The sequence below is a fragment of the Triticum aestivum genome, chromosome 7A (assembly GCF_018294505.1).
Source record: "Triticum aestivum cultivar Chinese Spring chromosome 7A, IWGSC CS RefSeq v2.1, whole genome shotgun sequence".
NCBI classification, from domain to species: domain Eukaryota; kingdom Viridiplantae; phylum Streptophyta; class Magnoliopsida; order Poales; family Poaceae; genus Triticum; species Triticum aestivum.
Window position 1 is genome coordinate 300,958,287 of NC_057812.1, and position 71,600 is coordinate 301,029,886.

General features: G+C 45.1%; 2 protein-coding genes and 4 long non-coding RNA genes across 15 annotated transcripts in view; 3 read left to right on the plus strand and 3 right to left on the minus strand.

The window, feature by feature from the left end:
- The window catches only part of LOC123148062 (uncharacterized), a 2,041-nt gene extending 645 nt beyond the window's left edge, over positions 1-1,396 (plus strand). Inside the window, exon 3 of the long non-coding RNA XR_006473635.1 lies at positions 930-1,396. This is a non-coding gene — a long non-coding RNA (uncharacterized lncRNA). The remainder of the gene's footprint in view (positions 1-929) is intronic.
- A 19,029-nt stretch (positions 1,397-20,425) lies between these two features.
- Positions 20,426-29,827, minus strand: LOC123153307 (uncharacterized). The gene is made up of 2 exons (XM_044572493.1): positions 29,627-29,827; positions 20,426-20,931 (listed from the first exon to the last, which is right to left on the minus strand). Exons 1-2 carry the CDS (start codon positions 29,766-29,768, stop codon positions 20,426-20,428), a joined length of 648 nt encoding a protein of 215 aa, XP_044428428.1. The 5' UTR covers positions 29,769-29,827.
- Positions 29,828-31,914: 2,087 nt separating this feature from the next.
- On the minus strand, positions 31,915-34,563 carry LOC123153190 (vesicle-associated membrane protein 727). 3 transcript variants are annotated; one of them, XM_044572426.1, is made up of 7 exons: positions 34,307-34,504; positions 34,182-34,209; positions 33,848-34,094; positions 33,535-33,736; positions 33,320-33,440; positions 32,433-32,495; positions 31,915-32,332 (listed from the first exon to the last, which is right to left on the minus strand). In XM_044572426.1, exons 3-7 carry the CDS (start codon positions 34,044-34,046, stop codon positions 32,189-32,191), a joined length of 729 nt encoding a protein of 242 aa, XP_044428361.1. In that variant the 5' UTR covers positions 34,047-34,094; positions 34,182-34,209; positions 34,307-34,504; the 3' UTR covers positions 31,915-32,188. The 3 variants fall into 3 exon arrangements, with proteins under 3 accessions (XP_044428361.1, XP_044428362.1, XP_044428360.1); XM_044572427.1 differs by lacking the exon at positions 34,182-34,209 and having other exon boundaries at positions 34,307-34,563; XM_044572425.1 differs by having other exon boundaries at positions 34,182-34,424.
- A 357-nt stretch (positions 34,564-34,920) lies between these two features.
- Positions 34,921-38,318, minus strand: LOC123154959 (uncharacterized). The gene is made up of 3 exons (XR_006477138.1): positions 37,543-38,318; positions 37,363-37,450; positions 34,921-37,261 (listed from the first exon to the last, which is right to left on the minus strand). It is a non-coding gene; the product is annotated as an uncharacterized lncRNA (long non-coding RNA).
- A 2,154-nt stretch (positions 38,319-40,472) lies between these two features.
- On the plus strand, positions 40,473-43,121 carry LOC123153195 (uncharacterized). 6 transcript variants are annotated; one of them, XR_006476395.1, is made up of 4 exons: positions 40,473-41,425; positions 41,508-41,700; positions 41,797-41,830; positions 41,897-43,121. It is a non-coding gene; the product is annotated as an uncharacterized lncRNA (long non-coding RNA). The 6 variants fall into 6 exon arrangements; XR_006476394.1 differs by having other exon boundaries at positions 41,508-41,940; positions 42,638-43,121; XR_006476392.1 differs by having other exon boundaries at positions 41,508-41,830.
- Positions 43,122-44,999: 1,878 nt separating this feature from the next.
- On the plus strand, positions 45,000-49,668 carry LOC123153194 (uncharacterized). 3 transcript variants are annotated; one of them, XR_006476390.1, is made up of 6 exons: positions 45,003-45,390; positions 45,627-45,685; positions 46,010-46,371; positions 46,725-46,839; positions 47,356-47,678; positions 48,015-49,668. It is a non-coding gene; the product is annotated as an uncharacterized lncRNA (long non-coding RNA). The 3 variants fall into 3 exon arrangements; XR_006476389.1 differs by having other exon boundaries at positions 45,000-45,390; positions 45,627-46,371; positions 47,356-47,702; XR_006476388.1 differs by having other exon boundaries at positions 45,002-45,390; positions 45,627-46,371.
- Positions 49,669-71,600: the final 21,932 nt, after the last annotated feature.

Here is a 71,600-nt window from a genome sequence, read left to right on the forward strand (position 1 = left end):
GTACATTAAACTTGTTAAACTAACTTGCATTTTTTTGCAAAAACTTAAATGTTTCAAGAAGATGAGAAGTTTACCAAAAGCTATGAATTGTTTTGGCACTATTATATTTACAATTTTATACAACTGGTATAACTTGCAAGTTTCATTGTTAGTGTACAGCTATATTCCATAAGTGATACCCCCTCCGTCCCAAAATAGTGTCATACTAATAAATCATTAACGCTTATTTTGGGACAAAGGAGTATTATATTCCTGGCTGTTACTCCCTTTGTAAAAAAAATATAAGATTATTAAGATCACTATATTACTGATCTAAATGATCTTATATTTCTTTATGTGCTAGGGTCTAAAACTAGACTTAGTTCATAATAAAATCCTCACTTGAGTCCATGGGTGAACCCATTGGCTAAATTTTCTGGCTTCGCCCCTGAGCTGGCCGCCTCGCCCTAGCCCCGCTTAGTCGATCCTCTACTGCCAAAAAAACAAGACCAAGACCAAGGCTATTTGGCTTGGTGAGTTTCGGTTTTGTGTACGATTTTATGAATATGAGCATTGATCTTGTAGTTTTTTATATGCATGATGTGATGCATCCGTGTATATAACTATAAGCATTGATTTCTTCTTATACATGATGTATATAGCATATAGTTGTTCTGATGTATACAATTTTTTTGTATATAGATTTTAGATGATATGTAGGAGATTCCAGTACGCAGTGTATGATGTAAATACATTTTTCTGTATATAGTTGATGTGATGTATGCAATTTTTCTACATATAAAGATCTTATATAAGTAGGAGATTCTAGTACGTAGTGTATGATGTATATATGAGCAATGTAATTTCAGTGCTCATTAAGAATCAGGTATTACATTCAGCAGACTATTATGAATTTGATGTCTATTTTGTTATTTCTGATCATTTTGCAGTGGCACAAGATCTAGCAGCCAAGTACAAGTTCCTTGTGAATATGCCAATGGCTGAAGATGGAGATCATGTTATTCTTTCCGATGATGAAGATGGACAGGAGGAGGAGGTGAAAGAGGTCAATGAAGTAGGCAAACAGAAGCTAACTTCTAAAGTTTGGTTGGAAATGAAAAAGATTAGGATCAACGGGCAATGGAAGGAAAGGTGTAACTATTGTCACAAGGAACTTACTTCAGGACCCAGAGCAGGCACGAAGCATCTTGCTGAACATCTAAAGATTTGCACTCTCAAGATGTTGAAGACGAAGGGAGGCAAAACATTGTGTCAGCCATCATTGATGATGAATGCTAAGGAGGACGGTAACATTTCTTTAGAGACCTATACTTTTGATCAAGAGGTTGCTAGAAGAGAGTTTGGTAACATGTTGGTGTTGTATGTAACACCCACAACGTGGATATATCTCCCACGTGTCGGGGCACGACTTAGAGGCATAGCCGCATGATAGGTTTGTCGCAAGAGGGGTAATCTTCACACAATCCCATGTACTGAATAAGAATGGGATAAAGAATTGGCTTATAATCGCCACTTCGCACAAATACAAGTTAAACATACATCATCCAGATTACAATCAAGGTCGGACTACGGAACCAAAATAAAAGAAGACAACCCCAAATGCTAGATCCCCGATCGTCCCAATTGGGCTCCACTACTGATCAACAGGAAACGACACAACACAACGAACAAGATCTTCATCGAGCTCCCACTTGAGCTCGGTTGCGTCATCTGCACTGGCATCATCGGCACCTGTAAACTGTTTGGAAGTATCTGTGAGTCACGAGGACTCAGCAATCTTACACCCGTGAGACCAAGACTATTTAAGCTTATGGGTAGGAAAGGGTAGTGAGGTGGAGCTGCAGCAAGCACTAAGCAAATATGGTGGCTAACATACGTAAATAAGAGCGAGAATAGAAGCAAAGCAGCGGTCGTGAACAAGAAGTGATCAAGAAGTGATCCTAAAACTACTTACGTTCAAGCATAACACAAGAACCGTGTTCACTTCCCGGACTCCGTCGAGAAGAGACCATCACGGCTACACACACGGCTGATGCATTTTAATTAAGTTAAGTGACAAGTTTTCTACAACCGGACATTAACAAATTCCCATCTGCCCATAACCGCGGGCATGACTTTCGAAAGTTCAAACCCTGCAGGGGTGTCCCAACTTAGCCCATCACAAGCTCTCACGGTCAACGAAGGATATTCCTTCTCTCGGGAAGACCCGATCAGTCTCGGAATCCCGGTTACAAGACATTTCGACAATGGTAAAACAAGACCAGCAAAGCCACCCGATGTGCCGACAATCCCGATAGGAGCTGCACACATCTCGTTCTCAGGGCAACACCGGATAGGTCAAGCTACGAGTAAAATCAGCCCTCGAGTTACCCCGAGGTGGCCCCGCGGGCTGCCCGGTTCGAGCCAACACTTAGACAAGCACTGGCCCTGGGGGTTAAAATAAAGATGACCCTTGGGTCGGCCGACCCAAGGGAAGGGTAATAGGTTGTTAGGCAAATGTAAAACCAAGGTTGGGGCTTGCTGGAGGAGTTTTATTCAAAGCGAACTGTCAAGGGGTTCCCATAACACCCAACCGCGTAAGGAACGCAAAATCAAGGAACATAACACCGGTATGACGGAAACTAGGGCGGCAAGAGTGGAACAAAACACTAGGCATAAGGCCGAGCCTTTCACCCTTTACCAAGTATATAGATGCATTAATTAAATAAGATATATTGTGATATTCCAACATATCCATGTTCCAACATGGAGCCAGCTTCAACTTCACCTGCAACTAGCAACACTATAAGAGGGGCTAAGCAAAAGTGGTAACATAGCCAAACAACGATTTGCTAGGAAAGGTGGGTTAGAGGCTTGACATGGCAATATGGGAGGCATGATATAACAAGTGGTAGGTAGCGTGACATAGCGATATAGAGCAAACAACTAGCAAGCAAAGATAGAAATGATTTCGAGAGTATGGTCATCTTGCCTAAGATTCCGCAAGGAAGAAGAGCGAGTCCATGAAGAAGACAAACAGACCTAGTCGAATGGATCCTCACAAACGCGACGTTATCAGAACTAACCCGAAGAAGCAACACCGAAAAGAAGCAAACAACATAGTAAACAACCATCACATCAACATGGCATGATGCACAACCAAGTATGATGCAGGTCCGGTTTAATGAGGCATGGCATGGCAAAGTGCACAAGCAATCCTACAAATTAAGTGGAGCTCAATATGCAACGAGTTGCATATTGACGAAACACCACAACAAGTTATTTAGTTCGATCTCGTTTATGTACTCAACAATATTAAATGTTGGTTAGCATGGCAAGGGGTGAAGCAAAGTAAAACTACCTATCTAGGCAAGTTTAAATGAGGCCGGAACAACAAGCAACAAGTCCGGAAAATCCTCATGTGCATATTTATGGATTTGGTACTGTTCTGCCCTATACACAATTTTAGAGTTTTTAAACATGCAAGATGAGTGCACCATGTTAAACTAGGCATTTTTCTACCCCCAAATGCATATAAATTTTATTTAAATCTTACAGGCAAAAAAAGTTTATTTAAATCCGAGCTACGGTTGATTACTTATGAATTAAATCATTTTAACATGACATATGAGCAAATTAATGCAAAAAGCAAGTTAAACATCTCAAACATGCATGGAAGTTGGATATTGTGAAACTAGATGAAATTCTAGTCATTTTACATATAAAGTTTTTTCAATATGATGCCCCGTTTGTGAGTTATTAAATGCATGAAACTTAGGGGGTTTTCTGCAAAACTGGTTTTCTCTGGATAATAGGAAATTCATTCTGTGGAAAAAATAGGCATCGGGCCGAATCCGAGATCTGGCCCAATAGAAGAAGAAAAAACACGGAGGGCGCTAGGGTGGCCTCACAATGGGCCAAGGCCCAGTTGGTGGAGAGGCCAATCGCAGGCCGGGGGCGGCGTTGGGCCCGATCTGGAGCATCGACGCGGTCAATGCGAGCGGTCTCCTCGCTCGTTTGATCTGGGCAAGGGCGCGAGCAGAGACTGACGAGTTGCAGGTCAACGCAGTAGCAGGGGTTGACAAAACTCCGGCGAGGCAACGGCTTGACGGAACGAACGCCGGCGACCTTGAGGACGAGCGAGCGCCGCGGCTCTAGGAGCAAGGCGAGGCGGCGACCGGGGCGACTCCGGCGGGCATGCGGGACTTGGCGGTGAAGGAACCGGGCGGAGGCGAGGGGAGCAGGTTGCGGGCGTGGACCTCCGCTCGACAAGAAGCAGAGCAACAGCGGCATGGTACTTGCGACCCCGACGAACACAGGGAGGCGCGGAACGAAGTCAACGAAGGTCGAAGAGGGGGATCTGGCGCGGATGGAGCTCCAGTGCGAAACCCATGGAGGCTGGCGCATCTTGTTCTCCCTGTGAGAGAAAACTGAGGGAGGTGGAGGGAGTTACGGCATGGAAGGAGGAAGGAGGGAACGGAAGGGGAAGGAGGAGATAGGAGGATGTCCTAGCGATGCAGTAGGTGGCCGACGGTGGCGCTCCCGCGCGAGGGAGGCCGGTGATGGCAGAGGAGAGGCGCACGGATGAAGACGGCTGCCTCGATCCAGATCGGATCGAGCGCTGCGGGAGGCTCGGGGCCGTGCATGTGGAAGCCTCCTGGTTGTTGGATTTGAATCCGATGGCCCTGCTCGCTTTGGACGGCTGGATCTGGGTGGATGTGTGGCGGCTACGCTAGTTGGTCGGGCGCTGAAGACGAGGTGGAGCTGGATGGATCCCGAGGAAGGAGAGGGAGTGGTTGGCCAGCGGCGGCGCGATGGGACAAAGAGGACTAGAATCTAAGGTTTGCCAAAATGGACTAGGGGTGGACGAATATATACATCACGGGTTAGGTTTGGGGCTATCTCGTCCCTCCGATCAAAATCGGACGGTCAGGAAAAATAGGTTTGGGAGTCCAAATAAGAAAACGGTGATGTTTTATAGATGTTTGGGGATGATCCGGACCCAACGGTGACGACTGTCCGGGTTGGGTTCGGGACAACTTTCGGACGCGCACTCGAGGGGTTCGATGCACTGTGCAAGGAGGGGTTTCGAGGCTTCACGGTTGGTAGCGGACTGTGTGGATGGTCTAGGGAGGAAAGAGAGGGAAAGCCCGGCACATGTTTCCGGATACCGAAAACGTCCGACGTATGACCGGCTATACTGCCGCTATAGTTATCTGTTGGGGCATCAAACGGACTCTGAATGCAATGAAACTTGGCAGGCGGCCTATCTACACTATAATAAGACCGCACGCCAACTTTCAACCCATTCCGAGAACATTTTCTGGCCACTTATAAAATACTATTTCGGACATGTCGCGGGCGCGTGCAAGTGTGTCTGTGCTCAGAACGGACAACGGAAGGAACTGGGGGAACCCGAACGGATGCAAGTTTTGAAAACATGATGATGCAATGCACATGATGACATGACAAGATGCAACACGCAAGCGAATGACATGGCAACGACGGCGAATAACTGGGGGACACCTGGCGCATCGGTCTCGGGGCGTTACATTGTATGAGTATCCACTGTCTATAGTGGACCATGCTGGTTTTAGGAAAATTTGTTCGTGCACTTCAGGTAGTATTCAAGCTACATACCAGAAATACTATTAGGTATACCTTGCTATGATTTTATTTGATTTATTTCTATTTACCTTATTCTATCCAAAGAAGAGGTAACATATGGTATCCTCTTGTTTTGTCTTTTAGGCAAGATATTGTGGAAAATTACAAGCAAGCAAGAAAGAAGGCAATTGATTACATGACTATGAACCAATCTAGGGTTGCTATCACTACAGATATGTGGACCATTAACCACCAAAAGAAGGGCTATATGGCCATTACAGATCATTTCATTGATGATTCTTGGAAGCTTCGAAGCGTTATCATGAGGTACTACTATGTGCTGCTGTATACCTTTTAATTTACTTTTTCTATTGCACCTATGAATACAATTGATACTAGTCTCTCGCTCCCACACTCTCTCTACATCCCCTTCTCTCCCACCACACCTCTCTCACACACATATGCACACACACACACAGACTCCCCCCCTCTTCCTCTCAAGACTCAAATTTAATTGGGTACAACATATTTTTTGCTCGGTGTTAACATTCGTTGGCTACAGTATATCCTAGAAGCTAAAAATATTAAAGAGAAACAATGTAATAAAATGAATAAAACAAAGAAATACATAACATAGATAAATTCAATGGAACCTTTGAGAGTAACAACAATGATCTCCGCACATCGTAAGATTAGTACAAAGTTTGATGGATTCCATCACCAAACTTTTTTGGAGATTAGGTGATGATGAAAGTATACCGAGACATGCCTGCATTCTCCATTGGTCGCCTACATAAGAAGATCCATCCACCTAATAGTACTTGACTCATACACAAACTTAATATCGTGGACTTACAACATCCAAATTTTAACATTTTCGTCAACAATTGGTGATTTTTTATAGAAAATTAATGTAGTTTCTCCTTTAAGATCACCCCATTCATCCCCATATCATTGTTGTTCCAACATCTAACATAGCCACGAGGGCCTCAGCCCACTTGATCTGCTCTTTAATGCACCCACTTTACAAGTGCTCCACCTCTCAAGAGCAATTGTACTGGTGTAAAGTAACGATCGTTAGCTCTTCTGTCCTGTTCCCGTGAATCCAAAAATAGTAGATTAGTCCAGCAGAAATAAAAAATATTATAATTAGTAAATTATTACAACAAAAAAGAATAAATAACAATAGGATCTTGAGAACGGAACCTCACCCTAAGTAAATTTTATAAATGCAGATCCTCTCCCACTCCTCACATTTGTTTACAAACGAATTCGGAATATGTAGTACCAACCCATAGTTTGATTCCAAAAGCACTGGATCGTCTTGCACTGTTGGCTAAGCTGTCTGCTTGCTCTCGAGAAACCGACTTTCATGAAATGACGGGATCCATAATTAAGAAGATATCATGCAGAAGAGATACTTTGGTAGAGCCAACATTAGTAGCATCAACTGGACATCGAACCTTTCTCCGTTGATCCTATGGTACAACCACTGATTATGAGTCGAGGGACTAGTCGAGACTAGTCTACGAGTCGCAACTTGAGTGTCGACTACAAATCTCGTGTAGACTACTTGGTCTAGTTGAGCAGTCGACAGACTAGTCTGGACTAGTCGAGCAATTTGAGTCGACCGACTCAAAATTTTGAGGGGTAAAGTCACCCAGCCTGGCCGGAGCTCATGCTTGGGCGGCAGCCATGGTCGTGACATGTAGGCACGCGCGGTCCTGAGACGAGAGAGAAGGAAGAGAGATAGAAGAGAGGAGGAGGCATGGAGGTGGTCGGCGGCTGGAGGCGCAGGTCGCGCATGCGTGCTCCCATGTGTGATGGTGCTGGCGGCGGCAATGGGATTGATCGGGAGCTAGGGCTCCAGTGACGGGAGCTAAGTAGGCTGGCCACTTGGGCCCAAATGGGCCGGCTGGGGGTGTTGTGTGGTGTTGGGCTGGGCCTGGCGAGCGTTGCCTAACACTTCTGTTTTTATTGCATACTGTACTGTTGATATATACTACATACTACTACTAGTTATTAACAATAGTTGAGTACTACAATACCATGCCGACTAGTCCAGCACTAGTCTAGACTAGTCACGATTAGTCTATGAGTCTCAACCTCGGAACGACTCGTCGACTCGTAAACCTTGGGTGCGACATATTGTTAACATTAAGCAAGGTTCATTAAGAACAATAGGTGTCAACAAAGAACTAACAATAAGTATATCTGGTATTCTTTAATGATGTTTGTCAAAGAATATCAAAATAGGTAAGATATTGATCTTACAATTTTCGTTCTCTACATTAAGGTTCCTGATGGTCTTCAAAGACTTTTAGACTGTTGGAAAAGGATTACCTACAAAACTGGTATACTCGTAATATTCAAGTTCTCACAAAGTTCCACAAGCACACCACCAAATTAAAGGGCCAAGTGTGCATCCAACAACATCCTCCACCACCACGATGTTGGGTGACAACGACTTCTCCCGACCAAATCCCTCGGAAGGAGATGTTGATGGCGTCGTTCTCGTGGTGCCGCTGCTAGCGTGATTCCTCTAAGACGTGTTCAGCATCGAGGCTTCCATGCAGCGCGGGAGTACCTGAGACGATGGTGCACCACGGATGGCTTCCAATATGGCAGGGATGGGAAGCGGACGACGCCAGATCCAAGTGTGCCCATGATCCGGCGACGACGTGGACGACGGGTTCCTTTTGGTGAGTACCTTGGTCTGTTGCGGTAGATTGGCCATGCCAGCAGGGTCCAAGCGGTGGCAGGTAGACACATCAACTTCATTCCCGAATATCCAGCAAGCTGCGTCATGGATCCTCGGGCCCTCTCCTCCAGTGTGACACACCTTGGGCAGGGGTGTGGTGCCTTGCGATGTTGGAGTGCACGCACATCCTACGAAGGCAATGTGGCAGCCTACTTTTGTGGTCGATAATGGTGATTGTTGCCAAATCATGTCGTGCGAGAGCTTTGGTAGAGGATTAGCTGCACATTGCCTATTGCCATATATTGTTATACGACTGCCACTTGCCATAAGATTTACCTGATGATTGTCAATTTCCTAAAATAGGTTCCCGTACTATCCCTAAAATCAGATCCATGACATGCGCGTTGTAGCCCTCATGTTATGTCATATCGAACTAATCCACGTATAATGCTTGGTTTCTAACTATGGCCAAACCCATGAAAAGAAAATTAAGACATTGCAGTTAATTTATATGCTACAATAAAGTAGGAGGCGTTGAAGGAGGAGGTGGCAAGTTCAGATTGGAAACGGCTCTGAATCCCACCCTACGCCTTACTTAATGAAAACATGGAGAGAAAATGCATTAATCAACAGAACGAGGGGGGATATGAAGCGACGATACCACCTACCAACTCCCCAACTAGGAGTAGAGAAACATATGAAAATAAAATTAAAAGAAGCATATCAAAATCTCAAATTCTAAATGGCACTTACCGAAAGTTCATCAGGCCAATCTCGAGTAAAGGGACACGGCGTCTATATATTGAATTCCACTGATCTTCTATCTTACCAATGTAGGCAAGAATAGCAACATCTGCAAAAATTTAATCAGAATGAGACACTGAGTTGTATGGAGTAATATGCAACAACAAAGTTAAAGATGATGCACCAGTGATGCTTTTATCCCATAGCGGGAATATGACCCCGAACTGTGGGCAACACGGTGGACAAACTGTCGATGCTATCCTGTGCACCGACATCCTAACCTCGGCCCTAGCATTTAGTGTGATGACAAACTCCATGGCTAGATACCCGAAATGTCCATCTGGTATATCCATGGGGTTAAACCTGATGCAAGTAAAGTCATATGTTATGCCGGTTTGTAGCATGGTGTTGAAGAAAAATGCTTGGTTGTTGTATGCGATCTCTTCCATTTTTGTTTCCTAATATCTTTTATGAATCATAACAATAATCAGAAAACAAAATTGTTTATCAAATGTGTATATTAAAAAAACATGATGTAACCGGTGATGAGTAATACCTTACATCCCGATCCAGTAGTATACATTGAAGGTAAATGTTCCTCATTGCATTCTCCTTCATTTGGGCCTTCCACGAGACCCTAGCATGAATGGTCCAACAATTCTGATATATATGCTCCATCTGGACGCTCTGAAAATCCAAGTTCCTGTGCATTGAATAGAATGAATGGATGAGGTAAATCATTGAGCGGTGATGGCAAACGGCCATACAACAGGCTGATTCATCTATCTTGCATGTTCATTAGAGGGATTATAGGTCTAGGGATGACAGGAATCAGCGGCGATGCCATCACCCTCTTAGAGGTCGTCAATCTGTACGAGATTACTATGGTCGTGGAGGAGATGACTGAGCCTATGTAGAAAGATGAAGACATATATGGTGGTGTGGGTCATTTTTATAAGCGTAGTGGATGGTGGGAAAACCAAATAACTTTCAAATTTTAGTTTTGGCAGTCTAGGTGCCCATGGGTGAAAAATCTCTCTCGTATGACCCCCACTCGTCGAGCGATCGCACTAGTCATTTGATCAATCTTTGGAAACCTAATGAATGTTGTTTATTTTTTTAGTAACCAAACAAATATTCGAATCTCCCTTTAATCAAAGCCAGTATCCCTCAACGAGCATGGTTCCTAAAAATAATAAACTATGTTTATTAGGTCGTCAAAGATTGATCAAATGACTATTGCGATCGCTTGACGAGTGGGGGTCGTACGAGAGAGATTTTTCACCCACAGGCGCCTAGACCGCCAAACCAATTTTCGAATGTTATTTGGTTATACCGCCACCTACTATGCTTATAAAAATGCCTCGCACTGCCATATATGTCTCCATCTTTCTACATATGCTCAGTCATCTCCTCCACAACCATGGTAATCTCATACAGATTAATGACCTCTAAGAGGGCGAGGGCATCGCCGCCGGTTCCTATCATCCCTCGACCTATAATCCCTCTAATGAACGAGCAAGATAGATGAATCAGCCTGTTGTACGATAGTTTGCCATCACCACTCAATGATTTACCTCATCCATTCATTCTATTCTATGCACAGGAACTTGGCTTTTCAGAGCGTCCAGATGGAGCATATCTATCAGAATTGTTGGACCATTCATGCTAGGGTCTTGTGGAAGGCCCAAATGAAGGAGAATGCAATGAGGAACATTTACCTTCAGTGTATACTACTAGATCAGGATGTAAAGTATTACTCATCACCACTTACATCATGTTTTTTTAATATACACATTTGATAAACATTTTTGTTTTCTAATTATTGTTATGATTCATAAAAAATATTAGGAAACAAAAATGGAAGCGATCGCATACAACAACCAAGCATTTCGCTTCAACACCATGCTACAAACCGGCATGACATATGACTTTACTCGCCTTGGGTTCAACCCCACAAAAATACTAGATGGACATTTCTGGTATCTAGCCATGGAGTTTGTCATCACACTAAATGCTAGGACCGAGGTTAGGATGTCGGCACACATGATAGCATCAATAATTTGTCCACCGTGCTTCCCATAGTTTGGGGCCATGTTGTCGCTACGGGTCAAAAGCATCACGGGTGTATCATCTTTAACTTTGTTCTTGCATATTACTCCATACAACTCAGTGTCTCATTCTAATTAATTTTTTGCAGATGTTGTTGCTATTCTTGCCTCGTTGGTAAGATACAACATCCGTGGGATTCAATATATAGACGACACGCCCCTTTCCTCGAGATTGGCCTCATTAACTTTCGGTAAGTTTGAGGATATGGCTAACTTCAAAAAAGTTAAAATAACAAGAAAGTTGATTCTTGATTGCAAAACTAGGTGGAACTCCACTTTCATGATGCTAGAAGCAGCTTGACCATACAGAGTTGTTTTCGAACGTGCAAATCAAGTTGAGAAACAATATGAGCATTTACCTAGTGCCAAAGAATGGGACTTTGCTACTGAGATGGTGGAGAGACTTGGATTATTCTACAAGGTAACCAACTTGTTCTCGGGAACTGATTATGTGACTTCTAATATTTACTTCCCTAAAATCTGTGAGATTAAAATGAAAATGAGACAGTGAGCCACTTCTAGCAATCCAGTTATAAAAAATAACTCTAAGGAAATGAGTACTTAATTTGATAAATATTGGAAGGATATTCAAGATCTAACGGGGAACGGCTACACTTCTTGATCCTCATTACAAGAGTTATATGTTGACAACTTGCTTTGCCATGCCGCATGGAATTGATCCATCTTCTTATGAGTGTGTGGAGTTGGTTGGTGTATTAGTTGCTAGACTGCATTCATCCTTAGAGGATTATGAAGTGGAACTAGATGAATATAAACCATGTGAAGAACTGATTTCTTCAGTGAAAGCTCCAGCCAGCATGAACATCTTCAATGACATTGTTGCCTTTTGCTATTCCCGTGACAATAGTTGCTTCAGAGTCGGCCTTTAGTACAAGTGGCAGAATACTTAGTGAGAATAGGAGCCACCTAACTCCTCATATGGTGGAAGTTTTGATATGCTCCCAAGATTGGCTTAGAAACAAACAAAAAGGTGAGAAAATAATGTACTTTGTTCAAATTTACAATTTATTTAACTATTGCTAATCACTATCTCGTCATGTGTACAAATTGTTTGTTCTGGATGCTCATAAAGGAGATGTTAGCTTTTGGACTTGCCTTCAAGACATTCAAGAGGGGATACAGGTTAGTACTCACCAACACATTTCCTTGCCAATTGAGTATTTGACTGTACTTTCTACAAGGAAAATCCTAAACATTGACTATATTCATGTTTCCAACTAGGACTTGGCCCTTTGAGATGTAGAGACATGGTCTCGTCGAGTTATATTCAAGACCGAAGACTTATTGCACTACTGGATTGATCAAGTTTTGAACTTGTTACAATGTCAAAACTTTATTGTGATGCTTAATTTGTGGCCTTATGTATGGTTAAATTACCTCCATACTTTATCGTGAGTTTGTGAACTTAAAATAAAGGACTATGCATTGTTGTTTATGTGTTGTTGTTGTTTTTATGTGTTGTTGTCTATGCGTAAGTGATGCTATTTGGGACATGTTGCTGTTTACGAATTACAATGTGTTGCTGTCTACAAGTGCTGCTATTTATAAGAATGTGTTGCTGCTTATGACGTGTTGTTGTTTATAAGCATATGATGTTGTTATGACGTGTTGCTGATTATAAATTGTGATGATGGTGTTGTTTGCTTCCCCGCCTTAGTTTGCCAAGCTAAAATTTGGCAGCCACAGTTTAGTTGGCATGTGTTTGGTTTTAGCCACACTTTATTGCCCCTATGGCCCACTTGTCATAGAGACAATTGTTTTGCCAACTTTTGCCAAAGTTTGGCATCCAATTTCTCAGCCACACTTGTGTGGCTTGCCATACTTGAGTGGCTAGCCACACTTTGGCTTGGCCACACTAGTCTCCAACCAAACAAACCCGATATGTTGTCGTTTATGACTATTTGTTGCTCAAGTTGATGTGTGCACATGTAGGTATTTTTACCCGTGGATACCCATTTACCCTATCGTGTGATGGGTATGGGGAAAATTTGTACCCGTTGACGGGTGTGGGTACGGGTGATGGGTAAGATCAAGGAGGATGGGTAAGGGTATGGGGTAGCTCCACCCATACCCAAACCCAGCAGGTGCCATCCCTAGTTTCAACGCAATTTGCCGGATAGTACGGCAATTTGGCCGGACAAATTTCTTCTCTGAATATTTGTTTGGCGTTTCGTCTAGCTAAACATTAAGGTTGTGTTGCTCGGAAGTAATTGACTTTGTTTGTTTTGGATCTTTTGAAGATGGGGGTAGGCTTTTCTGGCATTGTACTTTTAGGTAGGAATAGAATGTTGTGGTGATAATGAGTTGAGCAAATCCATCGCAGCCCCCTTTGATCCCCTCTTAATAGTGCGAGATCACTATAACTATAACTCAAGAAAAAACATGCATCTCTATGATTTTGCATGTCTTGAGTCATTATTGGGGGAGGGGGGGGGGGGTTCTCAACAGTGTACATTTACTTAGTACACGTTATTATTGTCCTATGAGTATATTCTCATCAGTATCAAGATATGATAAAAGGCATGGCTGTTGTCATCGATTGGCCTATGATCTACACAAGTTACTAGTCTCGACGGCGTAAATTTACTAACACAAATGTTACTAGTCCCCTATAAGTATATTGTCATCAATATCAAAATATGATTGAAGGCACGATTATTGTCATGGATCAGCGCAAAAATATGTCGACGTTATTGGAACCCACCTCCCCCCCCCCCTCTTCGATCCCTTGGTGGGAAATGCTCTATTACTAGCCACGCCATCATCATGTCATCATTCAAAACTGGAGTAGGCCCCACGAAGGATGCAATCAGTGGTCGCCCAACAACCGAACTCCTAATACTTCACTCGAATCGACAAAATGCAAGCTCCAATCTCCACCCGGTGACGAGTGATTGCGTGAAGTCGATCACCACCATCTCCCCCTCCTGTAGGTATCTCACATCAATGACGACCTCTTCATCAAATCAACTAATCCAACCAACACTTAATCAATAAAAAAATTCAAAACAGAGGCATAAGATTTGCCTCATCCATTAAATAAGAAGAGAGTTTAGAGTGTTACAGGTGACCCACATACACGGCATGACAATTACTCACGCAAAATAATTATCCCTAACTTTTTAGCACCCGCGGTAACCAAAAGCTTGGCCTCCTCTAGGATGATGTTAAGGAGAATGGGCGGCAGCGCACACTTGTGTCGAAACACCCGAGCATTTCGTTTGTTCCAAATAGTCCAAGACACAAGCATAGTGAGGGAGGCCATGGCTTGTTTGTTGGGGTTATGATTGTCGATTCTCTTATCCCACCATTCATTGACGGAGTCTGCAAGGTGCTAATTGGAGGTGTCCATGTGAGCAAGACCAAGCTTCTGAATGATTGATCTCCAAAGCCTAAGCGTGTAGTGGCACTTGAAGAAAAGATGTGCACCCGTTTCTTGTTCTCTTTTGCATAGCTGGCAAAGGCCACAGTTTGCCCAACCACGCTTTTCCAACCGTTATGCGGTCCAAATCCTATTTTGTAATGCCAACCAAGCAAAAACTTCACTTTTTGGAGGTGCCCATACTTTCCAAACCATGGGATCCATGGGGGATAGAGCCACGCCAAGAAATTGAGCTTTGTACATTGTGGACGCTGTGTAGATCCCATCATTGGAGTGCTTCCAAACAATATCATCTTCGATCTGCTCGTTAAGGTGGAAAACATGCACAAGCATCCATAAGGTGAAAAATTCCCGGATGTGGTCGATGGAGATTATCGTGTCATGCTTGATCTTGAGGATCCATGCATTCCCATTGAGGGCCTCACACACCCTCCATTTTTTTCTCCTCGAAGCATCAAAGATAAGCGGTGCAATATCCTTTGGCTTGCGACCAAGAAGCCAAGGGGAATCACAAAAAGGCGTTTTGGCACCATCCCCAATGATGATAGTAGTAGAGGCATAGAAGAACTCGCGGTCGTCGTCGGTGCAAGGGTTGTCAAGACCCACCCATGACTTGTGAGGTTCCTTCCATTCATACCAAAGTCATCGAAGACGTAGAGCACGAGCAAATTTGTCGGTGTTGAGCACTCCTAAACCCCCATGCTCCTTTAGTCGACAAACCGTTTCCCAATTTATCTTGCACTTGGCCCCGGTCGTCTTGTCCGTGTCGGACCAAAGGAAGGCCCTCTCAAGCTTGTTAAGGCTATCAAGAGTGCTTGACGGAACAATTAGTGGTGTGATGGAGAACACCGCTTGAGATGAAATGACCGACTTGACGAGGGCCATGCGGCCGATGGCGGTGATATCCTGACCTTCCCAAGTGACCAATTTGTCGGCTGTCTTGTCTTAAAGATATTAGAAATCCACCCTCTTGAGTTGCCACACAGAGAGCGGTAGACCAAGATATTTCATGGGGAAAGATGCCCGAGCTGCCGTCACGCTTTCAAGAATGTGCTCGAGATTAAGATGATTGCATCAGATAGGCACAACCGAGCTTTTCTGGAAGTTTGTGTGAAGACCCGTCACCTCTCCAAAGCATCTCATGATCGAGGTGATGTTGTCAATATCCCTCTTGACTGGGCTGATAGGGGGCCGGGCAATCCGTTAAGCATGATGTGCGAGGATTATGAGGATAGAAGCGCGGCAATCCAATCCCGAAATTTGGGGGGGAACCCCAGCCATTGTAGAAGGTCAAGGATATAACCCCACTTGACCGAGTCAAAAGCCTTTTTAATGTCAAGTTTGAAAAGAAGGGCGGGGGTCTTGCTCTTGTGAAGCCGCCTCGCAAAATTCCGAACGTACATGAAGTTGTCGTGAATGCTTATCCTTTTGATGAATGCACTTTGGGCGTTGGAGATGAGGTCGTCCATGTGGGGGGCTAACCGAAGCGATAAAATCTTAGCAATGATTTTGGCGATGGCATGGATGAGGCTAATTGGCCTATAGTCAGAAATGCCTTCCGCACCCTCCTTTTTGGGTAAGAGAACAACATTGGCGGAGTTGAGCCATTGCAGGTTGGAGGTGTGTGGGGAATCGAAGCGTTGGATAACCCTCATAATATCATGCTTGATAACTCCCCAACACTTTTTAAAAAAAAGTGCCTGTGAAGCCATCTGGACCGGGCGCCTTATCACAAGGCATATCCTTTATGGCCGCCCAAACCTCCTCCTCGGTGATTGTATCAGCAAGGTCATGCAAAGCATGGGGCTCGGTGCCAAGCTCCTCCCAGTTAAAATCCATGTTGCTCGAACCCCCTATACCCATGACCTCAGAGAAGTGGCCATGAATGATCTCCTCCTTTTCCTCGTGCTCGGTTACCCAACCATGCTCGTGCTTGATCCGATGGATGTGATTTTTCTGTCTTCGTGCATTTATGCGGCAGTGGAAGAATTTTGTGTTTGCATCACCCTCTTCCAAATTTGTAATCCTGGCGCTTTGGCTCTTCCTAGCCCTCTCAAGCACCGCCAAAATAATCACCCTCCGCTTGAGCCTAGAGCGGAGGTCTCGCTCCTCGGGGGAGAGGGGCCTCACCTCTTGAGCAATGTCAAGGCGGAGAATCACAAGAAGAGCCGCGTGAAACTAGACCTTTGCCCTGGAGAACAACCTCCTGCTCCACTCCATGAGACGAAGCGATGTTTTCTTTAGCTTATGATGAAGGACTTGATAAGGCTCTGTGTGGTCCACCCACTCGTCCCAAGCCTTTTGAACCACTTCGTTGAAGCCGCGCAAGGATACCCAGAAATTCTCAAATTTGAAAGACCATGGCCTCCTAGGACCCTTGTCATCCGCCAGTAGTAGGGGGCAATGATCGAAGAGCGAAGACGACAAGGCATGAAGCACATGTGTGTTGAATGTTGCATCCCAAACCACATTGCAAAAGAAGGAGTCTAGCTTGCAGAGGGTCGGATTCTCCCTCTCATTACTCTAGGTGAAGCGCCTATTTTGGAGGTGGATTTCCTTGAGCTCGCAAGATTGCAGCGTAGAACGAAACCGGTTGATCCTACTCAGATTCACATTTCTCTTGTTTTTGTCTCTAGCCCGGTAAATTTGATTGAAGTTCCCAAGAGCAAGCCATGGCACACCCGGCGAAGGCTTGTGGGCGACAAGCTCGGTGAAGAACGCATCTTTGCACGAGTGATCGGTGGGCCCGTAGACGGAGGTGAGAGAGAAGCACACGTCAGTCGCGTAAATCCGAACCATGGCCGAGAGGCAATAAGTAGAGGTTGTTACCCCGGAGACATCGACCACACTATCATCCCAAAGTAAGAGTATCCCTCCTCTAGTCCCGTTCGCTGGGTGCTGGGCGATTTTTTTAGTCTGTTGCCCCCAAGGAAGGCAGCCACAAACTTGTCCACATTGTCGAGCTTTGTCTCCTATAAGCAGGCGAGCTGACACAAGGAGGCAGTGATTGTAGCACTGACTGTTGCCCTTCTTGCAGGGCAATTTAGCCCGCGGACATTCCAGCTTAAAGTGTTGACGGGTTGTGACATCATGGAGAACTGAGACAAACACATTGAACGGCAAGGCGTTGATGAAACTGCCACATACAACCCAACCAACTACGCAATCTGGTGCCTCTGATACAACTCACGCAAAGGAAAGCAAAAACTAAAGAAGCCACCCTGGGCCTAATGGAAAGCTGGTCTAACATAGCAACTAGGAACTCCCAACAACGTAGTTGACAACTTGGGCTTCCGTCGGCTATGAGCCCAGGGCCCCGTCCTGGTCGGCCACAAGCTCCGTGGCACCCTCACCACCATGGTCGATCAAGGCGTCCTCGACGCTGTTGTCAGCAGCATCATGAAGATGGAAGAACTCCCTCATGGCCATAATCACTTCTGGAGCTAGCTGGTCCTTGAACTTGGCTGTGAACTTGTCCAGCGTGTCCACTGTGACATCTTCCTCGTCCCTGATGATCCCGAGACTGCGACACACGAGCTTTTCCGCCTCCTTGGCCGCTGGAGCAGCAGCCTTCTTGTCGCCGGAGCGCCTAATCCGTTGCAGCGAAAGGCCGCCTCTCATGGAGATTTTAACACCGGCAAGCGTCTTACGGTGAACTATGGGTGCCCTGGGCGGAGATGATGCAGGCGAGGCGAGGATGCCCATCTGCCGAGCCTCGAAGATGGGCGCCAGCGTTGCTCCGGCGCCCTGTAGGCTATGGCCACGCGACACAGAAGGCGTGCGGCGCAACGGGCCGTCAGCAACCAGTGGTGGAGTGGGGGAGGACTCGAAGCCAGGAGTTCTGGCAGGCGACAACAGGGGCCGAAGCAGCGTCACGGGTGAGCAGAGCTCGAGCAGGGATAGGCTGGGCTCGCTGAGGAGCATGGGAGAGCTCCTATCTTCAGCACACTTTGACCTCGAACTTACCGGCAGGACTGTTGTAGGAGAGAGCGGGGGGGGACACCTGGGGGTGATGCTCTCCGCTGATCGGCGCCTGGCAGAGCGGGGAGAGGCCGAGCGCAAGGGGCTGCGACCGCGAGCACCAGCCACCAGGGAAGGCAACAGCTCGAGGGCGCGCTCTGACTCGCCGCTGCCCGAGCCTGAACCACGCAGGCGAAAGGCAGCGTCATCTACAGGGGGCGTTGCCGCGCGCGAGGGCCGCTGCAGGGTTGTGATACGTCTCCAACATATCTATAATTTTTTATTACTCCATGCTATATTATCTACTATTTTGGACATTATTGGGCTTTATTATCCATTTTTATATTATTTTTAGGACTAACCTATTAACCGGAGGCCCAGCCCAGAATTGTTGTTTTTTGCCTATTTTAGGGTTTCGAAGAAAAAGGAATATCAAACGAAGTCCAAACGGAAAGAAACCTCCGGGAACGTGATTTTCTCAACAAACAAGACCCGGGAGACTTGGACCCTACGTCAAGACATAAAAGGGGAGGCCACAAGGTAGGGGCGCGCCTACCCCCCAAGGCGCGCCCTCCACCCTCGTGGGCCCCCTGTTGCTCCACCGACGTACTCCTTCCTCCTATATATACCTACGTACCCCCAAACGATCAGATGCGGAGCCAAAAACCTAATTCCACCACCGCAACTTTTTGTATCCACGAGGTCCCATCTTGGGGCCTATTCCGGAGCTTCGCCGGAGGGGGCATTGATCACGGAGGGCTTCTAGATCAACACCATAGCCCCTCCGATGAAGTGTGAGTAGTTTACCTTAGACCTTCGGGTCCATAGTTATTAGCTAGATGGATTCTTCTCTCTTTTTGGATCTCAATACAATGTTCTCCCCCACTCTTGTGGAGAACTATTCGATGTCCACTCTTGTGGAGAACTATTCGATGTAATCTTCTTTTTCGATGTGTTTGTTGAGACCGATGAATTGTGGGTTTATGATCAAGTCTATCTATGAACAATATTTGAATCTTCTCTGAATTCTTTTATGTATGATTGGTTATCTTTGCAAGTCTCTTTGAATTATCAGTTTGGTTTGGCCTACTAGATTGATCTTTCTTGCAATGGGAGAAGTGCTTAGCTTTGGGTTCAAACTTGCGGTGTCCTTTCCCAGTGACGGTAGGGGCAGCAAGGCACGTATTGTATTGTTGCCATCGAGGATAACAAGATGGGGTTTTCATCATATTGCATAAGTTTATCCCTCTACATCATGTCATCTTGCTTAAGGTGTTACTCTGTTTTTAACTTAATACTCTAGATGCATGCTGGATAGCGGTCGATGAGTGGAGTAATAGTAGTAGATGCAGGCAGGAGTCGGTCTACTTGTCTTGCACATGATGCCTATATACATGATCATACCTAGATATTCTCATAACTATGCTCAATTCTACCAATTGCTCAACAGTAATTTGTTCACCCACCGTAGAATACTTATGCTCTCGAGAGAAGCCACTAGTGAAACTTATGGCCCCCGGTCAATCTTTATCATATTAATCTCCTACTACTTAGTTATTTCCTTTGCTCTTTACTTTGCCTTTATTTTACTTTGCATCTTTATCACAAAAAATACCAAAAATATTATCTTATCATATCTATCAGATCTCACTCTCGTAAGTGGCCGTGTAGGGATTGACAACCCCTATTCGCGTTGGTTGCGAGGATTTATTTGTTTTGTGCAGATACGAGGGACTCGCGCGTAGCCTCCTACTGGATTGATACGTTGGTTCTCAAAAACTGAGGGAAATACTTACGCTACTTTGCTGCATCATCCCTTCCTCTTCGGGAAAAACCAACGCAGTGCTCAAGAGGTAGCAGGCTGTCAGCGCGCCGCCGCCCACCAGAACGGTCCCTGGTGCGCGCATCCCACTGGTGCTCTCACGTGTTGCGGGAGAGAGAGCGTCGCAGCATGGCGCCCCATCCCTCGCGCGAGCGGTCTCCAGGACGCCCATGGCGGCCATCTCGGTCACCTTCGTCGTCGTCACGCCTGTCTGGGCAACGTTCGGCTCGCCCCTGCTCAGCACGCCGGTCCCTAGGGGCGATGGTGCCGTCGATGACACGCCGGTACCAGGTGAACTCGTGGACATCTGGGGGTGGAGAGTTGTCGTCGTCGCCGGCTGCCTTGGAGTGGTCCTCGTGGAGATCAAGATGGATGAGGACGCGGTGACGAAGCCCTTGCCGTCCACGGCGACGGTGCCCACGAGCCAGAAGAGTGAGCCACTTCACCTTCGGGATAGCGCTAGGATCAGCCGTCCATGCCCAGAGCGCCAAATCCCTTGTGTCTTCTTTGCGTCGAGAGCGCGGCTCGATGTAGTCGAGTGAGCAGCCGCGACCGATGAGGAAGGTGGCGATGTACTCGTTCCACCCGTGCAGAGGAACACCCTCTGTCGGTGTCAAAACCGGCGGATCTCGAGTAGGGGGTCCCGAACTGTGTGTCTAGGCAGATGGTAACAGGAGACAAGGGACACAATGTTTTTACCCAGGTTCGGGCCCTCTCGATGGAGGTAAAACCCTACTCCTGCTTGATTAATATTGATGATATGGGTAGTACAAGAGTAGATCTACCACAAGATCAAAGAGGCTAAACCCTAGAAGCTAGCCTATGGTATGATTGTCGTTCGTCCTATGGATTAAAACCCTCCGGTTTATATAGACACCGGAGAGGGTTAGGGTTACACAGAGTCGGTTACAATGGGAGGAGATCTACATATCCGTATTGCCAAGCTTGCCTTCCACGCCAAGGAAAGTCCCATCCGGACACGGGACGAAGTCTTCAATCTTGTATCTTCATAGTCCAAGAGTCCGGCCAAAGGTTATAGTCCGGCTATCCTGACACCCCTTAATCCAGGACTCCCTCAGTAGCCCCTGAACCAGGCTTCAATGACGATGAGTCCGGCACGCAGATTGTCTTCGGCATTGCAAGGCGGGTTCCTCCTCCGTATACTTCATAGAAGATTTTGAACACAAGGATAGTGTCTGACTCTGCAAAATAAGTTCCACATACTGCCATAGAGAGAATAATATTTACACAAGTCTAATCTGCTGATGTATTCCATAGCGTGTCATCACGCCACAGCCAAGCCTTTATTTGAACTGTTTTTACTGTCCCACCTCAGCGTGTTTTGCGAGGCGGTTTCCTTGGCACGTCTTGTCGAAGCAGAGATCGTGTCCCCTTTATTTATGGGATTCTCATCAATACGGACGTGGGTAACCCAATCGTTCCCGTTGGTGTGTCTCCTCGATCAAAGGCGAGTCCCAAACGGTCACGGGGAGGGCTCTTGGTATTCAACCTCTTATAAAAAGACCAAGGCCTTACTCCTTTCTTTTGATCTCAATCGAATTCGCCCTTCGCCTCGAGTTCCAACACCCAAGGCCCCAGATTTCAGGCGCTTCGGACCTTCGACGATGTCCGGCTCCGACCTTCCAGGCCGATGGACGCCTTCTTCCGTCACGGAGGAAGACGTGCTAAAGCTGAGAGAGGCCAGGTTTTTGACCGGCGAAATCTTGCATAGGCTGTCTGCTCACGGGCAGGTTATTCCTACTCCCAAGCCTGGTGAGAGTGTGGTGTTCGTGTCTCACTTCCTCCGAGGGCTAGGCTTCGCGACGGATCCCTTCGTGAGGGGGCTCATGTTTTATTATGGGCTGGAATTTCACGACTTAGCCCCGGAGTCCATCCTTCACATCTCATCATTCATTGTCGTGTGCGAAGCCTTCCTCCGTATTACTCCTCACTTCGGACTGTGGCTTAAGACCTTTAAAGTAGAGCCGAAGATGATTGAGGGACAGCACACGGAGTGCGGAGGCGCTGTTATAAGCAAGAATGCTGACGCTCCATGGCCCGAGGGCTCTTTTCAAGAGGAGTTCAGCTTATGGCAACAAGAGTGGTTTTATATCACAGCTCCCAGGAGCACCAAGTGGGTGGCGCTGCCTGCTTTCCGCTCGGGTCCCCCGCCACGACTGGCGTCATGGGTCAATAAGGGGCTAGACTGGGGGTCGGCAAAGGACGTGCCCCTATTGCAGGGCCGCATCCGAGATCTCCTAGAAAGAGACATCAGTCTGGTCGTGGTGACACAGGTTATGTTAATTCGCCGAGTTCTGCCCTGCAAACGTCGCCCCCTCCGCCTGTGGGAGTTCAACCCGGAGGGACCACGAGTTCTCCAACATTTTCTTGGCATGACGCCTGTGGAGATGTACAAATTGTTCTTCGGACTACAAGTAGTGTGTCCGGATTCTACGCAGGACGCGGGTCTGAGTTGCAATCGTCCGAATACTCAAGTAAGTAGCCATGTTCCCGGACACACCATCCGTTCATTTATCACAACATCACCCTTAAAAGAGGTGTCTTTGAAACAGGAGTGGGTAGCGAAGGCGAAGTTAATCAGGTGTCCGGCCCCCCTTCCCAAGACCTCGCCGGATCCTGTGTTAACCAGGATGCTGGAGATCGTGCCTTCGGAAGGAAGCGAAGGGGGGGCAAAGAAGCTGCTGCATCCCCGAAGGAGGCTGTTTGGAAAGGAGGAATCAAAAATTCCTCTACTCAGGGGAGGAAGAAGACTGCCTCTGAAGACCCGGAGTCCATGGTCTCAAAGCGGGGGAAGAAATCTTCGCCAGAGGGTCCTGTGTCGGGGGATGCCTCGGCCGTACTATGCCCTCAAGGGGATCAGCCCTCCACCGAGCCGTAAGTAGAGAGGGGAGGTTTAAAATGAGAGAAATCCTTGTTTTATTTCTGAGGAAAATAACCGAAATTTTACCTTGTAGTTCGGATCTCAGCGCTTCTCAGCAGAGCTCATCTTCGGGGGATCTTCTTCCGGAGATGATGGAGAGCGGAACGCCTCCCCTGCCGTACCGCCTTACGAGGCGGGCGATCCTGAGGTATCGTCGCGGAGGGTTTCTCCGAATCCGGCAGGGCCGGAAGGCAGTCATATGGCCCCCCAAGGCCATCCGTGTCCGGTCTTTGAAAAAGGCCATCGAACGAGTCCGGCACCGCCTGGTGCTCGGTCGGATGAACTGAAGGATCTGTTAGGGCGAGCGTCTATCTCAGAGGAACACCGTACGTTGATGGGTACGGTAATTGAAAGGATTTCGTCCACTGAAAGCGGGTTGCACGAGGCCGTCAAGAGTTTACTTACATGTTTTGAGGTATGCGAGGTGATGTACCTTTTGATAGTTCCGCATATAAGATGCGCCCTGTGTAGATAGTAGCCCCTGAGACTCTGTGAGTTGTCGAAGACGACAGCACGCAGAGGATCATAGTCCCAAGTGTAATTTTGCCGCCTTCCTATGTAGGTGCGAAGTGTCCGGTGGCCAGCCGGACTGATGAATTTGCCGAGCTAACGCGGCAACTTGACGTGGCAGATGTTGACATCGCGCCTGTCAACAAGCGGCTTGACGAGGCAGAAGGTATGTAATTTCTTCGGAGACACCTAGTAAGAGGAGCTTGATGCCAGTATCTTACAGCGTGTGCGCTTGATGCAGATGGGGCCGCTGCCATGGAGAACCTTCGGGCGGAACTTGCCCGAGCCAAGGAGCAAGCCAGGAGAAGTGATGCGGCTGCCGTAAAGGCAATTGAAGAGCTGAAAGCCAAACAGGCTGCTCACTACCGAAGCAAGAAGGAAATGTCCGAAATGGCTGTGAAGTTAAAGAACGATGCTAAACGCTGCAAGCTTCTTGAAAAAGAAGATCAGGCGGAGCGAACAGACCTGGAGAAGGCAACTACAGCGGCCAAGGATGCTCGTTCTGCGATGAGAGCGATGGAGGAGCTGCGTTAGGCCGGAGATATCGCGGCTGGAAAGCCCTTTATGCTGTGGATGAAGTTCGGAGATCCTAAATACGCTCCGTTGGACCGGATGTGGAGTTCGGCGGACACATATCTGGATTTAGCTGTGAGTGCCGCTGATGCGGCCGAACATTTCCAAGATCAGAAAGATAGCGAAGTGGAGAAGCTCTTCTGGTCACAATTCAACAATCCGGGGCGTCTGCTTCCGTTGACCGATTGTTTGGCCGAATGGGCCGAACTGAATAGGTTGTCCGGACTCGCCATGAAGGATGTCGTTAATCATCTGTGGCTGGAAAGGCCAAAGCCGAACAGTTATTTTAGCTTGGTGTAGCAGTCCCTTGGTGCCGTGCCGCATATCAATGCGATGAAGAGGTCAGCATGCATAGAGGGTGCGCGGATGGCCTTTGCCCGTGTCAAGACATACTGGGCGAAGATGGAGGCCGCTACTGTTGCATCCCAAGATTCGGACGGAGGCCGAATACCTGCTGAGCACTATTTTCAGGAAGTTCTGCAAGGCGCTCGTTTAATAGAGACGCAGTGCTCGAAGGATATTATGTTCGAATAACGTGTATTCTTGTAAAACAATATTTTGATGAATTGTAGAAGCTTTTTATACTTGTGCCTGCAAGTATTATAATGCCTCATGTGCGGCCGTTGAGGTATATGTGTATATAATCTGAAAGATGGCAGTCGTCGGCTTCAGCCCCCATGCATATAATACAGGGGTGTTCGCAGAAGGCGCATTCTCACACTTGATCCAACGTCTTGGTCCATGAAGGAGGTGATAGCGCAGCAAACTAGGAAATCGTACTATAATGCTTTATCACTTTCACTTAGCCATAGGAGTTTGACAGGGGGGCTACTGTATAGCCCCTGGTGGCGCCGCACTCGCCCGAACTTGGGGCACGTGTGTGCATGGCCGGGAAACGGCCCTTCGTTAATGTGGAGGAATCCCGAAGACTCCGATAGGTCATCAAGTGGTTGACCAGTCTCACGCTATATCATGACGGTCAGTTTTCGGCTTTCTCTACTGAGGTGCTCGCCTGGCTGAACCGGGGCACAATCGCAGTAGTTCTCCTGGTGCCGCCTTAGCCGATAGAGCGGAACGTAAGGCAGCAAAACACAGGAGCCGGGAAAACCCAACATTTGACCAAAGACATGATTCGGAGCTGATGCATATAAGGCCAAACTCGCGACGCCGAACACTCCCTAAGGTATTCGGTCTTTATAAAAACGGGTTGAGCAGTGCCCATGATAATAAGCCCCTGGTGTCCAGGTACGTGCGAAATTGTGACGTGGCCACATGCCAAGACGCCAGCCTCCTCCTCGGTTATATTGTGAATCCGGGGGATGTGCATCAACAAGAGACAGTGAAAAAGGTTTACGCAGGGTCTTAATCTAAAGAGAATCCTTGGGACGGGTCCTTGCTGCACGTCTGCGCCTGTGTCTCCGTTGCGCCGTGTCCTGGACGGGTGTAGCACAGTGTTCATCTGTAAAAGAGAGGAACTTAGTTGAAAGAAGAATAGCTGTGCGAAATATATGTTGTACTAAGTAAACAAAGTATAATTCAAGATGGGGAAAATTGAGCCTTATTGTCGCTTATTTTACATATGCGGAGCCCCTTGTATAGGGGTGTACGGCTACAAAAACCTTTATCAATTATAAGTTTGCTCCGGACTCGCCTAGCCGTGTCCGTGGTCTTAATGACCTGTTAGATGCTTTTGTTGGTGAAGCTGTTTTAATGTGTGGCTGTCAAGGAAGTCGTATAGTCTTCTGCGCGCGAGGAACATTCAATGTTTCCCTTTAGTGAGATGATGCCTCGTGGGTCGGGCATCTTAAGCGTGAGAGATGCAAAATGCGGTATTGCGTTAAAGCGGGCAAAAGCTTCGCGTCCCAGTAGTGCTTGATAGCCACTTGAAAATGGGGCGATGTGGAAGGTTAGCTTTTCGCGGTGGAAGTTATCGGGGGAACCGAACATTACTTCTAGCAGGAGAGAACCCGTGCAATGGGCATCCGGGCCTGGCGTTACTCCTTTAAAGGAAGTGTTGCTATGGCGAATTTTTGTTGGGTCCATCCCCATTTTGCGGACTGTGTCCTGATATAGCAGGTTTAGACCACTGCCGCCGTCCATCAGGACTTGTGTAAAGTGGAATCCGTCGATTATCGGATCTAATACCAAGGCGGTCCAACCTGCGTTCCGGATACTTCCGGAGTAATCCTGATGGTCGAAGGTGATCGGTTTTAACAACCAGTGGCGAGACTCCTTTGTGATAGGCCGCATGGCGCATATCTCTATAGGCGCCACTTTGTTTTTCCCTTTTGTCACGTGAAGTAAGTTTACTGTTTCGACTTCTTGTGGGAAATTATTTTGTTTCCCGGTGCTCTGCTTGTGGGGTTCGTCATCGTCATCACTTGGTGTATTGATCCCCTTGTGTTCGGTGTTGAGTTTGCCGGATTGCTTGAAGACCCAACATTCTCTGTGGGTATGGTTTGCAGGCTTCCCGGGAGTGCTGTGGATTTGACATATTTTGTCCAAGATTTTGTTTAGGCTAGATAGCTCGCCCCTGTTATCCTTGAGGGGCAGCTTTTTCTGACCCTACCGAGAGCTTTTGAATCCGGTGTTAACTGCCGTGCTCTTTGGGTTGTTTCCCTTATTCCGGCGCTGGTCCTTGCTGCGACGCGGTTTCCCGTTACCGTCCCTGACTTCGGATGTACTTGGGTCGCTGGTGCTGCATCTTGCCAACCAGCTGTCCTCTCCCGCGCAAAAGCGGGTCATGAGGCTTGTTAATGCGGCCATTGTTCTTGGCTTTTCTTGGCCGAGGTGTCTGGCGAGCCATTCGTCTCGAACGCTGTGTTTCAAAGCTGCTAAGGCTTCGGCGTCCGGACAGTCGACTATCTGGTTCTTTTTAGTAAGAAATATGTCCCAGAGTTTCCGGGCTGACTCTCCGGGCTGTTGAGTTATATGACTTAAATCGTCTGCATCCGGAGGCCGGACATAGGTCCCTTGAAAATTTGCCCGAAAAGCATCCTCGAGCTCTTCCCAACTTCCAATGGTGTTTTCGGGAAGGCCTTTAAGCCAATGCCGGGCTGGCCCTTTGAGCTTGAGGGGTAAGTATTTTATGGCGTGGAGGTCGTCTCCTCTGGCCATATGGATATGGAGGATATAGTCCTCAATCCAGACTCCAGGGTCTGTCGTTCCGTCGTACGCCTCTATGTTTACGGGCTTGAATCCCGCTGGAAATTCATGGTCCAGCACCTCATCGGTGAAACATAGGGGGTGTGCGGCACCCCTGTATTTGGGTGTGCCGTAGTGTTCGGATGTTTGTTGTGTTGCATTGCTTACTAAAGCTTGCTTTCTTGGCCCGTAGATAGATCTGGCTGGGCCATCTTTTTGATGCGAATCCTTGAGTGGGTCGCGTGCTGGCTTGTGTGCGGCGCCTCTTGCCGCTCTATATTGGCCATGGGGTCGTTTATCCGACCGGGTGGCTTCCTTATTTGTTGATTGCGGAGGTTCTAAGGCCTCCTCATCAAATTCAGGCAGGAGCTTTCGCTTCGGGTAGCTTTTTGTGTGGCGACTGTCGCCGTATTTGTCTGCGGTGTTGAGTAATTTGCTCCACCTGATTCTGAGTGCATCTTCCGCAGTTTTGAGCTTCCGCTTCTGCTTTTTCAGGCTACGCGTAGTGGCGACGAGCCTTTTGTGGAGGTTCTTCTGCTCCAGGAACTTGTCCGGCGTGAGGTCGTCCGGACTGTTATCTTCGCCGGGGACGGGTTGTGCGGTTTGTTTATCCAAGTTGCCTTGTTCGGACGGTTGCTCGATGCCATGTTCATAGTTCGCCGGCTCACCCTGCTCTGTGGCTGGGTCTGTATGACCGATGTCTCTGTCGAGGCGGGGCTTGGAGCGGCGCTTACGCCGTCGCTTTGACTGCTTTTTGGAGGAACGACCCTTCGTTGCGTCCTCCCGTTCGTCCTCGTCGTTTCCTTTGGGTGTGTCCACCATGTATACATCGTAGGATGGGGTGGTTGTCCAGTGCCCTGGGGGCGTTGGTTCCTGTTTGCCTCCTACATCGTCGTCCATGCCGTCGATGTCTTCGGAGTCGAAGTCAAGCATGTCGGTTAAATCCTCGACAGTGGCTACGAAGTGGGTGGTGGGTGGGCGTCGAATTTCTTTGTTGTCCGCATCCCAATCATGTTGGCCATAATCTGGCCAGGGCTCTCCTGACAAAGAGAGAGACCTTAGTGAATTCAGAATGTCGCCGAAGGGCGAGTGCTGAAAGATATCTGCGGCGGTGAATTCCGGCGCCCAATCGGATTCGATTGGCAAGGGCGTGGAGGGTTCAGAGTCCGAAGCAGGGTCCGGCACCTTGGAGTCACGGGCTTCACAGAGGATAAAGCTGGTGTTTGGCTCGATCGCCGTTGAGACTGCAACCCCCGAGGCGGTGTCTAGCCACCCGCCCTCGATCGGCGCAGTTGGCTCCGAGCTAAGGGTCGGAGCTGTTGCGGGCGCGGCCTCCAGGGCACTGTTCGGCGGTAGAGCTAAGTCATGCCCATCGTGACAGTGCGGCGCGCTTGGTTGTGGCTCGGATCCATCGAGGATCAAGTCTCCGCGGATGTCAGTCGTGTAGTTCAAACTTCCTAATCTGACCTGACAGTCAGGGGCGTAGCTTTCAATCTGCTCCAGATGGCCAAGCAAATTAGCCCGCAGTGCAAAGCTGCCGAACACGAAGATCTGTCCGGGGAGAAAGGTCTCACCCTGGACCGCATCGTTGTTGATGATCGGAGGAGCCATCGGGCCTAAAGGTGACGACACAGAGGAACTCTCAATGAAAGCACCAATGTCGGTGTCAAAACCAGCGGATCTCGGGTAGGGGTCCCAAACTGTGCGTCTAGGCAGATGGTAACAGGAGACAAGGGACACAATGTTTTTACCCAGGTTCGGGCCCTCTCGATGGAGGTAAAACCCTACTCCTGCTTGATTAATATTGATGATATGGGTAGTACAAGAGTAGATCTACCACGAGATCAAAGAGGCTAAACCCTAGAAGCTAGCCTATGGTATGATTGTCGTTCGTCCTATGGATTAAAACCCTCCGGTTTATATAGACACCGGAGAGGGTTAGGGTTACACAGAGTCGGTTACAATGGGAGGAGATCTACATATCCGTATTGCCAAGCTTGCCTTCCACGCCAAGGAAAGTCCCATCCGAACACGGGATGAAGTCTTCAATCTTGTATCTTCATAGTCCAAGAGTCCGGCCAAAGGTTATAGTCCGGCTATCCGGACACCCCTTAATCTAGGACTCCCTCACCCTCCATGCACAGGCGGACGTGGTGGAGCATGTCTTCATTTTCGGCGTGCGCCTCAAGCCTCCACTCGTGCACGTAGATGCGGTAGCCGGCGCTGGGGAGGTTGCCGCGGGACACAGCGTCGGCGCAATGGTGTTGGTGCATGAACCGGATGAAGAACTGCTCCGGATAGTGCTTGACCACCTCGACGTCGGCCGGGCGCGCGCCGAGAGCCAAGGCCAGCTCCGTGGCGACCTGCCTGCACGGGACGTCCTGTCGCGCGCCCTCCAGCCATGCCACAGTGGCATTGGCGGAGAGCAAGGCAGACTCCGCCTGCATGTCGGGAGTTGCGGGGACGACGACGTAGTCCACCTCCGGCCTGACAGAGGCGTCTCCGAGGCGTGGCATGGCTGTCCGAGGAGCAGCAGCCTGCGGAAGCGGACGAGGAACCTCCCAGCCACGACCAGGACGCGGCACTGCCAGACCTGAAGCAGCGGTAGGGCGAGGCAAAGGTGGTGGTGGTACTACTGGGTCGTCAATGAAGCTGAGCGACTTCCACTGGTTCTTGCAACCACGCGACATGTGCCCATTAAGAAGGCAGCGAGAGCAGCGGATGGGCTCGCGGCAAGTCGAAGCTCTGTGTCCGCGGGCGATGCACCGACAACATCTGCCCAAGAGCCAACGGGGGATGGGAGGCGGCTTGAATGCCGGAGCGGCGAAAGCCGGGCGGCGCGGACCATTACGTGACACGACGAGCTGCCAGCCGCCGGTCTCCTCGCCAGTCGCCTCGACCTCGCGCCCCGCGCACGTCCTAGCTGCCGGCATTGAAGGCGCGGCCACAGCAGGACGGGAGGAGGCAGGCCAGCTACCCCGTCTCCCCGCGGTAGACCTGGCCATGGGCAGCCCGGCCCGGCCCGACGCTGCTCCCGGGCCGGGCTCGGGCCTAGATTTTGAGCCCGGTGGCCTGGCCGGGCCGGGCCCGGGCCCGTCATTTTTGCAGTTTTTTGAAGGGGCCCGGCCCGAGGCCCGAGACCCGGCGGGCTTTTGCATGTTCGGGCCGGGCTTGGGCCCAAAAACTAGGCCCGATGGCCCTGCTGGGCCGGGCTCGGGCTTGGCTAGGCCCGGCCCAAAGCCCGGCCCGGCCCGAGGTTTGGCCAGGTATACCCCGCGGTTAAGGTGAGGCTCGATTTGAAAATGCGAGGTGCCCGCGGCAGAAGCGGCGCGCACGGACCCAGCCAGGGTGCGGCCCGGAGGCACCACAGCAGGCTGCGAGTCGGGGACGAGCTCCACTTGGGTAGAACCACTGATGAGGCCATGACCGCGGGCGGCGGATCGAGATCTGAAAGCGCCGAGGTCGGGGGAGCCGGCAGAGCCCGCGGCGGCGCGGGCCGGGCCGGAGCACCAGCCGGGGCTCCGATGGGCGGCGGCGGCAGGGGCATGAACCAGGAGGCGTTGAAGCTACCGCAGCGCGACCCGGCCGTCGCCGCCGGCGCGGGCGCGCGAGGGGAAAGCGTGGGTGGGCACATGTGGAACTCCGCTGTAGTGGGCACTTTTTATCTTCAATAACATTTTGGAATAAGGGAAGAAAGATAAAATGTTCATGTGATCACACGACGGACAAAGCTTAGACGCGTGAACTAGATCGTACAACCATCCTATGACCAATTGGATGTCTCATGAGAACTGACCGTCGCTCGGGTGGCTAGCAACGCGGTGGCTAGCAACGCGGGTGCACTCACTGCCCACCAGCACTCAAGTCCTGGACTGGTGTTCTTCACAAAGGTTGATGTCACCAGCGAGGGTTCGAGTCTCTCATCCCCTATATAAGACACGGTGGAGTCCCCCCTCTGTTCACTTTCACTTTCTTTTTGGGAGTAAGGGTCAGCTCCCTCGATACCGCGATGCATATACTCATTAAAAAAATGAACACAAGGAAGGTGCCATCAAGCGCCAAAGTTTCATTCAACTCATAAGCAGAATACAGCATGAATTACAAAATCCTGCAGCTGAAAGGCGAGGAGATTGCAGAAAGGGGCAAGAACTGTTGCCATGAGTATAATAAGTACAGTAGAAAACAGGTTCTGTTCTTGAATTGAGAACCTGATGAGCACAACTATGGGCAATGCCATTAGTATTCCTAGAGATATGGTAGGTAGACAGCATGCATATGACCGGAGGTATCCTGCAGAAAATTGCTGATAGGCGCTCGACTTCTCCAAGTTATACTCATAATATAAATAAGAAATCCCAAATACACCACCGTGATATATCTTTGGCGCTAGGTGCAACATGGATCGTCGTCAAGAGGATCTGAGCAAAGCAAGGTCCAGGCAATAAGCTTGTATTTCAGAATGTACATATAATCGAGTGACGTCCCCCTCTCTCATAAAGCTTACACAAGTACTCCAGATCCCTATGGTCTTATGGAACATAAGGATGGTCTATGAGGAATTAAGGGTCTCACACCACATAACTGTGTTCGGAACATAGCGAAAGCATAATTTGGTGGTCATTATATGCACATGACACGGTAAACAGAACATCAAATGACAAGGAAAAAAGGGCAAATGAAGACTCTGAACTCTCTAGCACTTGAAGCCCCTGCAAACCATTAGCCAGAGGATGAGGATCAAAAATGCGATGCCACCACAGACCATCAGCTTAAACCTCAGGTTCTGAAGCCACATCTTGCGCCTGAGCTCTCTGCCATGCCTATGGAAGCTGTCGGCCTGAAGTAAATTTAACAATGCAATCCTCAGTCAAAGTTGCTTACACATATAGGATTTTAAACAAGAGGATACATGTACACAAGGCTTGTTATATCCATACCTGCGACTGTAAGGTTTCGGTCTTGCCCACCAAAAGTTCAATCTTCTCGCCACGATCTAATATCTAAGGAATGTCCAGCACAGTCAAAGTAAAGTCAATGACATGAAATATATGAAGCATGAAAAAGAACTGTTGAATTGATGATTTCAGTTAGATGATATGAAGTTGTGGCTATTTTCCGCTTTGCATTGCTTGATCTCTTGCAAAACGGTAACTGAACAGGGCACTAGACTTGGATCTTTGCACATCCACCCATAATAATATATGCCCCAGGACATTGCAGTTTGCTTGCCTTACGGGCAGAGTGAAGATATATATGAAATAAATATTAAGAAACCTCAAAGAAAGGCATAAAATCAATGGATAGATTAAAGAACACAGCGTAACTTTGTCAGAGGAACATCGATTGTATATAATCCCTTGCCAGGAAACGGTATATCTTCAAATAAAATAGAGGACAAGATCCAATAATTACTGTTCATATTGTACTAAATCTCATCACCACCTATCACTGCCTATTTTAAGAGTACTTATTTTCATTTGAAAGTGCATCAACTCCAGCTCACAGTAATATTAATGAAGTATTACTGTAAGACATAGTTTCTGCACAAAAGCGCATGTTACTTTTATGAGACCCATGTACTTAAAAATGCTAAAATATAAAAACAGCACGTTTATATCACACCCTTGTACAGCAAACTGTACATAAAAGAACATGTGATAGTCCCTAGTTAGCTTTATATTCCACTTAAACAGTACAGATTAAAATTCCAGTGTACAGTGTAATAGATTTAGAAATTTGAGATAACTGAGACTAAATTTCCCAACAGGGAAGTGTGTGCAACAGACCATCGCTCCGGATAGAACATGTTGGTTTAAATGCATACCTTCTCGATGTTGTCCATCATGATCCCTTTAACCTCTGAAAGATGTGATTTCACCTTAGAGAGCTTGCTAATTTCCTCTGGATGATTAATACAATACTGCATGTGATCCTTCAACCTTGGCCTGAACTCAGGACAGAGAGAAAATAATAAGAAGCACTTCCATGGTAATGAGAACACCAAAGTATATATAACCCAACAAGCAAACAATTCCATACCCGAATTCCCGGTCAAGATTGTAGGCGATGCTAAACCGGTCCTCAAACAGGAAATCGTCCTCATCCGCATCATCAGCAAGCGGGTGTTGTCCCTCCTCATCGATACTGGACCCATACCTCTGCATGAAGTCTTCCCTAACCCTCTCTAGGAACACAAACGGCACGCTCCTTCCCAACGCCTCTTCGGCCACCACAAGAAACACTACACACATCCGAAGTCAACTCAACAGGTTCGAGCGACACTGACACCGCACATGCTTTTCACAAGCAGGCTTGCAGATGCAGTGAACAAAAGAGGGATTCGTGAGCATACCAAAACCACGGTCAACGAGGAAGTTGAAGGTGTGGCCATCGCAGGAGTAGGTGGACCTGGTGCTGTTGGAGGGCAGCTTCTGGAGGCACTGCACGGCGATGGTGCTGAAGTTGCCGGAGAAGGCCGTGTGCTCGGCCAGCACCACGGAGCCCTTGGCCACGAAGCTGTATATCAGCGTTTGCTTGCTACCACCGTTCATGGCTCCTCCTCCCTCTTCTACCTCCCGAAATTAGCCACCGCAGAAGCCCTAATTCCCAACAGCACTAATCAGCACAAAGATTGGCACGAAACAGGAATCGTATAATTTGGTACCGCGTGGCACCCAGAAACTAACCTCGATTGACCCAGATTGATGGGGAATACTAACACAGGATTTATGAATCGGATCAGATCTCGGGGTGGAGGATCAAACTCGAAGTGAAGGCGGACAGGGAGCTTCGAGGCGGGGTAGGGGAGTACCTTGTAGAGGCTCGTCTAGCGCAGGGGTTGGCCGTCCTCCTCCTCCTCCCCCTCGCAGTGAACGTGAATCGACCGGAAGAGGGCGCAGCGGTTGCGGGTCTATTCCGTCTTGTTGCGTTGCCTTAGTTGAGAGTTAAGTTACTTGTTTGCCCTTCCCGTGGAGACAAGGGCAACGACACGTTTCTTTTTTTTTTTTGAAAAGGACGGCAACGACAAGGTTGTGGCAGGGTGACATAGAGCATCTCTTGCACATCCACTAAAATTCAAAACCTTAAATTTAGTTTGCTGTACGTGCTAAATTGATTTTACGGATTGGAACCTCTTCAGCCGGAACAGAAGCAAAAAGAATTTGTTCGGTTGAAACTTCTTCAACGGTACTGCATAATTCAAAAAAAAATCACACAAGAATCTGTTTGAGATCATCACAAACGAAGACGAGTTCATCACATACCAAAAGGATTCTTACATTATCGAACGGATTACATAGTAATAATCTTTTCCTAATTCTAATCTCTCCCTACATATATATATATATATATATATATATATATATATATATATATATCTTTCCTCTTTTCTTCTTAATTAATAATAAAGCGGTTATTGTTTCTGATCGTCCATCATTAGTATTTTTCCAGAAAAGCCCTTAAAGTTTATAGGAATAAACTCGCAGTCCGATCAAGTCAACGCGAATAGCCACGAGCGATAGAAAAATAAAACTCCCAATCGCATCTCCACCTCCAGCGCGCCGCCACCCTCTGTCGCGAGGCGCCGGCCCCAGCCCCGCCGCAGCGCGCCGCCCCCGCCTACCCTGCCGGCACTCCTTACCCAATTGCCCCCCACGCCTGTGGCGTTCTACCGCCAGCGACACCCCATGCTGCAGCCGTTGCCGGCACGCATACCCGCGGGCCTCCGTCTCCCCTGCTGCCGCCGCTGCCCCGCTCGTCCAGCGGGCCGGCCCCGTCCATGGTGCGCAGGGGCTACCCACGCCCTCCCACGCTCGCGCGCGCCTCCTTCTGCCCTTCCGCCACGGATGACGCCGCGTCCTGCAGCTCCACGGATACGTCCTCCACCCTGCCGACTTCTCTGAGCCTGATGCGATCCCGATGGTGGCCGCGCCCTGCGAGAGCCCGCTGCTGCTCGGCCCGACGTCCTGCCGTGGCGAGCGCTTGACATTATTGTGTAGGCCCTAGTATAATAGGCATGACTCTAGGACACATCCCCCGCTCTCATTCCATGACCTCTATTTAAACAAACCGTCCCTACACGTGTCACCGCCTATCCTCCTTCTGGCCTTCCCCGATCATGGCTGAGTTATCCATCTAGTCACATCACGTCTAGACATTATCAATGCCAAGGGGATGAGCTTGACCGCCTCACGACATATTTGTCGTTTAACCCTGCCAGGGAAAGGGGATGTTTAAACTAATCTCTTGTGCGGGAGATGATGGCCGCCATCCGTGGGTCCCTCTCCGCACATATTTCATACACCATGCCTCATACTTTCGGTCGCTCTGCACATGTCCCATCATGCCTGCTTCACATCACACATGCTTGCAACTAATATATTATTACACAAAACACATTAAATGGCTATAAATAATGGAGTTGACAAAATATCGCTATCCTAGTCATATTCATACACTAAAATGGCAGACCAATAACTCATTCATAGGAAATTGATCCCCAACAACAGAAATTTCATGATTCTTACATAATTCTGATTTTTGGACCCTTAAATCAACCACAAAAAAGTGCTTACCAGGAAAAAAAATTTAAAATAGTGCTTACCAGACATACAAACTTTAGCGTTTCTTATTGAAGTGGCGCTAGATTGGTAGCATTTGTTGGCCTTTGGCAAATCAAACACATTGGAAGTTCAACTCATTTTTATTGAAACCATTGCCATTGTGATTTTGAAAACTCGACAACATGGAAGGTTCCAACCATGCGTTGCTACACCTTAGAAAATGTAGCTTTGCAAATAATATTTACAAAACAGTGATGAATTAACATTTGAAGCTCTCTCCTTGTACTCGACAAGAGAAACACTAAGCACCATTGGTAAAATATGAATCAACGCATGTGTCAGATCCGTCTCAAGTTTCACCTTTTCCTGCTCTTCCAGTGAGCAAAAAGGCATGTGCATTTGCCTCAGAGTAACAAAATTACAACCTTTAAATCGAGCTAAGACCTATAATGATTATTAATAATGTAGTCCCACCTAATTCTCCTGTACATATCATGTTAACTAAATAACGGTACACATATGCAAATATATAATATAAAATTTTAACCAACAAATAATGATATAGTCTTACATTTAGCGAAATGTTAAAAAATAGCATAAATCATAGCTGATAACAATATAATAAATTCTTGTGAATGATACTTTGGCAGTACATGGGAACCTGAGATCGTATTTACCCGTGACACAATAAAATCCCTCAGAAGAATATTTCTGAAAAAAATTACATACTATGCACATTCATATGGAAAAGGATCACTCAACATCACCAGCTAGCTAGTAAAAATGCATGAGGAGAAAAATCTAAAAATAAGTAAATTATTTGAAAGAACTTTTCCCCGTTCTTTAACAATAAGAACAATCATGGTGACATATTAGAGCTTATTTAGGACATCTATTTTTTTTAATGAAGAAAGTGGTACATGTTTCAGCAAACTTGTTGAATTATGCATACCATTATGTGTGTCATCTCGACCTACAATGCTTGGCGAGGATAAGCAGGCCTACCACAAAGTCTGCGGCGGTGGCCGTGAGAGCGACGATCGGGTTGCCCATGGTGCGGCCCTAAGCTACAGAACACGCCCACGACTTTGCCGCCTCCACCGGAGAGGGTGCGGCAGTAGCCGCTTGTAGGGTATAGACGTGCTCGTCGCACGGGATCACCTGGGGAAGTATTGGTCCAAGGAGGTGTGTGCCCCATCCACCGCCTGAAGGAATGTACATAAAAAGATTTAATTTTCTAGGACTGAGCTTTCACGACAAAACATTGTGAAGTGAGCAGGAGCACTAAACAGGGTGATCATCCCACCTTGATGCAACAACTTGGGGCAGATTGGTAGCACTTTGGTACGCACCATTGACTACCAACCTATGGGAGTCAATCTCGTGCCATCCAACTTGAATGATCAAGGCACAAGAGGAAAGAACAGACGTCTATCATGCAACGAACACACCAAACAAAATTAAATCTCTTCATCAGTGTTTTTACCTTGTCATGTCCGCCAGGACGGTTTAGGTTGGGCTTTCACTTTCACGCGAGGCAGCATGGCCCTCCCTGCAGATCTCGATGCGCCGTTCTATTCTTCAGGAGCCGTGTCCGATCCAAAATTTTAGCAGCCATCGCCGCCTTCTTTTTGTTCGTGAGGGAGATTTGGCAATCGACATGATGGGCAGGCCGGGTCACTTGGCCAGAGGCTAGTGTTGGTTCTGGAACCACGGCCGATGGTGGAAGCATGAGTGTCGCGGGGCTCCTCTCTTGCTCTGCTTTGATGCTCAGACTCGACGTAGACAGATCGACCTATCGGCGATGTGGCCGATACAGCCGTTAAGAGAAGTAGGCCGACAGGCTATGTGTCGCCTGACAAAGAGCAGGAAGACGATGGCCTTGACGCCACCACGCACGCCTCCCAGAACCACCTCAGTGTCGTTCTCCCAACACGGAGACAGCGGATTCCAGCGATTTTTGTCGAGGCCTCGAGGGCATCCATCGTCGACACCGGCGCCTCGCTCGTCCTATTCGCTCGTTAGGCAGTTGCATGAAGAGCGAGCTTGATCATCCAGTGCCCCTCGTCCTCCCTCTCCTTCAGATTCACCGTGAACTCGATTCGCTGATTGGCGATTAGTGCGAGGGTTTTCGGCGGCGAGGCGGGCAGCGTGGTTTGTCAGGCCATAGGCTGATTGCCGCGACTTCATGCTTGGCCCAGCCAACATTGCAGGGTCCATCAAAGCCACTTTGAACACGTACGTGCAAACTGTTGGTCAGGAATCCTCCTGTTGGTCTCGTATATATATGGAAACGCAAGACATCCGATCTGATTGAGATTTTGATCTGGAGTCCCTTATTATCACACCTGTTGTGTCTCTTTTTGTTTCCAATGGAGGTGCCAGTTTCCAAAAACTGTTATTTGAAGATGTTTTTTTCCTAGTTCGTGAAACGTTTTTTTGGTTTTTCGATTCCTTTGCACGTACTTGAAACAGAAACCAAGACCGAACAGAAACCAAGATCGAGGGGATAAACACGTTTTTTTTTTATTTTTACCAACTACGAAGGTACAAAAAAGGAAGATGACGGTGAACCCACGGAGTCAATCCATGTTTTATTATTGGGCACTTATAGGCGCCGGTGCGCCGGCCCAAATTTGGGCCGGTCGCCCCGCGACCGTAGGATACAGCGCATTTAAACCGTTCAGATGAATCGCTAAACGCCCTGAATAAAAGTCAAACACGCTGGATCTGTCTCGCCGACTAGCTGGACTCCTCCTCTGCATCCCATGTATTCCGGCCACCCACGCCACTCGACTTCGCCGGCGCTCGTGCCGCCGCGCGCGCCTGTTCCCAGCACTCACCATCTTCGGCCGCAAGATTGCAGCACCAGCGCCGGTGGGTTCCCAACTTCGACTGCAGCTCTCCAATGGCCGGTGCCAGCACGGGATGACCGTGGTTGCAACATCCCATGGTCACCGCCTCCAGCGTCGCCGTCATCGGCCTGCATTATCATGTCTCAACAAATCACAAAGTCAGCAACAAAAATTCCAAAAAAGCCAGCAGCAGCAAAAAAAATCTTCTGTTCCAGCAAAATAAATCACTGAATCCAGCAAAAAATGAGTCGCTGCCCGCTGGTCGTAGCAAAAAATCTCTCTGGTTCCAGCAAAAACAAATGCCGGTTCCAGCAAAACTTACAAAGGGATCCAGCAAAAAAACGTTGCCGTCGTAGCACGCTGCCTTGCCGGTTGTAGCACGCCGTGCCGCCGGTTCCAGCATTCCGCGCCGCCGGGTACAGCTTCTGGAGGCGCCGGATGCAGCTTTCCCACCGCCGGTTGTAGCTTTCTAAGCCGCCATCGCAGTCGTCACCTCGCCGGTTGCAGCTTCTACGGGCGCCGGTTGTAGCTTCCGCATGCAGCGGTTGAAGCTTTCCAAGCCGCCGGTCGTAGACTCGTAGCCCGTCAGACTTGCCGGTGGCAGCTTTTGCAAGGGCCACTCGTAGCTTTTGCAGGAGCCGGATGTAGCTTCTGCCGTCGACGGATGTAGCACTGGGGCACCATCATCGCAGCTTCCGGCCACCGCCGTTGCAGCTCGCGGAGTCACCGGATGTAGCTTCTGACGTCAATGGTTCCAGCACCGGCGGACGCTGGTCCCAGCACCGTCACGCGCTGGTCGCAACACCACCACCCGCGGGTCGCCGAATCCACCCATGGGCAGGGGATCTCGGCGCTCCCACAGCTCGTGATTTCCGGCGACATGCGGTGGCGCCTTCTCCACCGCACGCGCACCGCGTCACCGCTCTCTCCGCGCGGCACCTGACCGGCATCGGCGACCACCAGCAGCGGGAGAAACAGCCGTGCGGCGGCGCCACCGTCACCCCTGGATCGAAGTAGCAGGTCGGCGGCGGGGCTAGGTTGGGTAGGGAGAAGCTCCGGTGAAAGCAACGAAGCAGAGAGAATGAGCGTTTGGGGCAGAAATTTCTCTGGTGAGAGAAACAGAATGAGCGGTGGGGAATAGATGCGAAAGGATAAGGTTGGGAACAGACGTAAGAGGATAAGGTTAAATGAGATTTTTTTTTAAGAAGAGCGGTGCTGGCTGCATCGTACGATCCCATCGCACGTTTCTGGTGTGACCGGCGCAAGAGCTTGGCCGGCCTGCCGGCGTAAAATGTTTCCCTTTATTATTAGGGAGAGATATATTTTTCCTCTTTTCCTAATCCTAATCCTAATCCTAATCCTAATCCTATCCTATCCTATCCTAATCCTAATCCTAATCCTAATCCTAATCCTAATCCTAATCCTATCCTAATAATAATAAAACAGTTATTGTTTCTGATAGTCCGTCATTAGTACTTTTGCAGAAAAGCCCCTGAAGTTTATACAAATAAACTCGCAGTCCGATCAAGTCAACGCGAACACAGCCACGAGTGATAGAAAAATAAAACTCCCAATCGCATCTCCACCTCCAGCGCGCAGCCACCCTCTGCCGCGAGGCGCCGGCCCCAGCCCCGCCGCAGCGCGCCGCCCCCGCCTACCCTGCCGGCACTCCTAACCCAATTGCCCCCCACGCCTGTGGCGTTCTACCGCCAGCGACACCCCACGCTGCGGCCGTTGCCGGCACGCATACCCGCGGGCCTCCGTCTCTCCTGCTGCCGCCGCTGCCCCGCTCGTCCAGCGGGCCGGCCCCGTCCATGGTGCGCAGGGGCTACCCACGCCCTCCCACGCCCGCGCGCGCCTCCTTCTGCCCTTCCGCCGCGGATGACGCCGCGTCCTGCAGCTCCACGGATACGTCCTCCACCCTGCCGACTTCTCTGAGCCTGATGCGATCCCGATGGTGGCCGCGCCCTGCGAGAGCCCGCTGCTGCTCGGCCCGACGTCCTGCCGTGGCGAGCGCTTGTCGTCGGAGCTCTGGTCGTCGGTTCCACATGGGGGGCGCCTATCCCACTGTGCACTGATCACTTAATTTGGCTCTCTCGAGGTGCCCGGCTCCGGCTGCGAAGATGATGGCGGCGCCTAGGCCACAGCAGCCACATGGGATGAAACTAGCAGAGATGAAGAAGGCGGCGGTCGTTGGGAGGAGAAAGGTTGCCGGGAAGCTGGAGGACATGCACCAGCTGCGGCTGCTCATTTATCTATCTGAATTTTCTGCAATTCAGATCCACCAAGGAAGAGATGGACGAGGCCGTGTTGCTCCTTGCATCTATCCGAATTACTATATGAAAATGAGAGTTACTGGTGATATTGACCAGATTGGAAATTGGGAGCTTTTCATATAGCAATTCAGATAGATGTTCTTGCTAACTATATATGAATTGCTATAAGTGGGGTGGGGGTGAAGATGTTCTTGCTGTCTATATATGAAATGAAAAACCTGATGAAGATCCTTCCGAGGTAAGGTTCTTTTTGACTGTCCGTTCTTTGAACTATTTTTCCGTCTCCTTATATTCATGTCTTAGTTCTATTTTTTATGTAGGCGTCTCAGATGTACCTCTTCTCGCACTGAACAGGGCCATCAATGGAGCAGTCAAAGAAGCAACACTGCAGTAGCAAAAACAAATCATACGTGGCACTCTCCCAGTATGCGTGCCCAGTATATTTCAAAATGGTAGTAGCTTCTTGTTCTTCAGAAAGTAAATGTAAACATCTGTTGTAAGATTCCAGTACATGTAAGATTTTTATATGAGATAGTAGCTGTGTTATATTTACAAAACAAGGTTCTGTACTCCTAAGTCTAATGATTTGTGCCTCACGTCTGAATTCAGGTAAAGGCAACCGCTGCTAGCTTCTCTGCCACAGGTGCGAAACCAAACGTAATCCTTTGCCGAAAACAATTGTACTAAGCAGTAACACAATCACCTTTAGGTAGGGGTGAAGGCAGCAGTCAATGGGTCATCTCCATACTCCAGGTTCAGCACTAATTACTGTTTGATTAGTGTGGTATTGCCGAAAACAATAGTACCAAGCACTAACACAATCGCCTGAGTATATTACATGGGTATAGCACTGATTACTATTTGACTAGCATCAGGTTTTGAATGTAAGACATTCAAAGTCGGGCTGTGAACTCATTGGGGTCGTTTCTTATCATCAATGGGGACTGCATGTTTTGAACAGACCATTTTTATCCCATATCCAATAGTTCTGATGGCAAATAGACACTGCTTTACTTTAACTTTTTTGTATGGAGGTGTCCTTTTAGTAAGTTAGGAAATTGAAAGTGGTATGTTGCTGTTGCATTTCTAACACTAAAAGTTGTACTTGATAATGATACCAGGTGGCATCTTGAGTATGTGTTATTTTCTTGAAATAATCACCATTGTTTTGTCACTTGGTCTTTATCTTAAAAGATGGAGTACATATTGGCATACACTAGAACATAGTAACAGGCTTGACGATCAAAACATCTGTATTAGCTAAAACCAGATGGACAGTGAGTTTATATAAAAAAGAATTGTATCCCCATCTGCTTCTCCTGTTCATTGTATCCACAGATTCGGTAAATCAGCGTATTGTCTGCTTCTCATGTCCAGACTTGGTAGTTCACATCATACTTGCCAGCTGTGTATAACTGACTGCTATTTGATAGCCCCGTTTACATGATAGATGAGGCAAGGGCCAAGGAGAGGGGAATTGAGGACCAGAAAGCATAGGAACAGATTTTGCCGCATCAGCCGAGACGATAACCAATGGATAAAAACAGAAAAGAGGGAAAAGAAGCGGAGGATAAAGAGTTGACCAATGATCCGATCCGTCTTCACTTCAAGGGTAACCTTGTACTTAATCCTAAGATCATAGGTTGATGTTTGGATTGAGAATTACTGTCCGGTTAAGGCAACTGCTAATTAGAATCTGAATACAAAGGTTTTAAAATCAAAACTAGGTATAAACAGTTTAGAATTTGATATAGCAGTAAAAGCAAAGTTGTAGAGCATCTGAAGGAGGCAGTAGTCTGTACTCCCTCCGTCCCACAATGTAAGAATATTTTACAAGCAAGGCAGTAGACAGTACTACTGAATGTTGATTCCTCTTTATATAAGTGTAAGTGCATGATTGGTTTTGAGAAATAGTTTTATGCGTTATTTTGATATTCGCGTCTCTCCTGATCTGCTTGTAGTAGAAACAAATTAGTTGGTGTGGGTTCCCTATATTTTAGTGCTAACTACTATCTATATCTCGTGGTAACAACATATGTTAGTCAGCTGGGTGCCCATATATTATCCATAACTACTGGAGCTTTTACACTGAATTATTGTGATGAGCATGAAATGGCAGTCCATTAAATTGATTGTATGATAGTGTTCTCGCACATATTTTTCTATGTTGTCTCCTCCCCAACCCCCGTTTGGGTATTGCTAAATGTTGGCGAAAATTGTTTCCTTCGTGTTCCGTCTATCGATCATTATCCACCTGAGACGAGAGGGACACGAACTGCCTTAATCTGCAGCATGAGACCGCTCGATTTTCCAGAGAATCGTTGGAATTAGAACAAGCTCATAACAGGATAACGTGGAATACACACACGCACGCGCGTCGCACATGCCCGTGCACACACACATGGTGGGAGGGATGGAACGGGTGCACGATATTGTGAAATACGGAGTAGTTCTTTTCATCGTTGTGAAATATTATTATGCTTTAATCAATGTGTATATATACAATAATTTTTCAATCCATGGCTGCTGCCAAACGCCCCGTCCAAATAAAACGCAATCAATCTGCACATATCGCCCGATGCAACTAAAAAGAAAGATCGCCAGATGTGCAACTGAGGGTGGTGGAAATCTTGGACTGGGGAGGAGGAGATAATTTGATGAAGGAGAAAAACAAGAAGAAAAGGAAGAAAATAAATAATAAAGAAGAATAATAAAATGTCCATGAGAAATAGTCCCACCTTGCCCTGTTAAATCAATTCTCATCACTTTATATACGTTTTAAAGTTCTTTGTAACATCAAGCAGCCACCTCATGAAATATAAACAATGAGCTGAGAAAGAGAAAGGAAGCGAAACCATGATCCTGAAAGAAAGGAAACGAAACACCATGCTCGGACACGTCAACGACGAGACGCGGGGCTGCTCGGACACAGTGGCGCGAAGATGCGTTGATGCAGTCCTGCACGCCGGAGTTATAGGCAGACACGGCAAGGACGACACCGGGCTGCTCGGACACAGTGGCACGAAGACCTGTCCATGCAATCCTGCACGCCGAGTTGTGGGTGCACATTGATTTTCCAATTGATTTTCCCATCCATCCAAAGCATTGCTTTTCTTATTTTGCCTAAAGTTCTTAATTAAAAAATAGTACATCAAACCGCAAAAAAAAACATCAGGATGATCCCTCTTAGTTCATTATTAAAAATAGACAATTAGCTGCCTAGAATCATCTTATGTGCATATATCGGTCAGTCATAAGCATTTCTCTAACCAAAAATCCAAAAGTACCAATGTGCATTCTCTGTGAAAATTTTTTACTTCGCTATTTCCTGTGTGTATATATAAAACAAATGGCTATTTTTTTTTGGAGATCGTGTTATTGTGCAGCAAGTTTGTGCTCTTATGCATAATTACTTCTTCTAGCGAACGTGGTATTATGGATTGTGCTTCTTTTACGTAAATGTTGTAGTTAAAATATGCACATGTCTAACCATTTTCCCAAAACAATTGAATAATAAGAACCAGCATTTTCTCCCGTTGCAACGCACGGGCATTTATGCTAGTATATATATATACACATATATATATACACACACACACACACATATATAATCCCTATCCCTATCTATCCCTAATTTTTCCCTTTTTTCCCTACTAATAAAGCAATTACTGCTTCTGGTCGTACGTCGTCGACGCTTTGGCAAAAAGCCCCTCTGTTTTGTAGTACTCAACCTGTAGTCCTTTCTTAAGTGAGAAAACGTTTCGTTCAAACATTTTACAAATAAATCCTTATAGTTTACCATATTCAACCCACGGTCCTTTCTAAATTGAAAAAAAGCACGCCAGAAAACACACACGAGAACGGGCTCTCCTCTCCCTCGCCTCCCGATCCCAACCGCCAGGCGCTCGATCTGGTGCCGCGCCGGCCATCCGGGCGCGGCGTCGATGGATCTGGCGGTGGGTGCGGCGTCTTGCTCCGGTGGCAACGGTGTCCTGCTGATGCAAAGAGACCAGGGCGTGAGGGAGAGAGGAAGAAAGGAGGAGAAGGGGCACAAGGTGAGGGAGGCGGTCGCCGGCGACGGCGGCTCCGGTGACCGGCCGGAGGGAAGGGAGAGGAACTCATGTTGAGGCGGCGCGGCTTGGTGCACGCTGGTTTCTCCGGATCGACCCCCTACTCAGATCTGCACGCCCCTGATGATTGGAGGTAGGGTAATCACTCTCCTCTTTAAAACTAGATCGTTTTCTTCTTTGGTCTGGAAAACATAAATCCTTAGACACCCAACGGTATGTTTCAACATGTTTTTAGCCTTGATTTGATGTAAAAAGGATCTAATTTCTCTTCCCGCTTATGTTCTGGATTTCATCTTTTCTCCTTTCTCTGATTTACTCATACACGACTCCTGACTTGCTGCATGTGGCTGCTGAATCTTCCTACTGCAGGTGTGCCTTTCACATGTTCGTTGAGTTGCAGCAACAAGGACAGATGGCCATCTTCACAGGTTATGCCCCTTACTGTAATTTGCATTCAGTTATGTGCAGTAATAATGCCATATTTGTTAGCCTGCTAGCTGTTTCCAGATTTTTTTAGACATGATTGACTGCTTCTACACAAAAGGAGTTTGTCGAAAATAAGAGCAATCCCATTGTTGCTACAGAGCCCGAAGATTCTTTGCCTTTCTTTGAACTGTTTGAGTTTTTTCTTTCATATGGCTACAATTATTTGATTGGTCCATGTAGATTTAGGCAACATGAGATGAGCCGATGATATATATTGTAATATACGATGTCTATTGCTACAAGTGTTGATGTCTTGGTGATGGCAGGTTTTGCAAGTAATTGAAATGCTTTTTGAGTAGAGGATAATTAGAGATATAATGTTCTACCTGATCTTGAGGTATGTGAAAGTGAACTCGGTGATTTTGAGTAATTCTAAGAGTATACATCTCATCTATCAGGTATCCTTTTTTGAGTAATGCTGAGAGGATACATCTCATCTATGAGGAATTAATCCATCTCGTTTTCTCTGTGTTTACCTTGTTCTACAAATGGCTAACTAGGTAATGATTATTGATAGCTAATGACATGAGGGAGAGGGGGACAAGCCCCTTTAGCTACTGCAATGTGGTTGTGCATACAAATGTGCTACTCATATTCCACTGTTAGACGAGCCAGGCGCGAGAAGCAGGTTCAGAATTCAGCTCCATTTGATTTACATTTAGATCATCTTGCTGCAACACCATCACTTTTCTTGATAGCAAACAACAATTTTTAGTAATCATTTATAGCTTTTCTTTGGTTTGTTTATTCTATTATACCATAGATATCATGAGAAACTGTTAATCGCTTAAGGAGGGTGTTCTGTTCACTCAAAATCAACTGCCTAATGGTCTGATTAGTTTATGTATGTGAAAATTTATTTTGATAATTATAGTTGCAATTTCCAGTCAAGGCATATGTTCTTTTATACTTTTATAGTGAGTCTACAATAGGTTGAATAGATTCGATTTCTATTTCCTTTCCTTGTCGTCGTCCACTTAGGTTATAAGGGGAGCCAGAGAGGTGAGGGAGGTGACCAAAGCGGCAGCGGCCTTGGGGTGCCGAAGAAGAGTGCGTAGGAGGATGGAAAGGGGCTCTTATACGACGGCTGGAAGAGGTAACCTAGGATTTCGTGGTGCTCTACTCTATACCTCATGCTTGGATGATTGTACTTTTCGTTTTGACTGATCAATTGGGTTTAATTCTGTATGAGTTGGGTAGCAGCTTGAGCTCAAAAGGTTCTCTACTCTATCCAAATATTCTGCTAGATTTGATTAGAATTTGTGTTTATTAAAACATGCACCAAGAGGATCTAGGCCAAACAATGACAAATTATGCAGCTGCACCTAAACATCTTAATACCACAAGATGGTCACTATGGAACTACATAGCTTCGGCTCGTCACTGGTTACCATAATTTGTAATGTGGCGATTGATGGATGTGCGTAGATAGATTATATACCTACATGGTACTTTCTGGGTATGTGTATAGATGAATCCCTCATGTATTTAGATTGTTTGCTTAACTATTACTCTTCTCCATTTTCCGACTTTGTGATAACTTAATATAAATTACATTTTGTTTTGAAATAAAAAGATATGTGATGGTAATTGTGTTGTGTTCTATCAACAGAACTATGCTCTCCTAAACCTGAATGGGCCAGAAGTGACAAGACAGACAGATCTGGCAGTCAATTATTCTTCAGTTTCGGTTGTGATGTTTCAACATGAGTTCAGAGCGTTAATGCTTTGCTGATGCGAGGAGGTGAAGTTGTATGCTACCAGAGTGCAGATATTTCTTGGTGTGTTTGCTTTCAAGAAAAGATGGATGTGTGTTGTGACTGTGACAGATGGTTCTACTGGATATGTTGTTGGGTTTATAACAAGAAGCATTGGTAAGGATATCAAAATACAAGAGAATGCTGCAACGACCAAGGTGCCATATATATATCGAAGGTGCTCGCAAACTTCCTTCGACTGGTGTGGCCCTGTTGCTTTCTTATTATAATGATAGTAGAGTTCAAAAGTTCTAGATGGCAGTGGTATATCAGTATCTTATTTCACTTTCATCGCTTCTATAAAAGCTAGATAAAATGATCTATATCACTAGAATCTATTGCCTTGCACATACTCCCTCTGTCCGGAATTATTTGTCGTAGAAATGGATGTATCTAGACATATTTTTAGTTCTAGATACATCCATTTCTGTGACAAGTAATTCGGGATGGAGGGAGTATTTGTCTACACAAACACTTGTATTCCTTTTTACACTGAATTTCCTTTTTGTTACAGGAGGATTCAGAATATGAAGTTACTGGAAACATTGTTGGAAGTGTTGGTCCTGAGAGCACAGAAAAGGATTCATCGTTTCTTATAAAAACATTACAATCATTCAAAGAAGCTTTGATCAAGGAGGATGACACAAATGTTGCTGAGATTGAGGCCTTCTTACTTTGCATTGATGTCGATGATGAGAAGAACTCTCTTATGAGGAAAATCATTGCTTTGAATTATTGATAACTGTGAGAGATCGTGTCTTGAGAGCAGGTGCAAAATCTGAATTCTACAGATTGAGAGAGGTGCAGATTCTGAATTCTGCACACAGAAGACAGAACAGAGAGCTGGTGGCAAATGTGCAAGGGGAAGTTATGGAGAGCTTTCTTTGCTAGCTGAATAAGTCTATCAGGAGTCAAGGCCTGTTTTGTTGGAGGCTTGATGGAACTTGCCTGGCCTGATAAGTAACTGTGCGCGCGGTCGTCCTGGGTGCTTGGCTTGAGCTAGCATGCCGTGTTGTTATCTTGGTTGAGGCAGCTGGAGTTAGCAAGGTGATTAGTCAAGGGTGGCTGTCGATGCCATCTAAAAAATAGGTGTTAAAACTTCATATTTTCTCAGGAAAAATTCGTATGAATTAATGAATATCAGGCTACATTCAGGCGATATTGTTTGTCAGGCACAGAGCTCAGGGTAGCAACCACACATTTAAGTGAGCTTTTGTTGAAATGCGTTGGTACTTTAGTTTTTAGATTCTGTGATGATGGTATGCATAAATACATGAGCTCTTTCAACCAGTACCACATAGTATTAATGAGGTAACAGAAACTTGCAATTCCATTATCCTGCATCTGCCCAAGTCTAGAAGGTCAGATAAGTTGTTCCACAAGATAGACAACAATTTTTTATGAGTCATCACAGTGGGCCGAGAACTTGTTGATGAAGCCAATGATTGGGTTGATCATAGTGATACGGCATCAGACGTAATGCTAGATTTAACCCCAGACAAATGGGCAAACATGAAAAGAGGAAAGATGTCAATGCATGAGCCAGAGGGTTCCAGTGGTGAATATTTTGGACCAGAAGTTATGGATGTTTCACGCGAAGAAGCCATTCTTTCCAATGTTTACATATAAGATATACCAGTACATCCCAATTGGTAGGGCCCCTCCACTAATAAGCTGGATATCCTTTTAACAAGTAGCTCGGAGAGAATAAAGCGTTATATTTTATCATACTTTTATAGTTTAACATGTCAAAGAAGGGAGATGAGACACCAGCGGATGGCAAGATGGATGAACTGTTGGACAGTGTTAGCCTTAATTACCTAATTCCTAATGAAGTGGAAAACTTTATGACCAGCATAGAAAATGTGCAACACTCTTCTTCTGAGCATGAAGGGCAAAATGATGATTTCGAAGCAAATATCATTGAGCAAGATGAACACATTGGAAAGATTTTACTAATCTTACTGTTGCATGCAAAGACATTGGTGATGTCATATCAGAAGACCCACAGAAGGTTTAGGTTTCCGAGGGCAAGCAGAAATAAGTGATAGCTATGCCGGTATTCTAAATAATGGCAACACATATTATGTAAACACAGTTCTGCAGTATTTTCATTGTTTATCGGAGCTCAAAGAAATCTTAATAATTTGTGAAGACGTATGAGTGCTCGGGGCTGATGTTCTATGGTTGATTTCGGGATGTGTAAGAGCAGGGCGAATACCACTATATCATACTCTCTTGACTGGGATGAACTTCGCCTTTTTGTAGAAAAGTGATAGAATAAGAATTGTGATTTCTGCTGCTATTATGATATGCTTTTCTAATATTCTTTGCTACCACTCTTTGTTGTATCAATTATTTGTTGTGTGAACCATGTGGCGGGTCGAGCTCAGATGATTCAGATAGGATAGAGTGGGCGTCGAAAATCGCCCGTGACATTCTAGGTGAATTCTAGCCGTTGCTAGCAAGGCCTTTGGTAATTTCTATATAATTTTTTCCCGTTGCAACACACGGGCATTTTTCCTAGTTATTTTTAAAAATAATACACCATCAGCCCGCTGTTGACGATTGGATTTAGTCAGCCCACAGCAGGCCGACTGCACCTAGTCAGCCAATAGCCGGTTGACAGTTGGCCAGTCGGCCACGTGCAGATCGAGCATTGGCTAGGCCACACAACGAAGGGGCTGTCGGCGCGGCTTGCTTACGGGGCGCCCTGTCAGCCTGTTGTCGACCGATCGGTCAGCTGCGGGCCGACAGGGTGCAGACCCCACAACGGCTGGCCTCTTCCTCCTTTTTCCTTCTCCTTCTCCGCACGCGCGCAACAACTCTCTGTTCTTTCTTTCTCCTCTTTCTCATTCGAAATGCCTCCAATTTCTACACCAAAATGAGCCGTTTTTTTGCGGATTTGGCACCGTGAATGGGTTCTACGTAGTTAGGGGAGCCAAGGGAGATCTCGATCTACTGATAGAGTAGCTTCTGTTGGGGAACACAATATTTCAAAAAAAATTCTACGATCACGCAAGATCTACCTGGGGATGCATAGCAACGAGAGGGGAGAGTATGTCTATGTATCCTCGTAGACCGAAAGCGGAAGCGTTAAGAAACACGGTTAATATAGTCGAACGTCTTCGTGATCCAACCGATCAAGTACCGAACGCACGACACCTCCGCGATCTGCACACGTTCATCTCGGTGACGTCCCTCATACTCTTGATCTAGTTGAGGCCGAGGGAGAGTTTCGTCAGCACGACGGCGTGTTGACGGTGATGATGAAGTTACCGACGTAGGGCTTCACCTAAGCACTACGACGATATGAACGAGGTGGAAATATGTGGAGGGGGCACCGCACACGGTTAAGAATCAACTTGTGTGTCTATGGGGTGCCCCTCCCCCGTATATAAAGGAGTGGAGGAGGGGAGGGCCGGCCCTCTCTATGGTGTGCCCCAAGGGGGATTCCTACTCCTAGTAGGAGTATATTTCTCCCCTTTCCCTAGTCGGAGTAGGAGAAGAAGGAAGAGGGAGAGAGAGGGAAGGAAAGGGGCCCCGCCCCCCTCCCAATTAGGATTGGGCTTTGGGGGGGGCCTCCTACTTGGCCGCCTCCTCCTCTCTCCCACCATGGCCCATTAAGGCCCATAAACTCCCCGGGGGGTTCCGGTAACCCCCCGGTACTCCGGTAAATGCCCGAACTCATCCGAAACCATCCTGGTGTCCAAACTTAACCTTCCAATATATCAATCTTCATGTCTCGACCATTTCGAGACTCCTTATCATGTCCGTGATCACATCCGGGACTGCGAACTACCTTCGGTACATCAAAACACATAAACTCATAATACCAATCGTCATCGAACGTTAAGCGTGCGGACCCTACGGGTTCGGGAACTATGTAGACATGTCCGAGACTCATCTCCGGTCAATAACCAACAGCAGAACATATATGCTCATATTGGTTCCTACATATTCTACGAAGATCTTTATCGGTCAAACCGCATAACAACATATGTTGTTCCCTTTGTCATCGGTATGTTACTTGCCCGAGATTCGATCGTCGGTATCATCATACCTAGTTCAATCTCGTTACCGGCAAGTCTCTTTACTCGTTCCATAATGCATCATCCTATAACAAACTCATTAGTCACATTTCTTGCAAGGCTTATAGTGATGTGCATTACCGAGAGGGCCCAGAGATACCTCTCCGACAATGCCAACTCAAAAAACACCATAGGAGACACCTGTAGAGCATCTTTATAATCACCCAGTTACGTTGTGACATTTGATAACACACTAAGTGTTCCTCCGGTATTCGGGAGTTGCATAATCTCATAGTCATAGGAACATGTATAAGTTATGGAGAAAGCAATAGCAATAAACTAAACGATTATAGTGCTAAGCTAACGGATGGGTCAAGTCCATCACATCATTATCTAATGATGTGACCCTATTCATCAAATGACAACACATGTCCATGGCTAGGAAACTTAACCATCTTTGATTAACGAGCTAGTCAAGTAGAGGCATACTAGGGACACTCCGTTTGTCTATGTATTCACACATGTACTAAGTTTCCGGTTAATACAATTCTAGCATGAATAATAAACATTTATCATGATATAAGGAAATATAAATAACAACTTTATTATTGCCTCTAGGGCATATTTCCTTCAGTCTCCCACTTGCACTAGAGTCAATAATCTAGTTCACATCGTCATGTGATTTAACACCAATAGTTCACATCTTTATGTGATTAGTTCACATCTCCATGTGACTAATATCCAAAGGGTTTACTAGAGTCAATAATCTAGTTCACATTGCTATGTGATTAACACCCAAAGAGTACTAAGGTGTGATCATGTTTTGCTTGTGAGAGAAGTTTAGTCAACGGGTCTGCCACATTCAGAGCCGTATGTATTTTTGCAAATTTTCTATGTCTACAATGCTCTGCATGGAGCTACTCTAGCTAATTTCTCCCACTTTCAATATGTATCCAGATTGAGACTTAGACTCGTCCGGATCAGTGTCAAAACTTGCATCGACGTAACCCTTTACGACAAACTCTTTGTCACCTCCATAATCGAGAAACATATCCTTATTCCACTAAGGATAATTTTGACCGCTGTCCAGTGATCCACTTCTGGATCACTATTGTACCCTCTTGCCAAACTCATGGTGAGGTACACAATAGGTCTGGTACACAACATAACATACTTTATAGAACCTATGACTGAGGCATAGGGAATGACTTTCATTGTCTTTCTATTTTCTTCCGTGGTCGGGTTTTGAGTCTTACTCAACTTCACACCTTGCAACACAGGCAAGAACTCCTTCTTTGACTGTTCCATTTTGAACTACTTCAAAATCTTATCAAGGTATGTACTCATTGAAAAAACTTATCAAGCGTCTTGATCTATCTCTATATATTGCTTGATGCTCAATGTGTAAGCAGCTTCACCAAGGTCTTTCTTTGAAAAATTCCTTTCAAACACTCCTTTATGTTTTCCAAAAAATTCTACATCATTTCCGATCAACAATATGTCATTCACATATACTTATCAGAAAGGCTGTAGCGCTCCCGCTCACTTTCTTGTAAATACACGCTTCTCTAAAAGTCTGTATAAAACCATATGCTTTGATCACACTATCAAAGCGTATATTCCAACTCCCAGAGGCTTGCACCAGTCCATAAATGGACCGCTGGAGCTTGCTCACTTTGTTAGTACCTTTAGGATCGACAAAACCTTTTGGTTGCATCATATACAACTCTTCTTTAATAAATCCATTAAGGAATACAATTTTGACATCCATTTTCCAGATTTCATAAAATGCGGCAACTGCTAACATGATTCAGACAGACTTTTAAGCATCGATACGAGTGAGAAGGTCTCATCGTAGTCAACTCCTTGAACTTGTTGAAAACCTTTCGCAACAAGTCGAGCTTTGTAGACAGTAACATTACCGTCAGCGTCTGTCTTCTTCTTGAAGATCCATTTATTCTCTATGGCTTGCCGATCATCGGGCAAGTCAACCAAAGTCCATACTTTGTTCTCATACATGGATCCCATCTCAGATTTCATGGCCTCAAGCCATTTTGCGGTATCTGGGCTCATCATCGCTTCCTCATAGTTCGTAGGTTCGTCATGGTCAAGTAACATGACCTCCATAACAGGATTACTGTACCACTCTGGTGCGGATCATACTCTGGTTGACCTACGAGGTTCGGTAGTAACTTGATCTGAAGTTTCATGACCATCATCATTAACTTCCTCACTAATTGGTGTAGGCATCACTGGAACTGATTTCTATGATGAACCATTTTCCAATTCGGGAGAAGGTACAATTACCTCATCAAGTTCTACTTTCCTCCCACTCACTTCTTTTGAGAGAAACTCCTCTAGAAAGGATCCATTCTTAGCAATAGATAACTTGCCTTTGGATCTGTGATAGAAGGTGTACCCAACAATTTCCTTTGGGTATCCTATGAAGACGCATTTCTCCGATTTGGGTTCGAGCTTATCAGGTTGAAACTTTTTCACATAAGCATCGCAACCCCAAATTTTAAGAAATGACAGCTTAGGTTTCTTGCCAAACCACAATTCATATGGTGTCGTATCAACAGATTTAGATGGTGCCCTATTTAACGTGAATGCAGTTGTCTCTAATGCATAACCCCAAAATGATAGTGGTAAATCGGTACGAGACATCATAGATCGCACCATATCTAATAAAAGTACGGCTATGGCGTTCGGACACACCATTATGCTATGGTTTTCCACGTGGCGTGAGTTGCGAAATTATTCGACATTGTTTCAACTAAAGGCCAAACTCGTAACTCAAATATTTCGTCTCCGCGATCAAATCATAGAAACTTTATTTTCTTGTTACGATGATTCTCCACTTCACTCTAAAATTCTTTGAACTTTTCAAACATTTTAGACTTGTGTTTTATTAAGTAGATATACTCATATCTGCTCAAATCATCTGTGAAGGTCAGAAAATAACGATACCTGCCACGAGCCTCAACACTCATCGGACCGCATACATCGGCATGTATTATTTCCAATAAGTCAGTGGCTTGCTCCATTGTTCCGGAGAACGGAGTCTTAGTCATCTTGCCCATGAGGCATGGTTCTCAAGCATCAAATGATTCATAATCAAGTGATTCCAAAAGTCCATCCGCATGGAGTTTCTTCATGAGCTTTACACCAATATGACCTAAATGGCAGTGCCACAAGTATGTTGCACTATCATTATCAACTTTGCATCTTTTGGCATCGATATTATGAATATATGTATCACTACGATCGAGACTCAATAAACCATTTATATTAAGTGTATGACCATAGAAGGTTTTATTCATGTAAACAGAACACCAATTATTCTTTGACTTAAATGAATAACCGTATTGCAATAAACATGATCCAATCATATTCATGCTCAACGCAAACACCAAATAACATTTATTTTAGGTTCACCACTAATCCCAAAGGTAAAGGGAGTGTGCGATGGTGATCTTATCAACCTTGGAATTAATTCCAACACACATCGTCACCTCGCCCTCAACTAGTCTCTGTTCATTTTGTAACTCCTGTTTCAAGTTACTAATCATAGCAACTGAACCAGTATCAAATACCCAGGGGCTACTATGAACACTAGTAAAGTACACATCAATAACATGTATATCATATATACTTTTGTTCACTTTGCCATTCTTCTTATCCGCCAAGTATTTGGGGCAGTTCTGCTTCCAGTGACCATTTCCTTTGTAGTAGAAGCACTCAGTTTCAGGCTTGGGTCTAGCTTTGGGCTTCTTCATGGGAGTGGCAACTTGCTTGCCATTCTTCTTAAAGTTCCCTTTCTTTCCCTTGCCCTTTTACTTGAAACTAGTGGTCTTGTCAACCATCAACACTTGATGCTTTTCTTGATTTCTACCTTCGCCGATTTCAGCATCGCGAAGAGCTCGAAGAGTTATTTGATAGTAACTTGGTGATAGTGACTAGATAACTCTGTCAATCACTATATTATCTGGAAGATTAACTCCCACTTGATTCAAGCAATTGTAGTACCCAGACAATCTGAGCACATGCTCACTGGTTGAGCTATTCTCCTCCATCTTGTAGGCAAAGTACTATCAAAGGTCTCATACCTCTCGACACGAGCATGAGTCTGAAATACTAATTTCAACTCTTGGAACATCTTATATGCTTCGTGGCGTTCAAAACGTTTTTGAAGTCCCAGTTCTAATCTATAAAGCATGGCACACTAAACTATCAAGTAGTCATCATGCCGAGCTTGTCAAACGTTCATAACCATAGCGATCCGACCTCAAATGGTCAAATCTCTGTGCATAAGTGTCTTCCCTGGATCGGTAATGCTGACACACACACAGTACTTGAAGGATTTATAACAGAGTTTCAATCACACACTTAATACATCGAAAAGAGAACTTATTACAATAATATGGCTTAAACCCATCTAAATAAGATAACAGCGGAAGGCTTCGAAGGTAAGTGAGTCCATCAACTCCAACAGCATAGCTGAGTGCACGACAACGACCTAGCGCACCTTACTCTTCGTATGAAAAGTCTGCAACATAATACGCTGCAGCCTCAAAACGGGTCAGCACATGGAATATGCTGGCAAAATAACACTGTAGAGCAATGAACATGAAACAACTATAACTACATGCATATATGGCTGGTGGAGGCTCTACGGTTTTCATGTTTTTGCGAAAAGCCAATTTTTCCTTACAACAAAGGAATATATTTTGTTTAACTATCATGGTAGTTGATAAACATTGAGAATGGTAACCCCATCTCAATCCCAATTAAAGTAATCATTAACCCAACAAGTTAATTAAATAAAGTGACGAGATCAACATAATAATTCAAGCACCAGATACTCAAGATGTCCATAACTGGGGACACGGCTAATCATGATTAGTTTGTACACTCTGCAGAGGTTTGCGCACTTTTCCCCACAAGACTCAATCTCCTCCGTTGATTTTCTCGCACTACATGATGTTTGAGAAACGGATGACCGAGACATAGTCTTTCAGAAACATTAGCCCTTTCGACGGGTAAACTGTACCTCCTACATCCCCTACATCTGCTAGTTTACCACTGAAAGAGGTCACGCAACATACTCAACTATGCCATAGCCCATAATGGCTTGTGGCTGCACACGGGAGTTTCCAGCATCAATAACAATATGAGCCTGGGTGGCGGACCATAGGATGATCACACGAATTCCCTGGGATCTCCTTGGACAGCACTGGATTGCCCCAAGTGCCCACAAACAATCCACCCAGATGTGTGTTAAAGTAGCCACCTTAAATAAACCCTTAGTTCATAATAATACTCACAACTGTCATGAATCAATCAAACCAAACTGATACATCTCCAATGTATCTATAATTTTTGATTGCTCCATGCTATATTATCTACTGTTTTGGACATTATTGGGCTTTATTATCCACTTTTATATTATTTTTTGGACTAACCTACTAACCGGAGGCCCAGCCCAGAATTGTTGTTGTTTTTTTGCCTATTTTAGGGTTTCGAAGAAAAGGAATATCAAACGGAGTCCAAACGGAATGAAACCTTCGGGAACGTGATTTTCTCACCGAACATGATCCAGGAGACTTGGACCCTACGTCAAGACACAAAAGATGAGGCCACGAGGTAGGGGGGCGCACCTACCCCCCCAAGCGCGCCCTCCACCCTCGTGGGCCCCCTGTTGCTCCACGGACATACTCCTTCCTCCTATATATACCTACGTACCCCCAAACGATCAGATATGGAGCCAAAACCCTAATTCCACCGCCGCAACTTTCGATATCCACGAGATCCCATCTTGGGGCCTGTTCCGGAGCTCCGCCGGAGGGGGCATCGATCACTGAGGGCTTCTACATCATCGCCATAGCCCCTCCGATGAAGTGTGAGTAGTTTACCTCAGACCTACCGGTCCATTGTTATTAGCTAGATGGCTTCTTCTCTCTTTTTGGATCTCAATACAATGTTCTCCCCCTCTCTTGTGGAGAACTATTCGATGTAATCTTCTTTTTGCGGTGTGTTTGTTGAGACCGATGAATTGTGGGTTTATGATCAAGTCTATCTATGAACAATATTTGAATCTTCTCTGAATTCTTTTATGTATGATTGGTTATCTTTGCAAGTCTCTTCAAATTATCAGTTTGGTTTGGCCTACTAGATTGATCTTTCTTGCAATGGGAGAAGTGCTTAGCTTTGGGTTCAATCTTGCGGTGTCCTTTCCCAGTGATAGTAGGGGCAGCAAGGCACGTATTGTATTGTTGCCATCGAGGATAACAAGATGGGGTTTTCATCATATTGCATGAGTTTATCCCTCTACATCATGTCATCTTGCTTAAGGCGTTACTCTATTTTCATTAACTTAATACTCTAGATGCATGTTGGATAGCAGTCGATGAGTGGAGTAATAGTAGTAGATGCAGGCAGGAGTCGGTCTACTTGTCTCGGACGTGATGCCTATATACATGATCATGCCTAGATATTCTCATAACTATGCTCAATTCTGTCAATTGCTCAACAGTAATTTGTTCACCCACCGTAGAATACTTATGCTCTTGAGAGAAGCCACTAGTGAAACCTATGGCCCCCGGGTCTATCTTCATCATATTAATCTTCCAATACTTTGTTATTTACTTTGCTTTTATTTTACTTTGCATCTTTATCATAAAAAATACCAAAAATATTATCTTATCATATCTATCAGATCTCACTCTCGTAAGTGGCTGTGTAGGGATTTACAACCCCTTATCGCGTTGGTTGCGAGGATTTACTTGTTTTGTGCAGGTACGAGGGACTTGTGCGTAGCCTCCTACTGGATTGATACCTTGGTTCTCAAAAACTGAGGGAAATACTTACGCTACTCTGCTGCATCATCCCTTCCTCTTCGGGGAAAAACCAGCGCAGTGCTCAAGAGGTAGCAAGAACGATTTCTGGCGCCGTTGCCGGGGAGTCTACGCAAAAGTCAATATACCAATTACCCATCACAATCCCTATCTCCTACATTACATTATTTGCCATTTGCCTCTCGTTTTCCTCTCCCCCACTTCACCCTTGCCATTTTATTCACCCTCTCTCTCTCTATCCTCCCTCTCTTTCTCTATTTGCCTCTTTTTGCCCGCTTGCTTTTTGTTTGCTTGTGTGTTAGTTTGCTTGCTTGTCACGATGGCTCAAGATAACACTAAATTGTGTGAATTTACCAATACCAACAACAATGATTTTATTAGCACTCTGATTGCTCCTCTTACCGATGCTGAATCTTGTGAAATTAATACTGCTTTGCTTAATCTTGTCATGAAAGATCCGTTTTCTGGCCTTCCTAGTGAAGATGCCGCTACCCATCTAAATAGCTTCGTTGATTTGTGTGATATGCAAAAGAAGAAAGATGTGGATAATGATATTGTTAAATTGAAGCTATTTCCTTTTTCGCTTAGAGATCACGCTAAAGCTTGGTTTTCGTCTTTGCCGAAAAATAGTATTGATTCATGGAATAAGTGCAAAGATGCTTTTATCTCTAAGTATTTTGCTCCCGCTAAGATCATCTCCCTTTGAAGCGATATTATGAATTTTAAGCAACTTGATCATGAACATGTTGCACAAGCTTGGGAGAGGATGAAACTAATGATTCATAATTTCCCTACTCATGGTTTGAAGTTGTGGATGATTATACAAATTTTTTATGCCGGATTTAATTTTGCTTCTATAAATATTTTAGATTCAGCCGCGAGAGGCACTTTTATGGAAATCACTTTAGGAGAAGCTACTAAACTCTTAGATAATATTATTGTTAATTATTCTCAATGGCATACTGAAAGATCTACTAATAAAAAGGTGCATGCGATAGAAGAAATTAATGTTTTGAGTGGAAAGATGGATGAACTTATGAAATTATTTGTTAATAAAAGTGTTTCTTCTGATCCTAATGATATGCCCTTGTCTACTTTGATTGAGAATAATAATGAATCTTGGTAGGAACAATTTTGGCAACAACGCGTATAGAGGAAATTTCAATCCTAGGCCTTATCCTAGTAATCCCTCTAATAATTATGGTAATTCCTACAACAATTCTTATGGAAATTATGATAAGATGCCCTCTGATTTTGAATCTAATATTAATGAATTTATTACTTTGCAAAAGAATTTTAATGCTTTGATTGAAGAAAATTTGCTTAAGATTGATGAGTTGGCTAGGAACGTTGATAGAATTGCTCTTGATGTTGATTCTTTGAAACTTAGATCTATTCCACCTAAGCATGATATCAATGAGTCTCTCAAAGCCATGAGAATTTCCATTGATGAGTGCAAAGAAAGAACCGCTAGGATGCGTGCTAAAAAAGATGCCTTTATAAGAGCGTGTTCCTCTAGTTCCTATGAAAATAAAGATGAAGATCTAAAAGTTATCAATGTCTCCCCTATTAAATCTTTGTTTTGCAATATGAATCTTAATAATGATGGGACTGAATATGATCCACCTTTACCTAGAAGACGTTCCAAGAATTCAGAGTTTTTAGATCTTGATGCTAAAATTAATGAAAGTGGGATCAAAGAAATTAAAACCCTAGATGTTGCTAAAGCCACTATCTTGGATTTCAAGGAATTTAATTATGAAAATTTCTCTTTGATTTATTATATTTCCTTGTTGCAATCCGTGCTAAATTCTCCTCATGCTTATAGTCAAAATAAAGCGTTCACTAAACATATCGTTGATGCCTTGATGCAATCTTATGAAGAAAAACTTGAATTGGAAGTTTCTATCCCTAGAAAACCTTATGATGAGCGGGAACCAACTATTAAAATTAAGATTAAAGATCATGAATTCTATGCTTTATGTGATTTGGGTGCTAGTGTTTCCACGATTCCAAAGACTTTGTGTGATTTGTTAGGTTTTCGTGATTTTGATGATTGCTCTCTAAACTTGCACCTTGCGGATTCCAATATTAAGAAACCTATGGGAAGAATTAATGATGTTCTTATTGTTGCAAATAGGAACTATGTGCCCGCAGATTTTATTGTTCTTGACATAGATTGCAATCCTTCATGTCCTATTATTCTTGGTAGACCTTTCCTTAGAACGATTGGTGCAATTATTGATATGAAGGAAGGAAATATTAGATTCCAATTTCCATTAAGGAGAGGCATGGAACACTTTCCTAGAAAGAAAATTAAATTACCTTATGAATCTATTATGAGAGCCACTTATGGATTGCCAACCAAAGATGGCAATACCTAGATCTATCTTTGCTTTTTATGCCTAGCTAGGGGCGTTAAACGATAGCGCTTGTTGGGAGGCAACCCAATTTTATTTTTATTCCTTGATTTTTGCTCCTGTTTAGTAATAAATAATTTATATAGACTATGTTTAGGTTGTGTTTTTTGTGTTTAATTAGTGTTTGTGCCAAGTAGAACCGTTGGGAAGACTTGGGGAAAGTCTTGTTAATCTTGCTGTAAAAACAGAAACTTTAGCGCTCACGAGAACTGCTGAGATTTTTATGTGGAAAGTGCTACTTAGTTAATTATTTTTGAAGATGATTAATAGATAAATTCCTCACGTCCAGCAATTTATTTTAGAATTTTTGGGGTTCCAGATCTTGCGCTAGCTACAGATTACTACAGACTGTTCTGTTTTTGACAGATTCTGTTTTTCATGTGTTGTTTGCTTATTTTGATGAATCTATGGCTATTAAAATAGTTTATAAACCATAGAGAAGTTGGAATACAGTAGGTTTAACACCATTATAAATAAATAATGAGTTCATTACAGTACCTTGAAGTGGTATTTTGTTTTCTTTCGCTAACGGAGCTCACAAGATTTTCTACTTTAAGTTTTGTGTTGTGAAGTTTTCAAGTTTTGGGTAAAGATTTGATGGATTATGGAACAAGGAGTGGCAAGAGACTAAGCTTGGGGATGCCCATGGCACCCCCAAGATAATCTAAGGACACTTAAAATCCAAAGCTTGGGGATGCCCCGGAAGGCATCCCCTCTTTCCTCTACTTCTATCGGTAACTTTACTTGGAGCTATATTTTTATTCACCACATGATATGTGTTTTTCTTGGAGCGTCTTGTATTATTTGAGTATTTATTTTTTAGTTTACCACAATCATCCTTTCTATACACACCTTTTGAGAGAGCCATACATGATTTGGAATTTGTTAGAACACTCTATGTGCTTCGCTTATATCAATTGAGTTATATAGTTTTGCTCTAGTACTTCACTTATATCTTTTAGAGCATGGTGGTAGATTTGTTTTATAGAAACTATTGACCTCTCATGCTTCACTTAGATTATTTTGAGAGTCTTAAATAGCATGGTAATTTGCTTAAAAAAATCCTTATATGCTAGGTATACAAGATTAATAATAAAATTCTCTTATGAGTGTGTTGATACTATGAGAAGTTTGATGCTTGATAATTGTTTTGAGATATGAAGATGGTGATATTAAAGTTGTGCTAGTTGATTAGTTGTGAATTTGAGAAATACTTGTGTTAAAGTTTGTGATTCCCGTAGCATGCACGTATGGTGAACCGTTATGTGATGAGCATGATTTATTTATTGATTGTCTTCCTTATGAGTGGCGGTCGGGGACGAGCGATGGTCTTTTCCTACCAATCTACCCCCTAGGAGCATGCACGTAATACTTTGCTTTGATAACTTGTAGATTTTTGTAATAAGTATATGAGTTCTTTATGACTAATGTTGAGTCCATGGATTATACGCACTCTCACCCTTCCACCATTGCTAGCCTCTCTAATACCGCGCACCTTTCGTCGGTATCATACACCCACCATATGCCTTCCTCAAAACAGCCACCATACCTACCTATTATGGCATTTCCATAGCCATTCCGAGATATATTGCCATGAAACTTTCCACCGTTCTATTTATTATGACACACTCCATCATTGTCATATTGCTTAGCATGATCATGTAGTTGACATCGTATTTGTGGAAAGCCACCGTTCATAATTCTTTCATACATGTCACTCATGAGTCGTTGCATATCCCGGTACACCGCCGGAGGCATTCATATAGAGTCATATTTTGTTCTAAGTATCGAGTTGTAATTGTTGAGTTGTAAGAAATAAAAGTGTGATGATCATCATTATTAGAGCATTGTCCCAGTGAGGAAAGGATGATGGAGACTATGATTCCCCCACAAGTCAGGATGAGACTCCGGATGAAAAAAAGAAGAAAGATAAGAGGCCAAAAAAGAAGAAGAGAAAATGCCCAAATAAAAAAATGAGAGAAAAAGAGAGAAGGGGCAATGCTACTATCCTTTTACCACACTTGTGCTTCAAAGTAGCACCATGATATTCATAGTAGAGAGTCTCTCATTTCGTCACTTTCATATACTAGTGGGAATTGTTCATTATAGAACTTGGCTTGTATATTCCAATGATGGGCTTCCTCAAATTGCCCTAGGTCTTCGTGAGCAAGCAAGTTGATGCACACCCACTTAGTTTCTTTTGTTGAGATTTCATATACTTGCATGGCAATCCCTACTCACTCACATTGATATCTATTGATGGACATCTCCATAGCCCGTTGATATGCCTAGTTGATGTGAGACTATCTTCCCCCTTTTTTGTCTTCTCCACAACCACCATTCTATTCCACCTATAGTGCTATATCCATGGCTCACGCTCATGTATTGCGTGAAGATTGAAAAAGTTTTGAGATTTTCAAAAGTATGAAACAATTGCTTGGCTTGTCATCGGGGTTGTGCATGATTTAAATACTTTGTGTGGTGAAGATAGAGCATAGCCAGACTATATGATTTTGTAGGGATAACTTTCTTTGACCATGTTATTTTGAGAAGACATGATTGCTTTATAAGTATGCTTGAAGTATTATTATTTTTATGTCAATATGAACTTTTATCTTGAATCTTTCGGATCTGAATATTCATACCACAATTAAGAAGAATTACATTAAAATTATGCCAAGTAGCACTCCGCATCAAAATTTCTGTTTTTATCATTTACCTACTCGAGGACGAGCAGGAATTAAGCTTGGGGATGCTTGATACATCTCCAACGTATCTATAATTTTTGATTACTCAATGCTATATTATCTACTATTTTGGACATTATTGGGCTTTATTATCCACTTTTATCTTATTTTTGGGACTAACCTACTAACCGGAGGCCCAACCCAGAATTGCTGTTTTTTTTGCCTATTTTAGGGTTTCAAAGAAAAGGAATATCAAACGGAGTCCAAACGGAATGAAACCTTCGGGAACGTGATTTTCTCACCGAACATGATCCAGGAGACTTGGACCCTACGTCAAGACACAAAAGATGAGGCCACGAGGTAGGGGGGCGCGCCTACCCCCCCAAGCGCGCCCTCCACCCTCGTGGGCCCCCTATTGCTCCACGGACATACTCCTTCCTCCTATATATACCTACGTACCCCCAAACGATCAGATATGGAGCCAAAACCCTAATTCCACCGCCGCAACTTTCGATATCCACGAGATCCCATCTTGGGGCCTGTTCCGGAGCTCCGCCGGAGGGGGCATCGATCACTGAGGGCTTCTACATCATCGCCATAGCCCCTCCGATGAAGTGTGAGTAGTTTACCTCAGACCTACGGGTCCATAGTTATTAGCTAGATGGCTTCTTCTCTCTTTTTGGATCTCAATACAATGTTCTCCCCCTCTCTTGTGGAGAACTATTCGATGTAATCTTCTTTTTGCGGTGTGTTTGTTGAGACCGATGAATTGTGGGTTTATGATCAAGTCTATCTATGAACAATATTTGAATCTTCTCTGAATTCTTTTATGTATGATTGGTTATCTTTGCAAGTCTCTTCGAATTATCAGTTTGGTTTGGCCTACTAGATTGATCTTTCTTGCAATGGGAGAAGTGCTTAGCTTTGGGTTCAATCTTGCGGTGTCCTTTCCCAGTGATAGTAGGGGCAGCAAGGCACGTATTGTATTGTTGCCATCGAGGATAACAAGATGTGGTTTCCATCATATTGCATGATTTTATCCCTCTACATCATGTCATCTTGCTTAAGGCGTTACTCTGTTTTCATTAACTTAATACTCTAGATGCATGCTGGATAGCGGTCGATGAGTGGAGTAATAGTAGTAGATGCAGGCAGGAGTCGGTCTACTTGTCTCGGACGTGATGCCTATATACATGATCATGCCTAGATATTCTCATAACTATGCTCAATTCTGTCAATTGCTCAACAGTAATTTGTTCACCCACCGTAGAATACTTATGCTCTTGAGAGAAGCCACTAGTGAAACCTATGGCCCCCGGGTCTATCTTCATCATATTAATCTTCCAATACTTTGTTATTTACTGTGCTTTTATTTTACTTTACATCTTTATCATAAAAAATACCAAAAATATTATCTTATCATATCTATCAGATCTCACTCTCGTAAGTGGCCGTGTAGGGATTGAAAACCCCTTATCGCATTGGTTGCGAGGATTTACTTGTTTTGTGCAGGTATGAGGGACTCACGCGTAGCCTCCTACTGGATTGATACCTTGGTTCTCAAATACTGAGGGAAATACTTACGCTACTCTGCTGCATCATCCCTTCCTCTTCGGGGAAAAACCAACGCAGTGCTCAAGAGGTAGCACAAACCATGTCTACGAGCATAGCATAGCAGTAAAAACATAACGTAGAAGTAACTCCCAGGGTTTGAATGAAAAAGGGCAATAGGTACTACCTCAACTACTACTTCCCAATACCCACATGTTATCAAGTCCTAACCATGCAATGTTTGAGGGTTTAAACTAATGCATAAAAACTGGGTAATAAAGGGGTATGATCAAAGTGTTACTTGCCTTGCTGACAATCTGAAAACCCTAGTGAATTGTAGTAGCATGCTTCGCACTCTGGGAATTCTATCGCAAACAAATGATAGCATACACAAGCACTCAAGCAATAGATGCAAGGTTAAAACTCAAGAGAAAAGATCCAAATCGAAAGTATAAGAAAAGAGCTTTGATGACCCACAAGTATAGGGGATCTATCCTAGTCCTTTCGATAAGTAAGAGTGTCGAATCCAACGAGGTGCAGAAGGAAATGATAAGTGGTTTTCAGCAAGGTATTCTCTGCAAGTACCGAAATAAGTGGTAACAGATAGTTTGGTGATAAGATAGGTTGTAATGAGCAACAAGTAACAAAAGTAAATAAAGTGCAGCAAGATGGCCCAATCCTTTTGTAGCAATGGACAAGCCGGAACAAACTCTTATAATAGGAAAAGCACTCCCGAGGACACATGGGAATATCGTCAAGCTAGTTTTCATCACGTTCATATGATTCGCGTTCGATACTTTGATAATTTTATATGTGGGTGGACTGGTGCTTGGGTGCTGTTCTTACTTGAACAAGCATCCCACTTATGATTAACCTCTATTGCAAGCATCCGCAACTACAACAAAAGTATTAAGGTAAACCTAACCATAGCATGAAACATATGGATCCAAATCAGCCCCTTACGAAGCAACGCATAAACTAGGGTTTAAGCTTCTGTCACTCTAGCAACCCATCATCTACTTATTACTTCCCAATGCCTTCCTCTAGGCCCACATAATGGTGAAGTGTTATGTAGTCGATGTTCACATAACACCACTAGAGGCTAGACAACATACATCTTACCAGAATATCAAACGAATACCAAATTCACATGACTACTCATAGCAAGACTTCTCCCTTGTCCTCAGGAACGAACGTAGTTACTCACAAAGCATATTCATGTTCATAATCAGAGGGGTAATAATATGCATATAGGATCTGAACATATGATCTTCCACCAATTAAACCAACTAGCATCAACTACAAGGATTAATCAACACTACTAGCAACCTACTAGCACCAATCCCGGACTTTGAGACAAGAATTGGATGCAAGAGATGAACTAGGGTTTGGAGATGAGATGGTGCTGGTGAAGATGTTGATGGAGATTGCCCTCTCCCGATGAGAGGAGCGTTGGTGATGACAATGGTGATGATTTCCCCCTTCCGGAGGGAAGTTTCCCCAGCAGAACAGCTCCACCGGAGCTCTAGATTGGATCCGCCAAGGTTCCGCCTCGTGGCAGCTGAGTCTCGTCCCGAAAAGTTCCTCTTATTTTTTTCTCATCAAAAGACTTCATATAGGAGAAGATGGGCGTCGGAGAGCCACCAGGGGTCCCACGAGGTAGGGGGGCGCGCCCTAGGGGGGGGGCGCCCCCACCCTCGTGAGAAGGGTGTGGGCCCCCTGGCCTTCATCTTTGGCGTGGATTTTTCTTTATTTCTTTTAAGACGTTCCGTGGAGTTTCAGGACTTTTGGAGTTGCGTAGGATAGGTCTCTAATATTTGCTCCTTTTCCAGACCAGAATTCCAGCTGCCGGCATTCTCCCTCCTTGTGTAAACCTTGTAAAATAAGAGAGAATAGCCATAAGTATTGTGACATAAAGTGAAATAACAGTCCATAATGCGATAAATATCGATATAAAAGCACGATGCAAAATGGACGTATCAACTCCCCCAAGCTTAGACCTCGCTTGTCCTCAAGCGAAAAGCCGATAACAATAAATATGTCCTCATGTTTAGAGGTAGAGGCATCGATAAAAATAAAATACGGACATGAAGGCATCATGATTATTCTCATAACAGCAACATATATAGATTTTGTCATATGATTACTTATGTTCAAGTGATGATCTATTCACAATGCAAAAGTATAAATCATAAACCTTATTGGGTTCCGACAAACTATAATCTCAATCATTGAAGCAATTGCAATTTATCATAACATCGAAAAGAGTCTATGTCAGAGCTAAAAAGCAAGTCCACATACTCAACTATCATTTAGTCCTCCATAATTGCTAACACTCACGCGATACTTGTGGTTACGGAGTTTTAATCGGACACAGAGAAAGATAAGTTTTGCCCCACAACCTTTTACCTCAAGGGTAATGTCAACAATAATGGTTCATGCTCCCCTACATCCAATTAGATATATATATCATGTTCTTTCCAACATGCTGAGCTTGCCAAAGGATAAAAAAAAGAAAAGGTGAAGATCACCATGACTCTTGCAGAAGGTAGAAGATAATAATAAAGGATAGGCCCTTCGCAGAGGGAATCAGAGGTTGCCATGCGCTTTTATGGTTGGATGCATAAAATCTCAATGCGAAAGAACGTCACTTTATATTACCCCTTGTGATATGAACCTTTATTATGCAGTCTGTCGCTTTTATTGCTTTCACATCACAAGATCGTATAAAGCTTATTTCTCCCACACCAATAAATCATACATATTTAGAGCAATTTTTATTGCTTTGCACCAATGACAACTTACTTGAAGGATCTTACTCAATCCATAGGTAGATATGGTGGACTCTCATGGCAAAACTGGTTTAAGGGTATTTGGAAGCACAAGTAGTATTTCTACTTGGTGCTGTGAATTTGGCTAGCATGAGGGGGAAAGGCAAGCTCAACAAGTTAGAGGATCCATGACAACATACTTTATCTCAGATATAAGAAAGACATGACTCATTACGTCGTCTTCCTTGTCCAACATCAACTCTTTAGCATGTCATATTTTAATGAGTGCTCCCAATCATAAAAGATGTCAATGATAATATATCTATATGTGAAACCTCTCTTTCCTTATTACTTCCTATTAATTGCAACAATGACCAAAGCTATGTCTGCCAACTCCCAACAACTTTTAATCATCATACTCTTTCTATGTGAAGTCATTACTCTCAATAAGATCAATATGAACTTTTTGTTTCTTTTTATTCTTTTTCTCTTTTCTTTTATTCACCCAAGATCATGGCAAAATAATCAAGCCCTTGACTCAACACTAATCTTTATTATATATAGCTCACGGACTCGATTACATAGAGAGATCATAAAGCAAAACTCAAAACTAGATCATGCCATAAACTTTATTCTACTACATCAAGATACTACTAATATGATTGAACTAAGAAAAACGGCAAAGATAAGAGTTGTGATTGTGATACGATACCGGGGCACCTCCCCCCAAGCTTGGCAGTTGCCAAGGGGAGTGCCCATACCCATGTGATTATATCTCCTTTGTCGGTGAAGAAGGTGGAGGTGTTGTTGATGATGCGGGCTTGGTTGATGGCTTAGGCTTCTCCCTTAATTTGCGCTTGAGGACGACATTTTGATCCCTCAGATCATCAATCTCCCACTCCATGGTTAATATCTTTTTGCATAGGTCCTGCTTATTTTCCTGCAAGAGACGAAAAGGGATAAACTCGAACTTGGGTTTCTTTACCCTATCAGGGAGACTTGACTTTTTGAACTCCACGTGCATGTCCCCAAGCTGAGGAAATGGTGCTTCATCTTCATCTGAGCTCGTATCCTCCTTCCCCTCGGGTTCATAGTCCTCTTCTTCCTCCGTGGTCCATCCATCGTGTTCCACATCTCCATAGACCTTTGGATTTGCTAAGTAATCATCCACATAGCTTTATCCTTCCGAATCCTGGGAAGACATGTTGATTTAATCTACAACGGGACAGCTCGAAACAAAAATAGAGGATATTTGCGTGATACGGGAGTCAAAACCTTCGGGAGAATATATAATGAATTTTTACTGACAAAAATACATATCGTGCAAGAAAACAGAGTCCGGAAGGCACACGAGGTGCTCACGAGGTAGGGGGCGCGCCCAGGGGGGTAGGGCGCGCCCACCACCCTCGTGGGGCCCTTCTGTCCTTCCCGGACTGCTTCTTATTTTTCTATTTTTCTAAATATTCCAAAACAGAGAAATATTGCCTTAAAATTGTTTTGGAGTCGGTTTACTTACCGTACCACATAGCTATTCCTTTTCAGAGTCTGGAACGTTCCGGAAAGTGTCCCTTATGTATTCCTCCAGGGTTACAGTTTCAATAATATTGGTTTCAACATTTATGGGATTACGTGAGATATAATGTTTAATTCTTTGACCATTTACCACCTTCGGATTTGTGCCCACGAAATTGTTGATTTTTATGGCACCGGAACGATAGACCTCTTCGATAACATAGGGGCCTTCCCATTTAGAGAGAAGTTTTCCTGCAAAAAATCTTAAACGAGAGTTGTACAGTAATACATAATTACCTACATTAAACTCACGCTTTTGTATCCTTTTGTCATGCCATCTTTTAACTTTTTCTTTGAACAACTTGGCATTTTCATATGCTTGGGTTCTCCATTCATCAGGTGAGCTAATATCAAATAACCTCTTCTCACCGGCAAGTTTAAAATCATAGTTAAGCTCTTTAGTAGCCCAATATGCCTTATGTTCTAGTTCGAGAGGTAAGTGACATGCTTTTCCATAAACCATTTTATACGGAGACATACCCATAGGATTTTTGTATGCAGTTCTATAAGCCCATAATGCATCATCAAGTTTCTTAGACCAATTCTTTCTAGACCTATTAACAGTCTTTTGCAAAATTAATTTGAGCTCTCTATTGCTCAACTCTACTTGACCACTAGATTGTGGGTGATAAGGAGATGCAATTCTATGATTAACATCATATTTAGCAAGCATTTTACGGAAAGCACCATGAATAAAGTGTGAAAAACCATCAGTCATTAAATATCTAGGGACTCCAAACCTTGGGAAAATAACTTCTTTAAGCATTTTAATAGAAGTGTTATGATCAGCACTACTAGTTGGAATAGCTTCTACCCACTTAGTAACGTAATCAACAACAACTAGAATATGTGTGTATCCATTAGAGGCAGGAAAAGGTCCCATATAATCAAAATCCCAAACATCAAACGGTTCAATAACAAGAGAATAATTCATAGGCATTTCTTGACATCTACTAATATTACCAATTCTTTGACATTCATCACAAGACAAGACAAACTTACGGGCATCCTTGAAGAGAGTAGGCCAATAAAACCAGATTGCAATACCTTATGTGCAGTTCTATCTCCAGCGTGGTGTCCTCCGTAAGACTCGGAATGACACTTGCGTAGGATCTGTTCCTGTTCATGCTCAGGTACACAACGTCTAATAACACCATCTACTCCTTACTTATAAATATGTGGGTCATCCCAGAAGTAATGCCTTAAATCATAGAACTTTTTCTTTTGCTGGTATGTGAAGCTAGGTGGTATAAATTCAGCAACAATATAATTAGCATAATCAGCACACCATGGAGTACTACGAGAAGTACTTATAACATTTAATTGTTCATCAGGAAAGCTATCATTAATAGGTAGTGGGTCATCAAGAATATTTTCTAACCTAGACAGATTGTCTGCAACGGGGTTCTCAGCTCCCTTTCTATCAACAATATGCAAATCAAATTCTTGTAGCAAGAGAACTGTCAGGACCCCGACTCAATGCCACATCGATCTAGCATGTAACACCTCATATCACTTTGCGGCCTCACGCACGGTATTCCCACGGGTGTCGCCTTACCTTTGCCCGGGACCGTTTGCGTCTTTTGGCACACGTATATGATAGTGTCGCTAGCATCCATATGATAAGGAGCCCGGGCTGACATGGCTAGTCGTAAACCCAAAGTGGCACAGACTTACAGGGACAGGCATCCATGACCCAGCATCGAACGTGTCGGTCATCAGCGAGTGAATCCAGGCTGTAGCACTGGGCTAGCAGGACTCCGGTGAACCGGGCTGTAGCGGGCTAACAGGACTCCGGTATTCATCGCGTGACATTTCCCCGAAGGGACAGACACAGGAACGAAGAAGGACACATGCCGGCCAGCCTAAGTGTTCCGGAGCAGTAGCAAGCTACCATGGCTCGGTGGAAACACTTGGAGACATTTCCCGGTAAGAGAGGCTACTAAGAATAAACAACTAGGTTGTCAGATCCCACACATACCAAGCATTTCAATAACATACACACAATATGCTCGATATGTGCAAATACAACATGGCATCACAACATGACTCTACAACTCAAGTATTTTATTCAATAGGCTCCGAGGAGCGAGATATTACAAACATGGGTCTCATGACCCAACAATCAGAGCATACAAGTCAAAGCACAAGCGGAAGCTATCATGTCTGAGTACAGACATCTATAAATGAAAAAGGCTGAGAAGCCTGACT

Coding starts and splice junctions, on each gene's coding strand:
- LOC123153307 (XM_044572493.1), bottom strand. CDS start 29,768: ATGCACCAACACCATTGCGCCGACGCTGTGTCCCGCGGCAACCTCCCC. Junction 20,932..29,626: donor CGTCCGCCTGTGCATGGAGG/GTGAGGGAGTCC, acceptor TGACACCGACAG/AGGGTGTTCCTCTGCACGGG.
- LOC123153190 (XM_044572427.1), bottom strand. CDS start 34,046: ATGAACGGTGGTAGCAAGCAAACGCTGATATACAGCTTCGTGGCCAAG. Junction 33,737..33,847: donor CCTCGTTGACCGTGGTTTTG/GTATGCTCACGA, acceptor GGATGTGTGTAG/TGTTTCTTGTGGTGGCCGAA. Junction 32,333..32,432: donor CCGAAACCTTACAGTCGCAG/GTATGGATATAA, acceptor AATTTACTTCAG/GCCGACAGCTTCCATAGGCA.